Source organism: Pholcus phalangioides, unplaced genomic scaffold (assembly GCF_987345545.1).
Source record: "Pholcus phalangioides strain wild (caught in Gottingen) unplaced genomic scaffold, Ppha-v1.0 ptg000003l_1, whole genome shotgun sequence".
NCBI lineage: Eukaryota > Metazoa > Arthropoda > Arachnida > Araneae > Pholcidae > Pholcus > Pholcus phalangioides.
In genome coordinates this window covers 5,035,958-5,096,905 of record NW_028301596.1, presented here as the reverse complement: position 1 = coordinate 5,096,905, position 60,948 = coordinate 5,035,958, and the positions used below count along the sequence as shown (strand labels likewise).

At 37.9% G+C, this 60,948-nt stretch overlaps 1 protein-coding gene across 1 annotated transcript; it reads left to right on the top strand.

The window, feature by feature from the left end:
- The first annotated feature begins 314 nt into the window (after window positions 1–314).
- Window positions 315–10,428, top strand: LOC149087939 (protein spaetzle-like). The gene is made up of 4 exons (XM_089242773.1): window positions 315–615; window positions 5,884–6,146; window positions 6,638–6,868; window positions 8,346–10,428. Exons 1-4 carry the CDS (start codon window positions 592–594, stop codon window positions 8,611–8,613), a joined length of 786 nt encoding a protein of 261 aa, XP_089098899.1. The 5' UTR covers window positions 315–591; the 3' UTR covers window positions 8,614–10,428.
- Window positions 10,429–60,948: the final 50,520 nt, after the last annotated feature.

Below are 60,948 nucleotides of genomic sequence, written 5' to 3'. Positions count from 1 at the left end.
CAAAAAAAAAAAAAATCCTTTTTCCTCGTCCTTTTGCATCGGAAAGCACCGCGGATATACATTGAATTCTAATGACGAGTTATTTTTAGGCAATCGATTGTGTTATTGTTGATGTTAGTGTCATGTTGTACAACACGCTCATTTCCGGAGCGTGCCAAACTTTACCAGTCCTAACCTGGTTGACGAGAGACACGAGTTCATGTTTGAAAGCCAGGAGACGACATTTTAATAAGAAAATAATAAAAGAACACACACACAGAACAGGTCCGAATCAACAGATTCCGTCACACTTCCGACATGTGATGTCACATATGACGTCATGGTAAAAAACACTGATGACCTTCGGCGATTATAACCTTTATATGTGTGTTGTGTGTGTGTTTCCCTCTCTTTACCTTTTCTTTGTCCATAGTCTTTTTCAAATATATGTCTTCTTTTTTGTTATTTTTTTTTTTTTCTTTCATCAACGTCCCACAATGTTTCGGTTGCCGCCGAGTATTAGTCAAGAGATGCACGCGAAAGAATCGCCGCTGTTATTGTTGCTGTTTCGCGTTGTAAACAGCGAGTTCTTGCTGTTTTGAGAGATTGGTTATGGATCCCGTATGGATCAAAATTGTAAGTTGAATTTTTTTTTTTTTAAACCGGTATGATCTATGACAAGCGATATATTCACGTAACGCATCATCATACATGGCGCTTCTTTTCCACGAAAGTCGTAAAATAATGTGAAAACTGTGTCAAAAGGGCAAGAACGTGGGATAAATGCCTTCAAAATGTAGAAATTAAGACGTAGCTGGTTTTTGCGAATTCGTATAAATTCATTTAATGACCGATATTTTTAAAATGCAGTCGACGTTTGTCTTAACTGTTACGGCAAATGTGATGAATAGGTAATTATGCATAATTGCCAATCGTCCCGGTGAGTTTGGTAAATTTATCGCTTTTACTGGTGATTATGCATGATACCCAAACGACGTCTTTGGCAGATTTAATAAATGCTGAAAAATTATCATTTTTTTTACCGATGGTTATATATTATTCTCAAGCGTACCTGGTTGATTTGATCGATACTTGAAATTTTGATCTTTTAATTTAAATTTGATAAATGAAGTTCTTTTTTATCGGATACAATAGTAAAGTTTGTAATTAGGAGTTTGTTATATCGAGGTCCGATTGTGAAATTTGTCGGATAAATGAGTCAATTATATCGGGGTACTATTGCACAGTCAGTTGAAGAGGTTGAACCGTTATATCGAAGTCCGGTTGTAGAATTTGTCAAATATCAGATCCAGATTGTCAAATATCTGATATTTGTCAAATATCAGATCCAATCGCACAATTCGTTAAATAGAATTTCGTTATATCGAGGTGTGATAGTAGAACTTATGGAGTGGGAGCCAATTATATCGGGGTCCGATCGCACGATTCGTTAATAAAGAGGTCTTATATCGAGGTCTTATTGCTCAATTAGTTAAATAGGAGTTTGTTACATCGAGGTCCGATTGTAGAATTTGTCAAGTAGGAATCAATTATATCGGGGGCCCGATTGAATAATTCGTTAAATAGGAATTTGCTACATAGGAGGGTCTGACTGCATACTCACAAAAACTTGTAAAAGTTCGTTAAATCGTAGAATTTAGAAATTAGTTATTTAGAAATTCATTATATCGGGGGTACGATCGTAAAATTTGTTAAATGTTAGAATTCGTCGAATAGTATTATTTCTGTTGTGCTCGGAAAAATTCTTCAAGTCAGAGTTTATTACAATTGGTTCACTTTGGCTTAAAAGTGCGGTCATCTTTAAATAACGAATCTTATCACGCTAACGGGACCGATTTGTCATGTTTACCAATGCGAAGTGGCAGTTATGCATAATAACCGACAAATGTGATGAATTTAGTATGATTTATCATGTTTACACCAACAAATTTCGGGTATTATGCGTAATCACCGGTAAAATTGATAAATTTAGGAAAACTGATTAAACTAACCAAAATGGTCGGCGAATATGCATAACAATCGGATTTATCACGTTCACAGCAACACAACGAACCCCTTGTTTCACGGAAATAGTCGTTATATCGAACTTTAGAGAAAAAAATTAGCTTCTTAATATAATTCATATTTTGACATAATTCAGAATTGGAGATAATTCAAGATTAATGAAGAGATAATTGAGAATTAATGAAGAGATAATTGAGAATTAATGAAGAGATAATTGAGAATTAATGAAGAGATAATTGAGAATTAATGAAGAGATAATTGAGAATTAATGAAGAGATAATTGAGAATTAATGAAGAGATAATTGAGAATTAATGAAGAGATAATTGAGAATTAATGAAGAGATAATTGAGAATTAATGAAGAGATAATTGAGAATTAATGAAGAGATAATTGAGAATTAATGAAGAGATAATTGAGAATTAATAATCAAAGCAATTTTTCCCCTTTTTCTATCAGAATGAACGAAAATTCAGAATTAATGAAAAAGAAACAATTTGAGATTGAATAAGAATTCAGAAGTAATGTAAGAAATGAATTATTTCAGAACTAATGGGAAAAATTCAGAATTGATGAGCATTAATTACTAATGAAAGAGACAATTCAGAGAAAATCAATGAAAGAGAAAAATCAGAATAAATGAAAGAGATAAATCAGAATAAATGAAAGAGAAAAATCAGAATAAATGAAAGAGAAAAATCAGAATAAATGAAAGAGATAAATCAGAATAAATGAAAGAGAAAAATCAGAATAAATGAAAGAGAAAAATCAGAATAAATGAAAGAGATAAATCAGAATAAATAAAAGAGAAAAATCAGAATAAATGAAAGAGAAAAAGTCAGAATAAATGAAAGAGATAAATCAGAATAAATGAAAGATAAATCAGAATAAATGAAAGAGATAAATCAGAATAAATGAAAGAGATAAATCAGAATAAATGAAAGAGAAAAATCAGAATAAATGAGAGATAAATCAGAATAAATGAAAGATAAATCAGAATAAATGAAAGATAAATCAGAATAAATGAAAGAGATAAATCAGAATAAATGAAAGATAAATCAGAATAAATGAAAGAGATAAATCAGAATAAATGAAAGAAAAATCAGAATAAATGAAAAAGAAAAATCAGAATAAATGAAAGAGAAAAATCAGAATAAATGAAAGAGATAAATCAGAATAAATGAAAGAGATAAATCAGAATAAATGAAAGAGATAAATCAGAATAAATGAAAGAGATAAATCAGAATAAATGAAAGAGATAAATCAGAATTGATGATGGAAGCAATTTTTCTCTTACTCTCTCAGAATGAACGAAAATTCAGAATTAATGAAAGAAAGAATTAATGAAAGAAATAATTCCCGAATGGACAAGAGAATTCAGAATAAGTAATTCCAGACTAAATATAAGTAACAACTTATAATTGATGAAAATTCAGAATTAATGAGAAAAATAATTTCAGAACTATTGATAAATGGATATCAATTCAGAACTCAAAAAGGACAAAACTTCAGAATTAAATCAAAAAATGGATATCAATTCAGAATTAAATCCTTTCCTTTTTATTCATGCAGTCCTTTCCCAACTTTTCACCAATTTTTGAATTCGAATATCTCAGCGAATATTATACAAGGCGTCCATAATTAAAAGACCATATTTTAAGGTAGCCTACAGGCGAAATCAATCACCAGAAAATTGTGAAATTTTGTGGAGGACTTCATGAAGTGATTGGGCATTTGCTTGGAAGGGGGGAAAATTAGTTGCACATGTGTCGCCACCAGAGGGCGTTTCACTTTCGTCCTGGAGGAGGAAGAAAACCCGTTTCTGGAGACGCAGTACAGGGGCTTTCGCTTCAGGTGGAAGAGGACAGAGCTTCAAATTCTCGTGGTAGTGGCAGGCGTGTATGACAGGCGTTGGATAGGCCGCGCTCAACTGTCCATAAGATCATGCGGAATATCCTCCGATATAATCCGTACAGACTTTCACGTGTGCAGCGGTTGCATCCACATTATTATGACGCTCGACTCCGGTTCTCACTGCAGTTTCTAGCTCGCGTTGAGGTCGATTGAGAATGGCCTATGGACAGGCCACAGACGAAGCGCATTTTCACATGGATGGTGCAGTAAATACTCACAACTGCCGAATAAGAGTGCAGAATAGCGTGCAGTGATAGCTTGCAGATTTTCTGCAAGCTATCTTAGAGGTTCCGTTGCATTCATCAAAAGTGACGGTATGGTGTGGATTTGCTGCATCATTTGTTCTCGGTCCCTACTTCTACGAGAACAAATGATTCGTTCTACAGGGTCCAGTGACATGTTCGATCTCCGGTAAGCGATATGCATTGCTGTTACAGAACGAAATTGTTCTGGCTCTGCAAGCACGTCACTGCTTTGCGGACACAATCTTTATGCAAAGTCGGAGCTCCTCCACACATTGCAGTGTGTGTGTTAAGAATGTTCTTAAAATACATTTCACGGAAGAACGTGTCGTCAGAGGACACTTCCCTAATCTATGGCCTCCCCGGACCTTAATCCATGCGATTTTTGGCTTTGGGGGCATTTGAAACGTTCGGTAAGTCGTGACAATCCAAGAACTTTACCTGACCTTAAAGGCAGCAGCATTTCACGCCACGTGCTGAACATTTTCCAGCACACACTTCGGTCAGTTGTGGAACATGCCGTCTTGCGATTTCATATGGTATCTGAAAACGATGGCCATCATGTGTAACATGTTTTGTTGCAGTAACAATTGTAAAAGTGTTTAACGATTGTTAAAATTGTAAACGTTTGCCTGAATGTGTCATTTCTTAATAAATGCCCTCTGGTGGCGACATGTGTAACTAATCCCCCCCCGAAACAAATTCCCATCACTTCATGAAGTAATGCACAAAATTTCATAATTATGTGATGACTGGTTTCGCCTGTAGGCTACTTCAAAATAGGGTCTTTTAATTATGGATGCCCTGTACTTAGAGACTCGGAATTTTTTTTGTTGGCCTCATGAACGACAGGGCAACAACTTTCTAATTGGAAGCTAGAGGGCAGGGGTACCGTATACAAATTTTGATTTTTTTTTATTTTGTTAAACACTGTATTTTTACTCTGAAAACTGTTACAGGGTAATATTTGAACGCCTCTTGAGCATTTTTTAAATTGAAACTATACCTTCACGACGATAGTTGATGAGGTAAAGGCCGCATTAATCCTAACAAGACACCCTGTATAATATGTATGTGTTTGTCTTTATTTTAGTTGCTTGCTAAAGCCTGAAATTTGTCAATTCATAATTAATAGCAGCTGCATTGGATTAGCTTCCAAATTTTGGACATTGGCCGGGTAAATATTTAACGCAATTGGCCAATTCGTGAAGTGGTCGGTGATTCCTGGCTAAAGACCGATAACAAAAGACATTACTCGGGATCATCGTCAAGTTGGCGTGTTTTTTCGTGATAATTATGTCCACGATAGTAATGACAACCCATCAAATCGCAGTCACGATGTGGTAATCATTTTTCCCCTCCAAAATTATTTTGCAGTAAAAAACTAAATATTTAAATAATTAATTATTATAATTTTTCTCTCGAGTTAAATTTTTTCTCTCTCGTCACACGGAGCTAATCCAATACAGATGCTGTATAACACATCGCGCTTTGGCCGGGGATCTCCGACAACTTCGCGAAATGACTGGTCGAAGTCCGAATCATTTCTTCATTTCTGCACACACACACAGTTCGGACTTGAGAATAAACTCTTGGCGAATTCCCGTGGCTGTGGTCCAGTCGTGAATTCGCCGCACTTCGGGCTTTGGCAGTGTAACATATACACAAGTATATACATTTTTTTTTTCTTGTCAAAACCTACATATATATCTTTCTTTGCACACAGTTCGTCTGCTCCATAATTTTCGGACAACCATGCCTGGCGTTTCCGAAACCCGAGGAAGTTGTCCGACGGGGAAGTGACAAGGCCTTAATCTTCCCAACTGCGAATTCAACGAGATATCATTCTCTACCGGTGTTCCCAGAGCCGGTGGCTGGATACGTGGGCCGGACGCGTCTACTGGCGCCGGAAGTCGATAGGTATGGTCATCCGCTTTGCACGTCTAGCCCGGATGATACTTTCTGCGAAAAAGTCGACAATTATCCAGAGTGAGTCACGACTATCCCGTATCCATTATCCCTCTTCAGTAACATTTTATCTAATTTTCTTTCGACTGACGTTTCGATTATTGATAAAATCAGTAAAGTTTACCTCCTACAGATAGATAGAAGGCCTCCGTACGGGTTGCCGTAAACGTCATTCAGACTACCTAGCAAGTTTGCTGCATTTTTAAACACAGCATCCTATTTCGTTTCTCCTTATTTTGGCGTAGAATCTTCCAGATTGGCTCACAAATACCGCATAGTGATTGGATGTGGGGGCATAGAAATCGCCAATTCTGAGTCCGATTATTTCTTTTCCGTAAAACGATGATACTGGAATTTTATTCCCTGAATATTTTGAGGCAAAATGGCGTCACAAGAAGCGTTCGGAGGCCTTCTATCTCTAGGAGATGCTGAATATCTACGATTCATAATCACACAAAGGATTATTTTTTTTTATCTGTTCTATAACTTTTGATTGATTTTTATTATTTTAGTTCAGAGATCCGTGGTGCCATTTTGTATTCAAAGGAGGAGTTCAAAGATCTATTCGGGGTGAATATGGCCATAATTGCTCGGAAGATTCCTCTGGACGTTTCTGAAGAGCCACTTTGCCCACAGCAGTCCAGGATGTTCTATCCGAAAGCGGCGATGAACGAGAATGACCAATGGGCCTACGTCGTGAATGACGTCGATTACGTGCAGGCTGTCATGGCTGAAATGTGCGAGTGAGTATTAGGCGAAAAGTCTCGCCACAGAAAGCAATAAGTCTACACACACACAATGGTACAATTATTCAATCATTACACTTCACTCACAGTTAGAAAATTTGATGGCAGATGACAGCACTTACATTAACAAGCATTACACAGAAACAAACTTCACATTAGGCTCACAACACGTATACGCACCTTTCAACATATACCAATTCGTTAGAAGTCCTCTTATGAACGAGGAGCATGTGTGGTTCAGTATTGGCCGTAGTATAACTTGGTCGTCCTCTGGGATGCATGCAGCCGCTGTGGTGGTCATGTGGTCATAGTGACGGACTCGCATCGCGAGGATCCGGGTTAGAACCCCACAGGCGCCACAGTGGTGGTCGGCTAAAGTTGTTTTTCTGCGGTTCCCAACTTCAAGGCGCGAATGCGATCCCATCTCCCCGTTAAAAAGTCTCGCAACAGACAGCAACAGATCTACAACATTACAAATATTCAATTATTACACTTCACTCACAATTTGATGGCAGCACTGAAATATCAGACACAACACTAGCTACACACTCAGACTGTTAGGTGCACTCACTTTGTTCCAGACTCTGCCATGACGCTGGGCTGGAAGAGATCTCGGCAACGGGAAAAGTCCGGTGGCAGAGACCCTGGCGTTCATTCATTCATGTGGGAGCCATGGGAATTTTTAATGTGGCCCACAATGTCTGAAAGTTTGGTGACCCCTTGGTCTAAAGTTTACTTGGTCTAAAGTACAACATATACCGACGCAGAAAAATCTCTACCTTTTGAAAAAGAAATACGACAAACATATTATACAGGGTGAATCGAGAAACTACCTATTCTTAGATAAGACAACCAATAAATATTTTTTATGTGAGTAGTATATTATATTTTACCATGTATCAGTCAAACCTCGTTAGTGTGTCACCCATTTAACACGTCACCCCGCTTACCGGGTCGCTTTTGGAAGTCCCAATTATCCTCGGTCTGGAATTTGTCACAGCTATGGCTTACTTCGTTTAACGAGTCACTCCGCTTACTAAGTCATATTTTTGCTCTCCCAAGAGTGACTCATTAACGAGGATTGACTGTATATAGTTTTGGTTTATGTAATTGCACTTTTAATTGGGTTGCAGTATTTTAGAAATATACGCGGTCCATATTTATTACGGGAATCTTCTTCTCAGCCACCTCGTTGGGCACTTTGCCTGTTGTGGTCTTGTATTTGTATTTGTCCCAGCGAAATTAGTTCGAATTTTAACGTAAAATTGAATACGGTCCAAGTGAAAATACAGAGGCGTATCGGAAGAGTTCATCTTGAGCTTTACTAGGGAAATATTGATTTTTGCATCAATTCTGTGGGTGCTCGGACCCATGTCACAAAATATTTTTTTGGCAAAACTTGAGAAACAAATACCTTTTTTTTTTCCTACTTACCTGTCAGTTCAAAATTTTTTTAAATTTTTGTATCTTATAGCAAAGAAGACAGACCATGCAACCATTTAGATGGAGCTCTACCGGCTGGTATGAGTTCCCGCTGCAAACAGAAGTTCGCTTACAAGAGACTCCTGGCGTTACACCCGAACAAGAAGAAGACGTATACCGACTCTTTTAGGTTCCCTTCCTGTTGCGTGTGTTACGTTAAACGTCCTTCGGTCATGTCCAGGATGGAGAGTATGTTGTACAGACGGGACGATTTGAAGTCAAGTGATGACGGTGACGAGACCAAGAGACCATCGAAATGAGTTTGCTCTTTTAATAAACAATTATCTTGAGCCAGGTGAAGAGAGCAGATTATATAGGCTGATATATTACAACAATTATAAGAACTGTGTGATACCGTAAAGTGGGCTGACTTGGGTACAGATTTTGAACAATTTTTTCTTTCATTACAGTGGAACTTCGGTTAACGAGTTTAATGCGTTCATTCGTTATTCGAATCAAAATTCCCGATATTAAATAATGGAAACTCGGATAATGCGTTCCACAATTATTCATCCGCGTAAAAATTACTAATAAAAACGGCGTTCAATCCATAATACAACACAATAATAATATAATAAATAACATAATAAAATAAAAAACAATAATGCCATAAATAAACATACAATACCATAATGTTCACGAATTAACGCACTCTAAACGACGAGAGAGAGGAGGACTATCCCCTATATTTATAAGACGATTTACGGACTCTGTTGTTTACAAATTTGTTGTTTTTGTGTGAGTTTGAACCTATCAAATGACAATCTATCACTTGCCTCCTTTTTAGGATTTTGAGGAAATGGGAAATCACATTGTCGTTGGATAGATCATTTATCGCACACTGCGACAGCTTTATTTGCACAGATTCCCACATTCTTCTCATTTCTAATTTCATTCGAAAAAAGTGAAGGACTTCTAATTACTTCTCTGTACCTCAGACGAGATTCCGTCCATAAACGCTTGCTGTTGCGTGCAAAGGAGATCCAGCAGTTCATCTACGGTCAACTCCTGACCATGGTCCACCCCCTAGTTCTTGAATGTCATCCTCATGCACCTCTAGTCCCACGGTCTTCTCCAAGAACACAATCTCTTCGACAAATGGTGGCTCCTGTTCACGAACTAGCCCCCCTCAGATTCACGTTCAATAATGCAATCAGGCTACAGTTTTCTCCAAGCAGGATTAAAAAAAAAACTTCAAGAGAGCTCACACACTTGTGGTTAAGTTGCTACATCTACTAGTTTCGTATCGCGAATAGTCACACTCGCACATGTGTTAATTTTTCGAGTGAAAAACGCTGATCGGAGGCAGGGCCGTCTTAAGAGCACCTGGACCTCCTTGGCCCAGGACCTTGGCCTGGACCTCCAGGGGAAGTGATTTTTTCTGAGGAACGACCTGGCAAATTTTCGAAAAGTTCAACTACTTCTCATTTTTCTGAGGTCCCTGGGCCGTGCCCTGGTGGGCCCATGCTTTAAGACGGCACTGACTGCAGGGGAGAATATTATGCACATTATCACAGTGCGTGTGCGGACGAAAGCGAAAAACCATCGGTCCTGTTGTGATAACGTGAAAATGAATAAACAAACCGTAAAATTTTTGCTCTTTATGCGAATCATCGCTCGTTAACCGAATCGCTCGTTAACTAAAGTTCCACTATATCTCCCTTGTAAATTAACATTTTTTACTAAAAGTTGCAACCACTAGAAAAAAAAGTTTTTCCTCTGTTTTTATGCAAGGATAATGTGTTTTTGCTACTTATTATAATGAAGAAAAATGAATTTAAAGTCGTACCCCAAGCCACCCTTCAGGTGGGGATCATTTGGGTACACTACTCTATTACCTTGACATTTCGCCTTTGGAAGCGCATGATTTCACCTGATCCCACTGGAAATAATTAAGGACAAATAAAAAAAAAGTATAAGTACATAAATTATGTGTGTTTTGATTATAAACATAAATACAGGGAATTATCCTTTTTATGTCTACAATGTAAATCTGCCTAGTCGAAGATGCCTGTTTTGTTGTTAATCTCCAAATGTGGTGTTAACCTCTTAAATTAATTAAAAAGTTAATATGATCTTCTGTGTAATTTATATGGGGTCTGTCTAGACTAATATTTTTTTATCTGTTCGTGGCAACTGAATAACTGAGTGTGTCTGTGCCGAATATAAAGTACTGCCCTCAAGCCACCCGTAATTCTTAAAAATTTCACTAATCATGTAACCATTAATTAATTATGCAGTTGAAACAACAAGTATACCTATCAAAGCAAACCTCTATCAACAATGTAAGATGTAATCACCAAGCACTGTAAACCAGGGCTGGACAAATTGCAAAAAATTTAGGCGCCAAAATGTTTTTACCCGCTGAAAAAAGGTCCAAAATGATGCTTATTTTGACTTTTTTCACGGCATAATGGCCTTGCTCCATATGTTGGTAGATATGCTGTTATAAATTCCAAACATTTGGTGCTGCTCTCAGTCTGCAATTTAGTATAACTACACAACTACACAAAAATCTTTTTAGGTTCCAATACCAATTTTTTAGTCGGCATGGTGACCTGGCGTCTGGGATTTGTCCAGCTCTGCTGTAAACAAAGTTTTGCAATGATTTCACGAATCCTTACAACACAGGTTATGATATAAGGGGCCGTTCAAGTATTACGTAAGCAAATTTTTAGCCATTTTTGAACCCCCCTTGCCAGCAAAAGTCAGCAAAACTCTGACCCCCTCCCCGCCCTTGTCAGGAAAATTTCGTCATCAGCTCCGCCTGAATATTTCATATTTTCATAAAGGGTGGTTGATGACGTAAGCATTATCCAAACGTCCCCCTCACCCCTTGTCATCAAAAGTCAGCAAATCGGAAACCCCTCCCCCCCATAGATGATGACGTAATACTTGAATGACCCCTAAGTAGGAGTAAAAAAAAGATTGACGGGATAATTAGGAGAGGTTTGGACACAATTTTCAATAATAGAGGCTCACTGTTGCTGCTAGAATAATTTCATAACCATCAATCATTTCAACCTCTCTATTTCATTCACAGTGGCTTATGGTCGCTACGGATTTGCACCAAGGCCTCCCACTTTAAGGTAATTTATTTGCTTTCGGGATGATTATTTAAAAATACGTGAACATAGTAGTATATAGAAATATCTATAGTGATGTGTAACAATAGCAATATCTAGAGTTACGCGATTTTCTGTGGAAAAGGCCAATTTGCGAAATTGAAGCATAATCACTGAATTATTGCTGAGATAGTCAGGGCCGTCTTAAGACATAATAAATCGTAATCAGGACCCGTAATCAGGAATTTCTAATGGATAAATAAAAAATTCCTGATTACGTGAATTTCGTATAATTTTCTCCTAATTTGGGGGAAGCACCGTCTTGGTGTTAAAAGATGTTTGGCTTCAGATAGGAAATCTGCGGAATGCCAAAAATCTCGTTAGTCAGTTTCAGCTATGAAGGGGAGCTGTTAAGGGGAGGGACCGTGTCAGAGAAAACTTAACTAAATAATTATATATCCATACATGAGTAGAATATCACACATTGAAGCATATATACAAAATACTGACAGGGAAAACTGGGCACACATAAATAATGGGAACCACAAGAAAGATGCATAGAATATGCCTTATACCTTTCGTATAAATCGAAAAAAACCCCACGGTACACGAAAATATGTATAGATTACGCCTTGGAAATCTCTCTCTCTCTCTGACTCACTCACTCACACACACACACACACACACACACACACTGGAATATATAGGAGCAATATGCCTTGGAGCACCCGGTATGTGCAGATTTCTCGACGTGTTGAATCGTGAATTTCGTTGAGCGTAAATGTGTGTCACGAACTATCACCATCATCAAGCTGATGTTCCGAAGGCAGGCATGTGATCGTGTACAGAAGATACTGAAGGGGAAGGCGCGTGATACGCTACTTTCGTCCAATCACTGGCTTCGGATCGCGTGCTATCAAGAAAAATACTGGAAAATACTGAGTTTTGGCGGCAGTTGGAGAGAAGTACATGGGCGGAGATACGGTGGATGCCCCCAGCGTCAAAGGTGAAGTCGACTGATCCAATGTATATATGAATTGCCATCATCATCATCGTGCCCCCCCCGCCCAGACTTCCAAGTCTATTTCCGCCTATGGAGAAGTACTGAACGTCGCAACACACGAAGAAAAGGTGATATGTCGTCTGTGATCCTCGGGGTCCCGTCGTGCGGTTGCAGCAGTGGTGGCTTTATAGAAGTAAATCTGCACAATACCTTAGTCTACCAATATAACCGACAGCATGCATACCTTGCCCGAGTGGCATGGTGGTAAGATGCTCGTCTACCATCGTGAAGGTTGTTGTCAGGGTCCCGGGTTCGAACCCAATGGAGGATGTCGATAAGATATTTTCCCAAACGAACTCGAGGCGACCACCGATAGACAGCGCCTTCACTTCCAACCCATCGCAGTAAATTGCAATATAGCGATATGGCCAGAGTTGGTGTTTGGTGAAGTAGTAGTATGTATACCTTAACGCCACTAGCACTTGAAGCGAAGTAGTCCTCTTTCTACCATCCCCGATGCCTCGTCCGTCCGGTTGCAAGAATGATGGCGCTACAGTATCTTTCAGCTGTCTCATAACAACATCAAGGAAACAAAATAACCTACATACCGTAAGCACATCATCAATCGCAGCGGAACATCGGTGCCCTTGCGCCCAGTCTTAGCATCATCCCAGCCCCATGCTAAAATAATTTTCCAGATGTATATTACAGGACTTGTGTGTCAACATCACACAATGTCTCACAACAACGTCGCGCGGTGCGTGTGCGTTGCGCACAGCATCAATTCACCGAGACGCGTCAGAAAACGCACCAGCTAGTACAGATGAGCTCTATTTATATATTTTTTTTGGGGCCCTCCTCAGTCAATCTACAAATTAATTCCTTTTTCTTAGTCAGGTGCACCTGCCAGCATAAAATTGATGTGTCTTATATATAATTAAATATTAAATAATTCGATTCACGTGAACTTTGTTTTTTCTTCAAAAAAATTAATATTAATAATTGTATTTATATAATTTTCACAGCAACGTAAAGTAACGAATAGATTAAATTTCCCATTTAAAAGATTTCTCTGACTTCGCCGTCCATTAATGTGCTGGGGTCCTTTTAATTTTTCTTGTTGCAGATTCTAAGGTCCCCTCCTCACGGCCACCTAATTCGAACCTGGGTGCCGATGGACTCTCAATTTATTGCACAGTTTTGTGTGTTTCCTGTTCTCAGACTTCCCTTTGTGTTTGCAAGGGAAATTGGGACTGGCATTAGTTCATGGCACAAAATTCGATTTAGATACACATTACGACCTGCCGCATAGGCAATTACGAGGCGCCGGAGAATATTCCCGTCAGTTTTCAACATTGTTGCCTTGCCACTTACTACCAATTTAACTTCATAGAGGCTCTTACCGGGTATTTCAAGGAAGACCCCTAATTTTGAAAATAAGTAACTCGGAAACAGTGATAAATAGAAGCATGAAACCAATGGTATGTTTCTTAAAAAAACCGTAAGAAATAATAAAGAAACCTCAAAATTTTACTTACAAATTGCGCTGATACATGGCTCCGCATCTGACATTACCATAAGTAGGCCGTACATTGTGGGTAATGCAAGCAGCCCTCGCTGCATTCACATGAAAAGCGATTCAAAATGTGCACCTTTCACGCAGCACACATGTCGCAAACGAAGAATGAAATTGTCAGTGACTTTCTATAATGACCGGAAATCGACACACAAGCTTGACAAATAGCCTCCCCCAGCTCGCCGAGTGTTAAAGGATTGTTGCGGTAAACAATGTCCTTCAGCGTGCCCCACACAGAAAGTACTCGCAGGGGGTGAGGACGGGGGAATACGGAGGCCAGTCCATGCATTTTCCCTTAACTGTCGAATAGTTCAACGCAATAACTCTATCACCGACGTATTCGTTCAGAAAGTCAAAAACGGCTTGTGTACGGTGTGGGCGAGCCCCATCTTGCATGAACCACGCCGTGCATGGTCGATCGTCCAACGCTTGTTGAGTGGCGACAAATTGTTTCAAAAGCGCAATATAATGGTCAGTCGTTACTGTTTCTCGCAAGAAAAAGGGCCCAATGATGCTTTTGCAGGAAATTGCAGCCCAAACGGTAAGTTTTGGGCAATGGAGTGGTCGTGCGTGAGACAAATGTGGGTTTTCGGTACCACAAAATCGCCAATTGTGTCTGTTAACGACTCCATCCAGATGAAAATGCGCCTCGTCTGTAAACCATATTCGGGCAACATCGAAACCAGAACCATCAATCATGTTGAGCACCTTCGTTAGCGAAATCCTGTCGTTGTTGTTCAGTGTAATGTCTTCCGCAGGATTCTGTACGTGCTGGATGGCGTGATGACAGATTTATTCGGATGACGCTCAATAACTGCAGCAAGTATCGTTGCATTTTCAGGTGTAACGACGGAGTGGGTGGGACCCACATTTCCGACTAACGCATCGGCCACGTTGCCTGTCTGTTGGAATTTTTTTGAATAGCTCACGAATTGTTTTCCCATCTGGACCTTTTGCGACTTGAAATCGCGTTTGAAAACTTCTCATGGTCTGTGATTTAATCGGTGGTGTGTTTATTGTGTTGGAGTACCGTACTCCAACACAATAAACACACGTTTCTCCATGGAATGCATCACTTCCGGAATTTCTTTCAATATACGCTAAAATAGCGGGCACGTTTCAACGACGAAATCTTCAACGACTGATTGTTCCGGGCTTCTCTTTGTAGGAATAGGTAATGTTGCCCGCCACGCCATCTATCGGCTCAATTTGCAACTAAACTCTTGAGGTTTCTGTATCAGATTCTTACCGTTTTTTTCTATAAACATACCACTGGTTTTTTCATGCTTCCAACGTTTCTGAGTTATTTATTTGCAGTTAAGGGCCCTTCGTGAAACACCGGGTAAAAGTCTTTGCATTTGATTTATATACAAGATCTCTGAACTTGACTTGTGTGTGACTTTTATTGTGTCAGCGTTAACGAGCATATCTGAAGTAGTTAAATCCTTTATGGCAATGTTCTGAAGGAACCGATAAGAAACAAATGAATCTCCGTAAGACACATACAATGTTGTTTTTATCAATATTGTCTCTTACAATTCTGGAAGGAATAGACTCATTGTATATCATATTGTCTGTATGGTCAACCATGAACAGAGGCGGCGAGACGTGAAGAAAACATTGGAGGGGGCTGAAAATTGCTGGTCGTCCCGTATATACGGGACTCAAGTGCGCACGCAGGAGAAGGAAGATGCATTGCATTGTTTTTTTAGAAACTATTGGGGGGGGGGGGGGAGCTCAGCCCCTTTACAAAATTTATTGGGGGTGCTCAAATGGCCCCCCTAGGTTTCGGCACCTATGACTATGAATAATGCCCTCGTTTTGCCTGCTATGCTGGCCCTTAGATTGTATGATAGATAGATAGAGAGAGAGAGCCACCTTACCAACGCAGAATTTGTTTGTTATTCCAATGGCGCTGCCACCTTTCTTTCTTGCATTCAACCACTCCAGGCTAAGGGCGGTTATACGGGGGGGGGGAAATTGCCCCCCCCCCCAGCGTCAAAGGTGGAGTCGACGAATACAACGTATATATGTATATATGAATTGACACACACACATCATCATCATCATTGTGCCCCCCCCCCCCCGAGATTTCCAAGTCTATCTCCGCCTATGTGTGACTACGATTTACTTGGTTGAATCTTCTTTGACAACAAAGATCTCTTTTTGAAATTCATAAAGAGTATCCGTGCGGGACTTATTTTTTGCGCCTCCTGCCTATTGCCCTCCCCCCCATAGCCCCTACATCCTGCGGCAGGGTCCCTAGGCTGGAATCTTTCGCGGGGCCAAGCCAGAATTTCCATGAGGCCCCTTCTAAGAGTGAAGAAAGAAGAAAAATTATAAGGATTTTGTCCTGGGTCCCGAGCTGGAGCCCTGTCAGCCCTACCGCTGGGCATGTGTGGTGTAGCAGTAGTAGGTAGGGCCTCCAAAAAATGACTCGGGGATCCATGATGTTCTTAAGTCAGCCACCTCATTGGGCAATTTGCCTGTTGCGGCGTTGTATTTGTATGTGAGCTAGCAATAGTGTGGCATAGAGCGCGGGGATGAAGCAAAAATGTGACCAAAAGAGTGACTTAGCAAATGTGCAACGATGTGAATGGTAGAAAAAAAGGGATCAGGTCAGCGAGTGACCACGAGTTACCCAGAGAGTATGCAAGCATGGGAGTGACTGAAAGAGAACTAGCTGGATGAGTTACAGAAAGAATGACCTAGTGCACGGGTGCTCAACCTTCAGAGGAGTGCGTGTCAATTCATAACGCATTTTTTTTGTAAACACCTCAAAATATCGCCAAGTCGAAACGTTTGGCGACCGATCCGGTAAAATGAGTGATGATGCCAAACCAGAAATGTGAACTCACTTGAATCTTCCAGATTATTCTAGAAAGATGACATCTCTCATGAATATGTGTCTCCGCTCTTCCGGAATTAACGCAGTTGTAGAAATTTGGTAAGCTTCGATATCTCTCTGAGATGGGAAGCGGGGTGTGTCCGGTCCTTCAATGTTCAATGTAGTATTTTGAGTCGGAAGACGAGACGTTATTCATAGGTTATGTTCCGTGAAGATCTCTGCTCTTGTAAATAGCTGTTTCTGTGAATAAATCTGTGACGTCCAGCAAATAGTTTCATCCTCTGCCCATTTCAAGGACTCGTGTAAGACATTATCCGGAACAGTAATCTGTAAATGTGTCACAGGTCAGTCATGTGGCGTGGCTCATTTTCGTGAACTGGAAATGTACCTCAGCCACTTGAGTGAAGTAAAAATGTGTCGCGAGCCACATAAGTGATCTAGAACAGCATTCCAAGTCATTTAAGTGAACTGTAAATGTGCCGCGGGTCACTTAAGTTGTCTGGAAAAGTGGCGTGGTGTCACTCAAGTGATTTGAGCATGCGCTGCGAGTCACTTAATTGATCTGCGACAGCACCCTAGGTTACTAAAGTAATTTTTAAATGTGCCGCAGGGCACTCAAGTGGTCTGGAAATGTGCCGTGGCTCATTTACTTGAACTGGAAGTGTACCTCAGCCACTTAAGTGAAGTGAAAATGTGTCTCGAGCCACATAAGTGACCCAGAACCACATCCCAAGTCATTTAAGTAATCTGTATATGTGCCGCGGGTCACTTAAGTTGTCTGTATATGTGCCGCGGGTCACTTAAGTGATCTGAAAATGAGCCGCGAGACACTTAAGTGATCTGAAAATGAGCCGCGAGACACTTAAGTGATCTAGAATAACCTCCGAAGTCATTTAAGCGGTCTGTAAATGTGCTACCGGTCACTTACGGGTTATATGCTTAAAAAAAAATAAGTTTGAGATCGCGGGCCACATTGGATGACTTCGTGGGCCATATTTAGCCCGCGGGCCATAGGTTGAGCATGTGTAACTTAGAGAGTGAGTATGCAAGTCATAAAAGTTTTAAATCGTCATATCAAAATCATAATTGATTTCTCTTGAAAAATTATCACTACTCAAGAGAGTTTCTCATCGAACTTAATGAAAAATTATGGACAAAATAAAAATATATAAATTTAGATGTTCATTAAGGTATCCGACTACGTTGAAAACGTGATTTTGGAAGAAAATATGGATTTTTCATTTTTTTATTTTTTATAAAAGCCCTATTTGTTGTGATCCCAAAACGGGCCTTGTTTTGTTTATATAATGCTTAGAATCGAAGTTACGTTCACTTTAGTGTTGCGTTTTTACATACAAGTAATACGCGAATAAAGACTTTAAACGTGTTTTACGAAGAATGCTATTTTTGACATTTTACTTGACTTTGTGACATGATTTGTAAAAATTGATCCATTGCATCCTTACGAAATTTAAATGTGATATTTTGCTATATATTGTTGAGGTTATGGACCAAAATCTAAGGTCTATCACATATATTTTTTAAATTACAGTGTTTTATAGACAAAATGTAGGATGAAATTTCAAAAAATTCACACGTACTTAAACATATTTTGGTGTAACTTATAAACATATCATGCAATCCTTTAAATTTTGGTAAGCAACCTGCAACATTACTATGCACTGCGAAAATCACAAAGCATTTCATTAATAAAATTTTTTGCAATCGCGTTTCGAATATCACATGAATTTTGTCTAAAATTTGACATAAAAACTACTTTTTCATCGAAAATATAATAGGTAGACCAAAATGCGTCACTGTTTTGACCATTTCGAGACACTTTCTATCAAAAAATGTATTTGAAGTTCAATCCAGAACCATTTTAAATTAAAGTGACAAGAAAGGTAGTCGGATATCTTTAAGGAGAAAAGTTTTTCATTTTGAATTTTAATGGATATTATTAAATCTAGCTCATCGATTTATTTGGTCACCTTCAAAGACCGTAAAATCTTTCATCGGAAAAAGAAAAAAATCAAGAAAATCGGAAAAAATAAAACTCAACTAAGGTTTTATCGATCATTTACATTGGGATCACTCCTATTTACCAAAATATTCAGCTACAACTAAAGCCAGGAACTCAATTTAGTATTTAAAAAGAAAAAAAACGGTGAAAACATTTTCTCTTTTACATATATTCAAAAATTCTAAAAGAAATTTTATCCATGTAATATTTTCCTATTCATTTATCACCTCTATATTGACTTCATGTCGTATCATCTTTTTTTTCTTCGAAGTTTTCAAAATCAAAAGAGAAATCTATTCAATTTCTAAATTGAGTTTTTAACAGATTTCTTCACCCCCCTCTTTTAAAATATTCTAAAGATTTCCTCGAATATCGAAATATAAAATAAAAATATACATACATGTTTTTCCCAAAACAAAAACGACACGTGTTACAAATCATCTCTCTACTAAAAAGAAGGAAATCGAAATTTTTCGAAATACTTGAGATTTTTGAAATTTTATTTTAAAGCAACAATTTTTTTTTTTGCTTTCATGTTCCTCTGTTTTATAGAGGGAAAAATTTATGACATTTTGCAATGTCTTTCTAAGAACATTGAACTACTATTTTTATTTTTGACGAGATGAAAATGGCATTTTACTTGTCATTACCTCCGTTTTTTGATTTTTTTTCGGAATTCAACCGCTAAAAATATAACCAATCAATATTTTCTTGAATGGAATGGAATTGTATTAAATTAAAATAAAAAAAAACCAACGTGTGCTTTTATTCATGTTTGGTTTACGAAAACGGTTAGTTAAAAATGTTACAATTATGTAAATGATGATTATAATAAACCGACGTTTTTCAATGATTGCAGTTTACGAAGAATAAAAATGTATAACATATATATATTTTTTCAAAATAGAAAAATCAAATGCAACACAAACTGTGAAACATTCTAAAAATTAATACAACTTTATATTATACGGATAGTATTCAAATAAAAATTCTAATCACCATACGAATGAGGTTTTGAATACTGACAAAAAAAAACATCTTTATCAAGATTCACATCTTCCATCTTATCTTTTAACCACGAATTCCGTTTCACTCATAAGTTTATTGATATAATAAGAAACGTAGTTCAGAACAGAAGTTGATCATTATTTTTGTTTGAAATTCTTTCCTCCATTAAATTCGAAAAAAACGCCAGTTAAAACGTTTTGATTACGGTGGAGGCACGAGTTGGATGTTTTCATTAACGAACCTATTTCAAAGTCATTATTTATCCAAGACAAGCTCTGAGTTCTTATGAAACTCGTTAGAAAATTACTGTATTCCATAGATTATGGTCCTCATATCATGCCCATGTCATGATCAATTAATAATTTTGTCGTTTGCATTTGATACACAAATACAAATTATTTAATGTAATTCAACGGAATGGTTTCGCTTCTCGGCAATTACTTAGCTGAAAGTTATTAAAGATTTTCTTAACATTCGATATTTTTTATTTATTCATTAATTTATTCACGTTTTTAATTATCTCGTTATTAATTCATAGATGCGTTGCTCAAGGCTCTTGCTGTGGCAGAATTAATATGAATAAATGGAAATCATTTTTTTTCTATGCCGGAATTTTAATATATATCACCTTTTGCCATAAATATTCTTATTTTTAAACCTTGAATGGTGGAATGAGTGTCCTCGCTGAGTGTAAGCTTAGTAGATTGCCTCTCCATCATATCTATGTCAATTCGAAAACATTAGTACAAATACAAAGGCCACAACAGGAAAATTGCCCATCGGGGTGGCTGAAAAAATTATGTCCATAAAATTATGTATGTCAAATATAACCAAAATACCCAATAAAAAAACATACATCACACAAGAAAAAATTTATAATATACAGTCGGAATCCATGTTATAACGAACTCCAAAAAAAGACCGGAAAATTCACTTCGTTATAGAGAAATTTCGTTACAAAGGATTTCCAAGTCTTTGCATTGTTCCTATTCAAACTTATCTGGGGGATTAGAAAAATGTTCGTTAAAAAGAGATTTTCGCTATAACGGTATCTCGTTAAAACGGGATTCAACTGTATAATAAAGCGCTAAGCAAATGAATTTAAATAGGAAATAGAAGGAAATGCATAGTCGACGCGTCACTGATTAGAATTATGGATAATGTTACCATTCGGACATTGTTATCACTTTTGCAAAGAACAAAACGGGCCAATATAATAACATGGAAAAAAATTCGTTTGTAGTTATCAGGCCTTTGGATAATGTTATCGATTTTTTTTCGGTCGAAAGTTTTTTTGCGCATTCCGAAGCTAACGTTTATATACAACAGGGTGTATGACATTTTACTCGTGAACCAATCATCCTAGAGGCATACTTCCAATTGGAAAAAGTATCCAAATAACGTGTAGTACTCAGATATGTCATTCATGTTTCAAGGGGATGTATAGTTATTGAAATAAATAAATAATAAATTTTTAGATAGTCCCCGTGTGTCCAAAAACACCCATAAGAAAGTTGTTGCCCCGTCTCTCCTGATGCCAAAAAAAAATTCAACGTTTCTAAGTATCTTTTCTACTCAAAAAAGTTAAATGCAATTAAATGCAGAAAAAAATTTCCAAATTTTTCCTCCGTTTTTCGAATTAGAGAATATCTCAGTGAATATTGCACTTATAAACGTGGAATGTTATTATTATCGGGGAGACGAGGCAGCAATTTTCTAGTTGGGGTTTTGGACACACGGGGACTGTGTAAAAAAGGCTTTTTTTCATTTTTATAACTATGCATTTCTTTGCAACATGGTTAACGAGCAATTCGCATTACAAGCAAACATTTTGCGCTTTATTCATTTATTGTCACGTTATCACAATTGAGCTGATGGTTATTTTTCGCTTTCGTCCACTCACATACTGTGGAATTGTGGGTAATATTCTCCCCCACAGTGTATAGCCAGCGTGCCTTACTCGAAAAAATGAACACCCGTGTACGGGCTTGACTGGTTACGATACGAAACTAGATGTCGCATTATAATCACGCGTATGAGCGCTTGGAGTTTTTTTTATATAAATTCCGCTTGGCCAGGAGGTGACTGTAGACAAATTGATGGACCCCCATTGCCTGCAACAGTAAGATATCATGGAGGGTATCTTTTCTGAGGAAGAGAAAAGTGCCTCACTTCAAATAAGATGAGAGAGATGTGTAAAAATGGAGGCAAAAGCCAGTGTCATTAGATACGTTCTTTTTCAAAGTCGGACAAAGTTGCAGAAAAAAGTGGGTCCCTAAGTCCTTCAAAACACAATTTTTCTTCTCTCGTCGTTGAGAGTAAGTTAATTTGCAAACATTATCGTATTGCATGTTTGCTTATGGCGTTATTATATCATACAGACATATTATATTATATTATTTATTATATTATAGTCATTATTCATCATTTATTATGCCATCTTTCAAACGGTCATTAATTAATTTCTCTGTAAATCTCGCCAATCTGACGGCAAAACGAATTTAACGACAGTTCCGATGATTTGGCGATATCATGATGCCAAAAGGAAGGACTGGATCTCGCGAGAATATGGGAGAACGTTAATTTTTTTCGCGTATAAAAAAGCCGCCTAGGCGCCACTAAAGAGAATGGACGACAAATTGAGTTAAAAGGAAGAACTCTCCTGGTGGGTATGAGAAGAAATATGGTAGAGGCTCTTTGTTTGGCGTGTAAATAAATAGCTGTTCTAAATAAATCTGTGACGTCCTGCATATTGTTTCATCCTCTGTTCACTTCAAGGACTTGTGTGAGAGGCATTATCCTGAACAATAATAATGCAAGTGATAATAATACACATAAGGTAAGTGACGCGAGAAAATGCGAGGGACGTTAAAGTTTTTTCTATCTGCATTATAATAATAAGCGGAAAAAGAAAAAGTATTGTGAATTCTCGAATAAGTTTTCAAGACATTATTTCTCGGCACATTCGTGATCTCTGAAAAAAAAAAAAATTCTGACATTTCTTTTCATCGCCATTTTTCACCTCGCCTTGTAGTTTTTTCCACCACTGTATATGATATTTGAGGAAAAATAGGCAATTCATAACACTAACAGTAGTATAACATGCTGGTATTTTCAGACATTTATCTGATATTGAAAAGCACGTGCTTTCTGCCATTTATCATGACTATTTGCGGTTTCTACAATGGATGGTCCCTTTGTTCTTCTTTTCATCGTGACATATAATGTGTTTCCAATAGTCGGAGAGAGCTGTGAAACCACGCGTATAGAATCTCACACAGCTATTGTTTATGGCGGCATCTGTTTGAACTATTAATTTCGCTATACGGCAGAAGAAACGGTGTTATTGTTATTGCCACCGATTCCGAACGAAATTTCGCACCCAGAAACGTAAAATATCGACACTTATCTCGAGTGAAAATACGTAATTTCGGAATTGGCCGACTTTGAAAGCAGATCAGTTCGTTTTCGTTTGTCTTTTTTTCTTTAGCGTCACATTTTATTTTTGTACGTTTTTCTGTTGCTGGTACACGAAAAATGAATCGAAATTTTACCAAGTTGCATTATTGCTAAAGCAGGGGGGGGGGGGGGAGATTACTCCATAAAAGTTTGATAAAAGTTCGTTTATAAAGTTGTGTATATATGTTACTACCAAAGCCTGAAGTTGGCCACTTTGGAAACTGGCCAGCCTAGCTGATCCAGCCAATATCTGAAATTCGGGCTTTCGCCTAGCTTTGACCGGCCCATATACAGGATGATTCAAAACTCAACGTACAAACTTTTAGGGGAGTTAGAAAACACAAAAACGAAACAGAATCACATAAGAATGTATGCCCGGAAACCCCAACCTGATCAGCTGGAGGATAGACGAAGTAAACTGTGGATGGTAAGAACTTTGAGCAGTTGTTGAGAAACTTAATGTGTACACGTATTGTCCTCGTGTAAAGTAACGCTGAATAAAGAGTTTTTCCACCTAAATTATTGGCTTGTTATTTCTGCATCTTTGTTTATCCTCCAGCTGATCAGGTTGGGCTTTCCGGTCATACATTCCTACGTGATTCTGTTGTATTTTTGTATTTTCTACCTCCCCGGAAAGTTTGTATGTTGAATTTTGAATCACCCTGTGTACCGATCCCTATATATCCCTGCATCGATCCCTATAATCTGGGGTCATCGTCGCGTTGGCGTATTTTGTTGTGATAATTATATCGATTTATAATTAGCTATAGCTGAACATAATTATTATGGTTATGTATGGCAATCCTAATGATCAAAGGAATCTGATTATCGATATCTTAGTGATCCTTATGTATAGGGATCGACATATAGAAGCCAGCCATAGCTCGGTGACAGCCCGAATTTTTGGACATGGACCGGGTCAACTATCACGGCCAGTTCGGGAAGTGGTCAACACGTCGTTCTTCAGCAGTAACATATACGTACAATAAACTTATTCTCGATGGGGATGGAATATCACGCCAGTGTTGCGCCTAGAAGAAAGGATGCACACTTTTACCATTACAGCTGCGCATTGCCCGCAAAAAGAAGTGTTAAAAGAGTCATCCTTGAGTATCCCAACGAGAAGATCTATCGGTAGATATTCATTTTATCTATTTGTGCTTATGATTAATGACAAAATAACTCAATATATTCTGAAATTTTGTTACTAAATTCCACTCACGTTGTTCATCTTTTTGTCTACGTATACATGTTCTTTTTTCCCACGAACAGAAGACCACATAAGCTTATATTATCGTGCCTCCTTCTGAGAATGAAATATTGAATTATTTTTTTTTTCAAAAGGAAATTATCAGTATAAATAATGCATATCGTGGCAAATAATGAATATAATGCATATACGGCATATCTTGTTCTCCACGGCACCGGTGGATGATATACAGGCCTCATGCTCATGGGAACTCGCGCATAATATCTTTCCGAACGATATTATGATGCACATCATTCATCTGAAGACTTCAAAAACTTTCGGTTTAATCTACATAAATGGCAGAAGTAACGCTGCATTAGCTGAAACAAAGTATCATGACCCTATTTTTTTTTTGCTAACAAAAACACGGAAACGCCAATTTTGGAATAAAATTTAGTTCACAAATTTTTTTTACATAACTCATAGGCCCCTGGGCACAGTGAAGTTCTTTGAGCTCCCCGTACTTAGCTGGAATTAACAGCTATATATTTACATACTTACTCTCGTAAGTCATAGCGCACAATCTTATTGTGTAAGTCCTTGAGAGACACGAGGATTTATGAAAATTTCGCCCCTGACATTTTCCGCTCCAGACATTTCGCCTGCCGTGATCGTGTGAGTGACCAAGTAAGTGAGTACGTGAGTGACCAAGTAAGTGACTGAATGAGTGACCAAGTAAGTGACTGAATGAGTGACCAAGTAAGTGACTGAATGAGTGACAAAGTGAGTACATGAGTGACCAAGTAAGTGACTGAATGAGTGACCAAGTGAGTACGTGAGTGACCAAGTAAGTGACTGAATGAGTGACCAAGTGAGTACGTGAGTGACCAAGTAAGTGACTGAATGAGTGAGTACGTGAGTGACCAAGTAAGTGACTGAATGAGTGAGTACGTGAGTGACCAAGTAAGTGACTGAATGAGTGACCAAGTAAGTGAGTACGTGAGTGACCAAGTAAGTGACTGAATGAGTGACCAAGTAAGTGAGTACGTGAGTGACCAAGTAAGTGACTGAATGAGTGACCAAGTGAGTACGTGAGTGACCAAGTGAGTACGTGAGTGACCAAGTGAGTACGTGAGTGACCAAGTGAGTACGTGAGTGACCAAGTGAGTACGTGAGTGACCAAGTGAGTACGTGAGTGACCAAGTGAGTACGTGAGTGACCAAGTGAGTACGTGAGTGACCAAGTGAGTACGTGAGTGACCAAGTAAGTGACTGAATGAGTGACCAAGTGAGTACGTGAGTGACCAAGTAAGTGACTGAATGAGTGACCAAGTGAGTACGTGACTGACCGAATGAGTGACCAAGTGAGTACGTGAGTGACCAAGTAAGTGACTGAATGAGTGACCAAGTGAGTACGTGAGTGACCAAGTAAGTGACTGAATGAGTGACCAAGTGAGTACGTGACTGACGGTAAGTCTGACCAAGTAGGTGGGTGAGTGAGCACATGAGTGAATGACCGTAAGTCTGACCAAGTAGGTGGGTGAGTGAGCACATGAGTGAATTGCCGTATGAGTGACCAAGCTTGTGACCACACGAGTGGCCAAAAGAATGGTTAGTGACCAAGTGAATGACTGTATGATTGACCAAGTGACTATATGAGTGACCAAGTGTGAGACCGTATGAGTGGACTTCTGGAAGGACGGCTGTCCCTTCTGGTTATTTAATGTTTTTTTTTTATGTGCTCAATGTTCTTTTCTTTGTTGTTTTTTGTTCTTTTTATTCCATGGGCCACATTTTACTGGTGAACCGTTGATTCTAGAGGCTTACTTCCAATTAGAGAAAGTATCCAAATACGTGGAGGCCTTAGATACGTCATTCATGTTGCAAGGGGTTGCATAGTTATTAAAATAAAAACAAATTAACTTTTTATACGGACACCCTGTTTTTAAAAACCCAATTATAAAGTCGTTGCCCAGTCTCCCCTGAGGCCAACAAAAAATACTTCACGTTTCTAAATGCAGTAATCATTGAAATATTTGAATTCAAAAATTGGATAAAAATTAGGAAAGAGCAGCAAAAACTAACACACAACGCTTCTTTTCCCGTATTTACGCTGTTCTTTCCCAATTTTCTCCAATGTTTGAATTCAAATTTCTGAGCGAGAGAGAGAGCCAACAATCCACTTTTCATAGAGTTCTTGTGCGCTGAACGGGGCCGCACATGAACAGCCAGACCTAACTCAGGCCAAAGCTCACATTGCTGATTTTGCCACCACATGGCGACTTACCCGATAAGTCTGTCATGCATGAGAGTAATTAAACACTAGAGCATATATTTTTAATTTATCTCCATAATATCTCACGGCACCCCTTAGCCACACCGGTTGGGAAAGTCTGGTCTACACGTTATTTGGATACTTTCTCGATTAGAAAGTAGGCCTCTAAAATGAAATGGGGCCTTCCCAAATGAAATAGGGGCCTGTGGGGACTTTTTTTTTTACTACTCCGCATATTATATATTACTTTTATATTCCTTTATATACTGTAGTAAAGATTAGAATTAAAGTAAGTTCGATGAAAAAACGGGACATTTTGGGAAATTGTGGGGAAAGGACACGCACGTACGCACACGGGAATGTTTTACATATTGGTCGCATCAATGAGCAAGTGGGAATGCCAATAAACACGTAAAAATATTTTAACGATAGGTATAAATAGAACATCAGACGAACATACCGCGTATGTTATCAGCTCATACCTCAGGAATTTATTGAGAAAAGGTCATTGAAACGGAAGCAAAAATGACGAAGAACTTGCTGTTATATCCGAAGTTATTTCCTTTTATCGACATCAACGTTATAAGCACGTAAGGTTAATTAATATCATTCTTTATGTGGATCAATCCAAATATTTACGTTATAGCCGAATTGTCGTTACATCCGAGGTCGTTATAACCGAGTTTCACTGTATATAATTTTTTTCCGTTTCTGAATCACCGGATACATAAAAAATTGTATTATATTCCGGAAAGAAAAGCAACAAGAATGCATAACACCAAAAGAAAAAAAATCTGAATTTTAAATAATAGAAACACCATTTTTTTGAATAAACCATAAAAATAACCAAAAAAAAAACCCCTTTTATCCGCATAAAAGCGAAATCCTTTTAATTCATTTAAGAATTATCTCAAAAATTAAAAAATTTTTTGAAGAAAAATATGAAAATATATTCACACGCACACACAGGTGTTGAGGGGTTGGTCATGTAATTCATTTTTCTCCACGTGTTCTTGAGTAACCGAGATTCCAAACTAACTTTAATTAGAGAGCTGCTCGAAATACCTTTATGGGCACCTCAACACTAATCATATAAGTTTAATCATGAAGAAAGAGAGAGAGAGAGGAAGAAGAAGATCAAGTGTGAAATTAATTTTTGCGTAGTTGAATTAAAATTTTGAAATTTCATTCGAAAAGAAAAGAAAAACAAAACGTGAGAAACGTGAATTCCAGGAACGGATACGAATACCTCGTTCCAGCTTCGACAACAATAATATTATTTTTTTTGGAAATTCATTTCAAAAATTTTTGATTAGTCACGTGACATTTTTTTTTTCCAGAAACTTTTTGGAATACTTTTAAACATACAAGATTATATCGCATATGAATAATTTAAACTTTTCAGCTTTGCCGTACAAGACGTGAAATTGTTGCTTGTAAACTTGAAATGTTTTCCCTTTATAGTCAGTGATACAAAAATTCCATTTAACCAATATTTTAGTTTCATTATATTTTTTGGCAATGAGATTTTTTTTTATAAATTTGGGGTTATTTGAAAACACAGTTTTGCCCTTATAGACTCGTAAATAGTTAAAAAATTCATGAAAATTGAAGGAATTGGTTTTTATTTGAATGCGGTTTGCGAAAAACTTATTCGTACGTCGGGGGTGTTTTTTTCGTTAAAAATTAGTTCAAATTTTTGTTGATAGAGGATAACCACACGAAAGTGAATCACTGAAAATATGCAAATTTGAGTCCTATATAATGCGTTGCTGTGGTGGTCTAAGTGGTCATATTGACGGACTTGCATCTCTCGCGAGGTCCCGGATTCGAACCCCACAGTTGTGGCCAGCTGCGGCTGGAGTTGGTTTGCTGTGGTTCCCAACTTCGAGGCACGAACGCGAGCCGGTGTTCCGGTTAAAAAACTCTCTTCAGAGAGAGCAACAGGCCTACAACGATACAATTATTCAATCATTGCACTTCACTTCTGAAATATAGATGGCAGCACTGAAAAACACTAGATACGCACTTAGACTATTAGGTACTTACACTTCCGGAACAACTCGCTAGGTAGTAGATTGCCCACGGCGATAGACCTGAGTTGTACTCGGTTTTGAACGAAAGAGTCCAAGAATCTTGAAAAGGAAGAAAATGTACGAATGACGTTCGAGAATGCTGACCTTCAGGCCCTAATTGCCTACATGCCTAATGTGAATTAGAAAAGGAGGGGGGGGGGGACGAACTAACAAAAAACCATGGACATATAATGTAGTTCCCGATTTCAAGGCGCAAATGCGAGCCGATCTTCCGGTTAAATAGTCTCGCCACAGAGAACAACAGGCCTACAACGATACAATTATTCAATCATTACGCTTCACTCATAGTTAGAAAAATTGGTGGCAGATGGCAGCACTACACATAACAAGCATTATACAGAAACAAACTTCATGTGAAGTTCACAACACTTACACACACACAATCCAACATGTACCAATTCATCAGAGGTTTCGCCAGAGGAATGTGGACGAGGTGCATGTGGGGTTTAGTAGTAGTAGACATATAATATTAACACTAAGTTAATCTTATCTATGAAAAAAAATTACGGAGCAAGTGAAACGATGAAAGAAAGGAAAACGTCCAAAGGGAAATAAAAATAAAGCCTGGAGAGGGGCAGAAATACAGAAAAAGGTCCAAGGGAAGCAGAAGTGCAAAAATATGGTAGACATTCAAAAAAGGGGGGCCATGGGAAGAAGAAATTAGTAACTAGAGATTTTATTAACTAAATAATAGACACTTCCCTTTGTGGACAAAATTTTCGGTCACAACGATGTCCGTTATTGAGAGATTCTACCGTAGTCAGAAATTCCTCAGAGGAATTCTTGTGAAAATTGGAGGATGGTTCAGTACAAGACATGTGGACCCAAACAGGATTTGTTGGTTGGAAATCTTGCCCTGTTCATCCTATCAGCAACTCGCCCATTCATTAAGTGCCCCCCCCCCACGCTTGTTGAATACGGTTTTCCTGACCACTACGTGTTGTTCTTCTGTTCGTGTTGTTTTTCTATTCATTGAATAAGAGTCTTGGTTCCCCAAGGATCAGTTCTTGAGCCTCAGCTCTTCTCCATCTACATCAATGACTTTCCTGCCTCCCAAATGGAAATACTAGGACTCTTTGCAGATGATGCAATTATTATCACCAACAACAGAAAATCTGATAAATGCAGAGAAAATCTTCAGGAGACTCTGGAGGAGGTTGAAGACTGGTGTGAGGATAATGCTGTTGAGCTTAATCATGCCAAATGTCAGTTCATCTGGCTAACAAGAAGAACCAAATTCACTAGAGCACCAATCTACCTGGGCCATAAGACCTGTGAAGGAAGTGAAACATTTGGGATGTATTCTAAACCAATCATTATCCTTCGTTCCTCGAATAAATCACGTAAGAACTAAGGCTACCCAAACCATGGGAATGATGTCACGCATTACATTTCCAAGTGCAAGACTAACTCTTAAAAACAAAGTCATATTGTTTAAATCAATCATTAGACCTATCATGACCTATGCCGCCCCAGTATGGGCTTATGTTTCAAAGACCAACGTGCAGCGTCTGCAAAGTCACCAGAATCAAATAATGAGAACCCTTGTGCGTGCCCTAAAGTACATCACAGGGGCTGAGATTAGAAAAGACCCGAAGATTCCAACCATCCTCAGCTACATCCAACAAATCTCAGAGGATCACTTTGAAAGGATGAGGAACTCAGAGTACGAGTATCTGAGAGAGCTGGTCGATAACAACCCACGTCAAAGACTAAAATTTCTCAGGCCTCAAAACGTGCTGCACGTGCCATGGTCGTGCGTTAGGGTCTGAATTACTGAGCTGTATAATCGTTGTCTATCTATTATAATATTTTTGTACTTTTATCTTGATATCGAAATTATCGATCAACTCTATTGCATAGAGTAAAATTTTGATGAAGTATACATGGCTGATTTTTGTGTATTGTACTATTCTGACGGTAGTATTTATAGGACCGGGTATGTTTTTGCGTTTGTTTCCCCTATCTATTAACTTACAAACACTTCACATCTACACAAACACGTGTATAACCCCCTTCATAGCCAGCAAGGGCAGTTTGTAAGTCGCCAAGCGGTCCCCTCGGGCTGGGTAGCGACGAGAAAAATTAAATTCTGTCTGTCTGTGAACTTTGTTTACAATTGCTGGTATCTCGAGTTTCAAGGTTATCGTAACTTCAGTATCTGAAGTCGATCGAGTGTTTCTATCGATAAAATGCCATCGATGCGAGTCGTAAAATTTGTTAATTTGCAGGAAATACGACCTAACGACGATGAACATCAAAGTAGATTGCCAATATTCAATTAAGAAAAAGATTATTTAAAGAAAAACTAATCATATTCTTCAGCTAATTAGTTGGAACGATTTTTTTTGTTCCCCCGTTGAAAATCAAGATATTCAGGCTCCTGAGTAATTCAGATGTGAACGCCCAGCACTGTTTGATTATTCCCGTCATATAACTTACATAGTTGATAATTTTGTAATCTTGAATATTTGTATCAGCTCAGCGGGGAGGGGGGGGGGGGCAAAGGAAGTAGATATTCAGAAAATAGGGAGGGGGCAGAGGTTCAGTAAAGAAAGCAGATTATTCGGGTAAAAAGGCAAGAAAGGCACAAATCCAGAGAAGGTAGGTGAGCGAGCGTAAATTTATAACGGGGGGGGGGATAGGAGGCAGACATTCAGGACGAGAGAGCGGGGTGGGGGAGGGGTTAGAATTCAGAGAAGATTCAGGGGAAACATACATTCTAAAAGTGCCAGGGGGGGGGGGGAGAGGTTCGAAAACCAGCAAAAATATGGCAGAAATTCGGAAAGAGCCAAGTATGGCATAGATTTAGAAATGTTTCGATCTTTCTTTTTCCTTTCAAACCGAGCACAACTCAGGTCTATCGCCATGGGCAATCTACTTTCCTAGTGAGCTGTGCCGGAAGTGTAAGTACGTGTACCTAACAGTCTGAGTGCGTATCTAGTGTTGCGTCCGATTTTTTCAGTGCTGCCACCTATATTTCAGAAGTGAAGTGAGTGAAGTGTAATCATTTAATATTTGTATCGTTTGTAGGTCTGTTGTTCTCTTTGGCGAGACATTTTTTAACGGCGAGATCGATTCGCATTCATGCCTGGGAGATGAGAACCAAAGAAAACCAACTTTAGCCAACCAACGATTCAAAAATGCTGTAGCAATAATCACTTTGCCGGCAACGGGGTTCGAATCGCATTGACTGTCCCGTGGTGGGAGGCTGAAGTTGGTTTCCTGCGGTTTTCCAACTTCAAGGCGCGAATGCACACCGGTCTCCCATTTAAAAAAATGTCTCTCCGCAGAAAGCAGGCAGACCTACAGCATGATACTTCGGTCGGCAACTGCCCCGGGTAGCAATATTTAGGGGGCGGCAATTTTAGGTGGGATTCGATTGGATTTTCAATTTATTGGCGCAAGGAATTTTAGGTGGGGGCAAAGAACACCGTTACAAAATTGTAGAGCCTCAATATTCTTATATATGTATTATTATACTTTGCATATTGGCTCTCCTACCAAGCACGCTATGGTCACGTTAAAGTATCTCAGTACATTCTGTACTGAAGAACGAGATGATCACGTGACCGTATGCCCCCTTCGGAGGGTCCGAAGGGCCATGTATTAAATATCATGTATCTCAAATCAAGTCTCATCAATACGGAATCAGATGCGCTACCGCCACCTTAGTAAAATTATCGAATTATAGGGAATCGGCACACATTGTGGACGATGTATATTCTGACTCCAATTGATGAAACGGTTGATAATATTTAAGTTCATTTAATTTTAGAAAACTATTCACATAGGTTAACAATATTAATTTCACATAATAAAAAAAAGGAGAAACTATACACTTGCGCGAGAGCAACACACTGAGGAAGAAGTAGGTCACGCAAGGGAAACAGTTCGCTTGTCCCCTTTTCTCGCCTCTGCCACCCACGCATCAGGAGGTGCGCGTAAGGGGGCGAGAGATGACGGCACAGAATTTTTAAGTTGTTGGGGCGGCAAAAACCCTAGTTACGGCCCTGTACTTGGATAATACGAAAATTAGAGCATTTACCATATTTACTTCAAAATATGGAAGACTGTTGCTATACGCAAGGGGCCACACATACAACTGAGAACACTCATTCCGGTATATACCAATTCGTTAGAAATTCCGTAGAAGAATGCGTACGAGATAAATGCACGGTTACGACGAAAATGCCTCAGTAGCGCAGTAGGCAGCGCGTGTCTCATAATCGCTCATTGAGCAATCTGAAGGTCGTGAGTTTTCGATCCTCACCTGGGGCAGTTGAATTTCAATCCGAGTGAGGATATATATATATTTTTCCTAACGAACTTGAGGAGAGACCACCAATAGACAACGCTTTCATTTCCAACCCATCTAATTAATGGCAGTAAATTCCAATATAGCGATAGGGCCAGAGTTGGTCAAATAGTAGGTTACGACGAAAAAGAAGCGGCGATCACATCAAATATATGCAGTACCACTACTAAACCGCACATGCACCTCGACCGTATTCCTCTGCGGAATTTCTAACGAATTGGTACGTGCTGGAATGTGTGTGTACCTGTAGTGAACATAGCGTGAAATTTGTTTCTGTGTAAAATTCACACACTTGCTAGCGTTAGGAAAAAGAGAAAATAATTTTCACTCAGACAGAATTTTAAAATTAGTTTCAATTTCTTGCGACAGATGACGCTGCAGTGCGACAAAATCTAAATACGATATTTTTAATACCCATGTTTTAGGGCCGTATTCACCGACATGGTTTAAAACTGTAGTCAAAATTTTTCGATAAGAAATCAGGATCAATAAGGATCAACATAGATTGGTTAGAAAGCTGAATTTAACCAATCCGTGTCGATCGATCTCTTATCAAAAAATTGTGACTATAGTTTAAACCATGTCGGTGAATACGGCCCTTAATCTCTCAGTCGACACAGTGGTGACGGAGTGAAGTTTTTTTGGTTTTTTCAACTTCAAGGCACTAATGCGAGCCAGTTCCTCAGGTAAATATTTATGAGGTTAATGTATGGTTTAGTAGTTGAATAAAATTCACATTCAATTGTTTGATAAACATTTTAACACGCAATTTTTTAAACTGATCACGTTTCGCGTGCTATGTTTGATCCCTATTGGCCATTTATGGAAGTACTTCTTCTGGTGAAAGTCGCTTCTACATGATCTGAAATGCGCAATTTTTCAAATTTGGTGCGTTTTAACCCACCTGCTGGTTAGGGATAATTAGATCATTTTTGTCGCACCACGGTCATTTTCTGCACACGAGGGCTAATTAGACCGAGACCTACAATTAATTTCCGATTCCGAACGGCAGGCTTGTTTTTTTATACTCATCGAGAGGTTGGTGCGCTAACCCGTCGATGGGGGAATCCCTGCGGTAGCAATTTTTTCTGCGGCGGTCATGTCACCGTTTCTATGGTATCCCTGTGTCAGGAAAGTTTTCTGACAAGGACGAACCGGGTATCGAACTCGCGACACCTCTAAACATCCTTTGGTACTTTAGGCGAGTATCTTATCGACCTGGGCTACCGTGCACCCTAGGGATAATTAGAGTCTTTGGAAAATACCGTATGGTATACAGGGTGCTAATTCGACCATTATCTCATCAACCATTCATAATGGGGGTATGGTTCCAGATTACAAAATGCTAAAAATGTGTTCCGAAATCACTCTGCACAAGTTTTGAGAGTGAAAAATACAGCGTGTTGCAAAGTAAAAGATATAAATTTTTACACGGTCCCTCTGTACTCTAACTTCCAATTAGTTAGTCGTTGACCTGTCTCTCCTGAGGCTGAGGACAAGGCGACCATGTAAAAATTCAGACTTTTTTTTTTAAATTTTGTGGCACACTACTTTCACTTTTAAAACTGGTACAGAATGATTTCTGATCACATTTTGAGAATTTTTCAAATTGGAACCATACCTCTACGATGAACGGTTGATGAGATAAAGGCCGAATTAAGACTTCAGGGCACATCCTGTATAATATATTATACGGTATATAGTAATTATGTTAGTAGGAGGAGGAAAAAAGACTGAACTGGAAGGAAAGTGTGTTGCACTAAGATAACACACACTCATCTTAATCTTAGATAATTCCGTTGGGGAGAGGATTAGTCTGACTTTTCCAAGGGCTGAAAGCCAGACAAAAGACAACGCACAGAAACTACTATTAACTGTCTTTATGTGAGAGTTAACAGACACTATTTGTCGCTTAATTGACTTCACGTGTTCGTTAAAAGGGTGTTTAGGCTCCCATTTTTCACGGAAATCGTCAGCTTTTACGCATCCATTTTGAAAACTACATACTATTTATCCATGAAAGAAAGTAAACTTGTCTTTCCTACCTTGACAATTATATATTGTGACCATCTAGCTTAAATATATTTGCATTCAAATTAAAAATATAGCAATGCCGCCACCGAAGACAGTTAATTAAAGCAATGGTCTTCAACGTATATTTCCTGCCTGTCCGCTAAACATTTCATCCAATTCATCTAGCAGCTACATAATTTCAGATTTATTATGCAAAATACCGTCTATATGTTAGTGTAAATGTGATAAATATATCCGGTTGTTACACAAAATAAACGGTTATTATGCATAATCCGTCATGTTTGATGAATTTCCCTAAATAAATCAATTTTACCGGTCGTCGGGAAAGTGTCCGGAATCCGTCCCCTGCCATAAAGTATGTTTATATATTATGTTATAATTTTTTTTACAAAAATTGAAACATAATAAAGTTAATTTAACTGTCACAAACGTATTCAAAACCTGCCAAATAAGGAGTTTTTCCACCCATTATTAGCTTGTCATTTCTGCATCTGCAGCTGATCAGGTTGGGGCTTCCGGTCATACGTTCCTATGTGATTCTGTGTTTTTTCACCTCCCCTAAAAATTTTACCGTTGAGTTTTGAATCACCCTGTACATAAATATATATTAACTAATATTATTATATATAATATAATTAATAAATATTAGCAACTAAATAACTGTATAGATAATAACTGGAAAAGGGTGACGAAATTAGGACACCTTTGAGGAAAATCCAGAATTCGCGTTGTTTAGATTATTTATTTTTTTTGGTTAGAAAAAAGTTATTTAGTACACTTGCAGTATTATTAGGTACGGAGTTGATTTTTTGATTATTTTTAACTCCAAGCAAATATTCAGAATTAACGATTTTGCTTAGGGGGGAACGGTATACGGGCACTTTCCGTATCCAAACACGTTCGTAAATTTAATAAAAACTGAAAAAATGATAAATTTCACCAACGATTATGCATAATACCCAAGCATCGCGTCGTTTGTATAAACATGGCAAATCGTATTATATGATAATATACTACACATGATAGTTCATACACATGTATTGTATCATTATATCGGGGTACGATCGTAAAATTTGTTATCATTATATCATGGTTGAGAATATATTCATCACACATACTAAATTGATTTGGAATTTTTTTCATATTTATAAAATTCATCAGTTGCACTCGGGTATTATGCATAATCACGGATAAAGGCGATAAGCGGGGGGGGGGCAAGTGGTAAAAGGGAGGAAAACACTGATTGAGTATATTTTGGACTGAACCATCCTCCAATTTTCACAAGAATTCCTCTGAGGAATTTCTGACTGCGGTAGAACCTCTCAATAACGGGCATCCTTGGGACCGAAAATTTTGTCCACACCGGGAAGTGTCTGTTAATAAATAGATAGGAAAATACATTTTGAAGACCCCTTTCACGTGATTCAAAAAAAAGTGTTTGTTAATGGGAGGTGTCCGCTATGGAAGGTTCCCACGGTAATTGGTAGATGCAGGAAAGTGTATTCACATCAACTTTTTGAATATTTAGAATCGGAATAGTACGCTATTCTTGCAAAAGAACTGAGACTAGTTCCAACAGGCAGTGTTTTGTTGACAAGCAGTTTCCTTGAACCTTTTTGCAACCGGGAAAGCAGTTGAAGAATTTTGTGGAACGGCGAAAATGGGAGAAATATAGTTTGCGGACCAGGAAAGTACATTAAACAAGAGAAATAATTTGCTGACAGGCAAAATAAGTAAATAAATACATAGGAGGAATAATTTGTGGACACACAACCACAGGCAAACGATACATGAACAAGGGCGGTATTCACCGACATGGTTTAAGCTATAGTCACAATTTTTTGATAAGAGATCGAGACGGATTGGTTAAATTCAGGGTTTTAACCAATCTACGTTGATCTCTTATCTAAAAATTGTAACTACAGGTTTAAACCATGTCGGTGAATACTGCCCCAAGAGAAACAAATTGCCAGTGACACTATGAATGACTGAGTGAGGGAGCAGTCGAGTGAGTCTGTGATCGTACGAGTGATCAATTGAGTGGGTAAGTGATCCGGTGAGAAAGCGATTGAGTAAATGACCATAGGATTTTTGTGACTCGCTCATTTGCTCACTCACTCGACTAGGTGCTCAATTCCTTACTCACTCGTTCATTTGTTTACTCACTCGCTTATTTACCCACTCGCTTATTTACTCACCTACTCATTCACTAAATCTCCGAGTCACTTGATCACTCGCTATGTAACTTTATCGGCGAATTTCATTTTCGGTGGATTCCGTGGTATGAATCGTGTACGAGATGAATTTTCTGCACACGCTGTCTCCAGAGTCACTGGACACTAGCTAAGAGTGTCAGTACACTGGCTCAGAGTCACTGGCTAAACGGTTGAGAGATCGCGTTTACACCATTCCAAAGTATCTGACGTCTTCATGTATAAATCAAATGTATAGATTCGTGTATTTTAATTCATGAATATACCATGATGAATATAGCCTCTTGAAACCATGTATGATATACCATGTAGCCTCTTGAAAAATCTTATTTCTTTCCCATGTTATAGAAAGAAATGGCAATATCGTCTATCTCTGACAAATTCGAAAAATTGCGGGAAAACAAATAAAAAATCCGTTTATATCCCAAGAGATTTTTAAATGCTGATTGTCATTCCCTTGGATTTAATGGCGTTTTTTTTGCATTCCTATTTCAAAGAGCAATTTTCTGATTTAGTTCCGATAAAGTTATCGCTTCGTGAATTCGGTTTTTACCCAGGATTTTTATGCATATCTTGAAATTTTAACCGAAATTTGTCAGCAGAGGCATTTACCGTGCATCCAATTCCAGGTAATCCTACTTTTAATGACTTCGTCACGTACACGTGGCATAGGTAATGTGAAAGTTATCATCATCTCCATCCTACCCTGGAGCTTATCTTCGATTGCAATTTTCCAAGTGGTTAATGAGAACGATCGGAATCGGGAATCGTTCTGGGATTCATTTAAAAGCTAAATGCACTTTTTTGCTCTTGGCCATGGCCGAGAATATCACGGTTTTGCTTTTAAACATTTGCAAATGTAATTGAGATCAGGGAGATTGTGCGATGTGCTATTTAATGAATATCAATTGATATATGAAGGAATGGAATATTGCTGTGTAATTACACGTTATTATTTTGTAACAGAAATTTTACGGTTTTGATTGTACGTCAGGATATTTATTAATATTAATACCATATATTTGAGGGTAATAATCCTGGAAAAATTATTTAGTAAATCATTTGTATACTATTTATTATTATTGTTTTTTCTATTAAATATTTATTTTAACAGGACATTTTTCTTTGAGGCATTCTATTAAATTGGACATACAAAATTTTCTCATTCACTTACAGGCACGACTACATAAAATCAGTAACATTAAAAACACTATTTTCTTTTTCCGTTCCTAAGGCCCTAACAGTAAACTTTCAGGCCTCATGATGGGAACCGGCAAAAACTTTCATTCTGGTTTTGGCCTAATGATGTCTAATGCCGGAATTTTTTACACTCTATAAAAGTTACATATAATTTCATTTATAAAGCTTGAAAAATTCAACCAATAAGCACATCGGTTACATACACTCGAATGTAACCGATGTGCTTATTGGTAGAATTTTTCAAGCTTTATAAATGAAATTATTTAAAACTTATAGAGTGTAAAAGGCCGGGATTACACTATAAAAGTTTGATAAAAGATCATTAATAAAACTTGAAAAATGCAACCAATAGGCGGATCGGTCAAGTTCGCTCGAATGTAACAGACGTGTTTATTGGTTACGTTTGTCAAGTTTTATAAAAGAACTTTTATCAAACTTTATAGTATTATATATAATTTATAGTGTAATACAAGCCTTAGGAAGAGGCGTACATGTACCGATGCGCTTATCGGTCACATTTTTCCAGTATGATAAATGAACTTTCGTTAAACTTTCAGCGTGTTAGAACGACGTAGAGTCGACGTGTGAGAAACGTGTTTAGTTATGACATACTCCGACATTGTATTTATTCCTGTTTTTTTCATATTTAAATACCGTATTGTATTTTTCATGGATACTGCATAATACGAGATAGATGGAAAGGTAGAAACATTAAAAAAAAAATAACGGTAAAAAAGAAACAGTTTTTAAAAAGTGCAGTTTTTTTGTAACTGGACTAAAGCGTTTAACATAGTCTGAAGTTCCCCATAGACTTAATGAGAATAGTTCTAATTTCACTAATAGATGACGCTGCAAAATATCAACAATGCGTTAAATTAGTGTTAGGTCGGGATTATACTATAAAAGTTTAATAAAATCCCTTTTAAAAAACTTGAAAAATCCTGCCAATAAAGCTCATAGGTTACATTTGAGCAAATCCAAACTGGATGGATCAGCAATCTTACCGGTTGAATTTTTCAAATTTTATAAAAGAACTTTTAGAAAACTTTTACGGTGCAATCTCATGGTGTAATCTCGGCCTTAGGCTTTGCGTTTCATAAAACCAGCGTATTTCTATATGAACACATTTTGTAGTTCGGACAACATCAAGAGGTGATTAGCTTCAAATCACATTATCCGCTAACATCGATTGCGAAAGGGTCTCGATCACTTCCGTGATTCTTGTCTTCAGTTCTTTGATGATGTCGTTTAGTGCTTTGGTTACACGTGAGGTGTAAAATTTGTCTCTGGCATATCCCCGCAACGACAATCGCGAGGGGATAGGTGGCTAAATCTGGAGACCGAGGTGGCTGTGACGGAACATAACGAACCGTGTACGACCAGGCTCTGTCGCGTAAGCGACGTAAACTCATTGTCGATCACGCCGGAGTCACGGGAGGGGGAATGATTGAGGTCCCTATAATGAGATCTGCATATAAGCCGGGCTCTATGTATCACAACCATAGATAAAATTTCATGGTTAAATAGATGACGATTCTTTATACAATGATAAATTAATAATATAATGATAAATCTTATAAAATATAAATTTCTTTAAATTTATCACTTTTACCGGTGATTATCCACAGCACCCGATCGTCGTTTGTACATTTGATTACCTTTACCAGGAATTATACACAGTATCCAAGTGTCATTGGTAAATTTGATATGTATTTCCCTAAATTAATCACTTTTACCAGCGATTATTCAGGCATCGCGTCGTAGGTAAACATGATAAACTGTACTATGTATATGATATACTTCACATGATAATTCACAATACATGCATTGTATCGTTATATCAGGGTCCGACAATATTAATCACACATACTAGATTCATTTGGATTTTTTTTTTCAAGTGTATCAAATTCACCAATTACACTTGGGTATTATGCATAATCACAGATAAAGGCAATAAATTTCCAGTATTTATCGAATTTACCAACGGCGCTTGGGCATTATGCATATTCACCAGTAAAAGTGATAAATTTATCAAACTTACGTAGACAATTGATAAGTATGCATAATAACCGGTTAGTTTTATAATTTTTTTCAACTACAAAATCTGTTTGGCTGTAAACGGGAAATTTGCGGAATGGCAGAAATCTGAATCATGTCCAAATTAATATGATTTTGTTACAGTAAACCAACTTTATGTCATACAAATCGCAATTAGTTTGTTAAGGGCAATAGATGGACACAAACATTCCCTAATTATACACTGTTTGCGTCGTATTTTATGTGTTATGTCGAGTTTTTTCTCCTGTTTTAAAAAGTTGGAGCGACTTTTTTACTGGCCGGCTCTCATTCACGCCCTCAAGATGGAAAACCGCAGAAATTCAGCTTCAGCCGATCATCACTGTGCGGCCGATGTCCAGCCTAATGCATACACGACCGCACCACGGTTTTTTTTAGAACACTGCGATTCTGCTCAAAACGCTGTCAGTCTATTCACTATTTTCAGGCGGGGGGGGGGGAGCTTCAAAACTTTTCACCATTCCCTCTTCCAGAGTTGGTCCTGGAAATTTTTCCGCGTTAGGTGAATACATTTTTTCCCAGCCTTTGGATTCGACTATCTGAAAAGAGTTTTCTTCCTCCAAGTCTATCACCCTGATAAAGTTCTTCCCAATGTACGGGTGACGACACCCCCCCCCCCGGATCATGATACTAATGATTTAGGGCAGTGGTTCTCAACCTTTGGAAGCCCGCGGCCCGGTTTCATTTATTTTTGTAAGTAGAAGGCCCGGTCAAACACAAGGTTAATAGTGAATGAATGGGGAAAAAATTTAACGACCAATCACTCGCGGTCTAGGGTTGAGAAAAACTGATTTAGGGTAGTAGCTCTCAATCATTTGCCAACCGTAGCTCAATTGCCATGACAACGTCGTCCGTCTCCCCAGAATAATCAAAAAAAGAACCGATCATGAAAGCACGACTTGCCACGATGTAGGTTGGCGACGTCCCTAGGAGCCTCGGCGCACATTTTGAGAAACCACTGGTCTTATCCTTAGAAAAGACATAGACAATAAATAATCCAAAAAAAACTTTAAGGTGTACTTAGTCGGGGACAAACTCGGCACTAATATAGTATCAACTTTTCTGGCGCGTCAAATTACAATACGAGAATAAGTCGGGTTAAAACAAGCAAAATATAATTATATTTTTGAAGCATCGGGAAGACCGCTGAAGGAAAATGACATAAATCTAGAAGCTTCTTATGGCATCTTGTTTGCAAAATTTGGAGTCTGTCAGACGATTCCGATAACAGACTGAAGTTGGAAATGAAGGAAAGGACGTATATTGGGATAAACTGTGCATTGAATAGCAAGAGTTGAATTTAGTACTTCAAAAGTAGTGTATTTACTTGTGCTTATTTACTCACTTGAGCTTTATACTCATAATGGTTTTGATATGTAAAAATCTACTTGAGTGAAACATCGTCATAACAAATCTGTGAAAAAAAAATACACTGCCGACGCGGCCGCCTTTTCGCCACATGCGTGATGCCGACATGGCCTTCATCAAGGCATCTTTAAATTTTCTGATATGTTCACTATACAACAGAAAATTATATCTGAGTACATACTCAGAACACGTCAAATTTATTTATAAACACCCGGTATTTTGAACAATATTGCCTTAATTTTTCGAACAAAATCGTCCAATTATAATTATGCCAGATGTTAATAACTAATTAAGTGTCCCGAAAGCAGTTTTTGATTAAGCACGTCACAAGAGATGAACGAAAAAGAAAATGCTGAAAGAATTATTGGAAAAGAACAATTTTCAGTTTTTCTTATAAAAAAATGCAATCTAGATGTCGGTAATATTCTTTCTCGAGTAAATAGGTACGTAAAAAACATATTCTCCAACTTCTATGTGTATCTCCGAGTGCAATAAGAAATATATATAATATATATTTTTTTTTTGTGAAATTACACACATGCCTATTTGTACATAGATGGTATTACAAAAAAGGAATGGTTTCAAAGGAAAGAAATTACAAGCGGTAGTAGTATTTTTCACTCGGGGGATTCAGAGAAATGCGGTAGAAATGCCGATGGGATTTCCGAGTGGTTCACGTTCTTTATTACTTGTTACGGATTTTAGATGAAATATTACATCCAACATGTACCTGTCGAGGGAATTCTGTACAGTAATACTGCTTCATATTAATTGAGACCATGTTTGTTACTAGGATCTGTTTCGAGAGAACCAAGAAAAATTGTTTCTATTAATCTCTCATGTACGTATTCAGCAGGGGTACAAAACTCGTGGGCTACATGTCACCTAGAACAAGTATCAACGCGACATAACATGCACTTTTAAAACTTGAATAAAAATAAAAGTTGTTCTAACTTATACTAATAGTTGTTCCGGGTAGGTAACTATTTCATTTGGCCACCGAAATTGCAGCGCCGAACTTAGGGGTGCGTGTCAGGCGATTGTACTGTCCCCGCACCCACAGTGATTGAAGTGAAAAATATCTATTAAAAAAAAGCTTATTATATAACCCTTTCTTTTCAACCAAAATAATTAAGGATATTGAAAGTAGATGTTCACCCTGATATACAGGTTTGTAGAAATTAAACTTCCACAACTCAGAGGATTAGGAATGGCATTCTACTTGTTCAAATTACACAAAATTCGCGCAACAGATACTTCAGATGCGCTCATCATTTATGAAATGAAAAAAAATTTACAGGTATCCACTGACAGATGGTGCGACCGCTCGAAGAATGTATAGACGGTTAATGTGCACCTCTCAGTTAATTGTTATTTCTTCCATTCGCAACACCGGGCTTTGAAAACTTGAACGCAATAATTCTGGATTCGTTCAACTTTCAGATTTGACGAGGTTACAGGTTGTCCTTGGTAGGCCAAAGATGATGTCATTCTCCGCTGATCATACGAAGTTTTCAACAGATGTCTGATGCGAAGATGAATTCAGGAAAAAAAAAAAAATTCAACTGCTCCTGTGGGAAATCGAACCCACGCCCTCTCACTTTACTGGATGAACGCGCTACACCACAACGGTACAAGAGTAACGGGCTCCCTCCTTAGAGCTCGTGTGCGCTGAACGGAACCGTGTATGACAGTCAGACCTAACTCAAGCGAAAGCTCACAATTGCTGACACTGCCACTGCCACCAGATGTAAAGTTGAATTTTCTTTCCTGAATTCGTCTTTGCATCGGCCAGCTGTTGAAACCATCGTATGTCCTTGGTACTCCTGCAAATAGAAAGAATTGTGGAAAATCCAGTTGGATATACTAAACACCTGTATCTATATATCTCTGTTCATATAAAAAATTGAAGACGTGAAGATTTTAGGACAAATGACCATTCGCAAACAACCCAACGCAAATATTCGAGGGCTAATGTCGCTCAGAGAGCTAATGTCGAAATAGCATATCGAAAGCCCAGTTTAAAAAGGCAACTCAAAATTTTATGTTTTGAGATATCCGCATTTGAAAGATTCACTTTGCATGGGAACTGAATAGGATTCAACTCAGAATTAATTACAGTAGGGGGCGTTATAAGCAGAGTTGGGAAGTGTTACTGTTTTGTAACATGTAGAAGCATTTTTCAAGGGGTGAATGTCATACCATAATACATAACCGTCACCATCGTTATCTCAAGAGTTATCATCTTGAGATATCAAGAAAGGTGGTGGAATAACTCGGCCGTCGATATATTATCTGGTGTCTTCGATGTTCGTTAGATGCCGCGACAAACAACGTAAAAACCAAATAATTCCCCCCCCCCCTCTACAGATGGTATTGCAAATGGCGCCGCTGTGCTGTCATGTGGTGACAGTGGCAGACTCGCATAACGAACATCAGGGTTCGAACCTCACCGGTGGCGGAGTGGTAGTTGGCTGAATCTTACACACGCAAATTCACACACAGCACTAGATTCGGAACTGTTCGGTACACATACACACTTCTGGCACAACTTGGCAGTTGTAAATTGTCCACGATGGACGGGAGTTGTGCTCGGCTTGAAAGATTTCCCAAATGGTGCTTGAAATGTGTTGTGCACATTTAAATTTGTTTAAAAAATTTGATGTGTGTGTCTATATCAGGGGTTTCAACCCATGTCCCGTGGGCCAAATGTGGCCCTCGAGCGTTTAGCCGTGGCCCGCCGAATATTTTGAGAAAATAGCTACTTTACACTGAAAAACGATTAAATTGTAAAAAAAAAAAAAAAAAAAATCGTTACAGAGCTTTTTACTGAAAACTGTACTGTGCTTTATTTGAAAAGCGAAACACTGTCCTTTCCAGATTCGATAGTAATGTTGTGCATAAGATACATTGAAAAGGTCATCGTAAAGAATTCGGAGGACCCAGAGCAAAAATACTTTTTTGAGACCTTTCATATGTCTTGAGAGGCAAAATTCGGCATCCAAAAGGGGGAAACATAATTACAGAATTTACAGAAATGTTGAAAAATAAAAAAGTTTTCAATAAATTATTGAACACTTTATTTACTCTGAAAATCATATGTCTATAGGGAACAGTGTTTATTAACGGGGAATACCACTGTATGATTGGTGGCCCGCGAGCTTTGTGGAAAGTTTTAATTTGGCCCGCAAGAACTGAAAGGTTGAAGAACCGTCGTGGTTTATAACATTCCACCCATAGCTTGAAAAGCAATATAACAAGCATTACACTGAAACACACTTCACGTTAGGTTAGCAGGTTCGCAACACATACACGAACATTCCAACATGTGCCAATTCGTTAGAAGTTCTGCAGAGCAATATGGATGAGATGCATGTGTAGTTTAGTAGTAGTAGTCTCTATACAATGATCTTTTCTTTTATGTGTTGTATTTTTCTAATTAAAAATGCAATACATAATGGGGCAATTATATTAAATGATATGCAGCAGTACTAAAGTATTTGGGTATAAATATCTATGGTCTTTGATCTTTCAAAATTAACGAAAAACAAGAGAATTTTCCACGAACCTAATCATGTAATTCCATTCAACGCTTAATTAACAGAGAATCCTATGAAATATTTTTCGTGCATTCTTGAGCTCGCTTTCAGTTGTTTAAATACCGCGTTTTCACTAAAAACTACTCCAAATTATTATTTTTTTTACTTTCTCCAAGCAATTAGTTTGATTAATTACATTCCATACACATGCTCAAAGTTTGCAACTACTAACGGCAAATTAAAAAATAATAATAATAAATAAATACATGAATATACACTGGACGTTACAGTAGATTTTTTTTTTTCTCTCTCTCAACTGATTAAACAACGTCCCAGAGAAATGTGTCAAAAATATTTTAATGGATCTACGGCTGTAATGCAACCTATTCATTAGAATGAAAATTTCTCTTATCTTCAAATATTATTAGATGAAAAATAACTGAATAAAGATACTGAAAGAAAAAAGCTATAATTAACCGAAAAAAAACGTGAAACGTTTCTAAATGAAATAGAGAAATAACTATTTCATTCACTTTTCAAGAGAAGAGCTCTTACCTGTTCTGAATTCAATAAAAAATTGATGACAATAGATTATTTTAGACATCAGAAGCAATGACCATGAGGCACTGAAGACTCCATTAATAATTAGTCGATTTTTTTTAAATTTGAGTTTTGAATATTAAAAAAATTTAAAACGACTAGATGAACATAACGACCTGCGTTAGTATAAAGCCTTAATCCCACGATTATTTGGTACGCGACGCAGGGTAAGATAATTAACGTAAAAGATAATAAAAAGTCTTTGTTGGACACATAAACCGCAAAAACCACAGCCGGCGTCCGGACAAGTACGGGATTTCCTTCACGCCGGCTGTGGTTGCGTACCAAGTAATCGTGGGATTGGGGCTTAAAAAAAAAACAAAATCATGAGCAGGGAATTTTTTTTCCCTGAATATTCTGAAGGGAAATGGACTACATACTGGCGTCACAAGCAGACTGCGGAGGTCTTCTATCTCTAGGAGGTGCTGATCCACTACACAGCTCTCCCGCTAGTTTTTCGAACGATGCCAACCAACCTGTAACGTGTAACCCCCTGTTTCTCAAGGTGGGGCTCTCACCCAACAAGGGGGCGATTTGAGTTTTTCTATAAAGACTTGGAACCTTCCGAACACCCTTCATTTTTTTATATGAGTTTAAATTTTTAATTTATTTCTTGATTTTTTTTTTGTTTTCCCCTTTCAGTGGAAAGGTTTGTAAGGGTTCTTAATGCTTTGTGTTCCACGGAAAATTTGTGCCAGTAAGGTAGAGTCCTAATGACGGACTCGCATCGCGAAGATCCGGGTTCGAACCCCACCGTCACCGCAGTGGTGATCGGCTGAAGTTGGTTTCCTGTGATTCCCAACTTCGAGGCGCAAATGCGAGCCGATCTCCCCATTAAAAAAAGTCTCGCCACAGAGAGCAACACGCCTACAACGATAATTTATTCAATCATTACACTTTACTCACAATTAGGAAAACTAGTGGCAGATGGCAGCACGACACATAACAAGCATTACACAGAAACAAACTTCACGTCAGGTTTCACTACACGTACACACACATTCCCGCATGTACCAATTCGTTAGAGGTTCCGCAGAGGAATATGGACGAGGTGCATGCGTGGTTTAGTAGTAGTAAGATAGAGTCCACGAACCTCCGTGCCAATAAAATGAAAAAGAAAATGAAGGCTACGAACTCCTTTAAAAAATAATATTCTGTATATAGCAATGTAAAAACAATGAATTAATTGTTTTCGCATCCAAGCTCACAGACACCCCAAGAGAGAGCGAGAGAACCACTGCTTTTGACTCTGTAAAAGTACAAATGGGGGAAGGGGGTAAAGACCCCTAGTTTTAAAATTTAAGATGGCAAAGCAAAAACTAATGGTTCTTACATTTGGGAAGAAAAAAAAAACTTTGCTATGAAACACTACGAAGTTTCATTGACCGTGGGGGGGGGGGGGACATGTGGATTTCAGATATGCTTCGGTAGGGCATGGTCTGAAAAAGGTTGGATCGGGTATGGACATCGGACGGCGATTCCTAAGGATTCGCCAAGGGCGGCATATGTCGTTTTTCAGATAGGAAGCACGCTCGGTCAATTGATACGGTGAAATGTCGACCGTTGAGATTCGACTTAAAGAATTTATCACTTTTGTGAAGAACAGGAAAAGGTCCTTGATAGTTATGGCTGCTCCAGGGGCTTGCCGAAGCCAATGAAGACGTCCGTACATACGTTCAGTTGTGGGTGCACAAACACTTTTGGAACGCCATGTTGTGAAGTAGACACTGGTCGTAACTTCCGCATCTTCCCCTTAAAGTCACTAACGAAATCTGACGTAGGAACAGTCGAACTAGACGAATCTCTGAAGAATTGGCCAGGCAATATAGCAATATCAGAGCTGCACCATGCACCATTTCGGCTAGGTATGCGCCTATGTCTTTTTTTCTATTGACGACTGGGTTTTCGAGCATCACTGTCGGGAGGACGTCGTAGCAATTGACTTTGTTGTGGCACATGATAGTAGCTTTGAGTTGACGGTGCATGCGCTCAACTAGACCGTTGACACATGTATGATATGCTGTAGTTCTGGAACGCTGTGATCCATGGAACTTTTCGAGGCTTTGCATGAGATTGCTCTCAAAATTTGTTTCTCTGTCCGTGGGTGATGATTTCCGGCACTCAAAATCTGGATACCCATCCGGAGTAGAAAGTAGAGGCTATAGTTTCAGCTTTCTGGTCTTTCATGGGCCAAACCTCAGGATAACCTTGTGAACCTGTCAATACAAGTCAGAACGTACTTATGTTTTCAGGAAGGTGGAAGTGGTCCAACAACATCCAGATGTACGTGTGAAAATCGAGCATTCGGAGATAGGAAGTTTCCCAACGGAGTACTCATATGCCATTACACTTTAGAACGTTGGCAGTGAAGACAGCTGTTAGTACTCTTTCTAAAATTTTACATCTCATGGTCCATCCTATCCAACCCGTTGAAAATTTCAAACACTTCGATCATATCTGCCCCCTCCGTTTCTCCAACGCAAACATATTCAAGAAATCAAGTCTTTCTTCATAGCTCAAGTCTTGTGTGCCAACAAGAGCACGTGTAGCTCTTCTCTGCACTCCCTCAAATAAGTCCATGTTCCTCTCTGTAGGTATGGTCTCCGAAATCTTACACCATACTCTAGTGCAGGACGAAAGCGGAAAAAAGCGGTGCCGCGGAAAAGAGGAAGAATGACTTTAGGAGAACGTGACATTTTAAGAATGGAACCGAGTATTCTTTTTGATTTTTTGGACTACTGCTGGAAAGAAAACACTGGCCACTCGTCAATGAGAATTCCCAAATCTGTGACCCTAATTAATTAATGATTTACATTTTTTCTGTATATGTGAAATCATTCCTTTTTCCTTTCAAAAACCGAAAAAAAACAACCCGTAAGAATATGAATTCTTCAAAAACATTCGGAAAGGAATGGAAAACCAAATCCGAAAATAGAAGATTTCGCATCATTTTCGATTTCCTGTCGAGAAGAGGTTCTTCGAATGTGTGACGTCCGTTTGAAATCTCCGGATTCATTGCAGAAGATTTACATTCCAGCGCATTCTGCGTTGAAAACCGTAAGTCACGGATTTTCGGCAGCAAAATAGCTTCTAGGGGGAGAATCTCCCAATTTTTTATGTGTACTAGCAATAGATGGAGGTTGAAGAATGGTGAAAGAGAAGACAAGTGAAAACGGTTTTCTTTTGTGCTGGAACAGCTTTGAGATTTAGTTTCCTTCCATCCTCGTACCCGAGATAATCTTGTGTATTTTACACATCTGGGTGTGCGCACTTTCTTTCAACAATAATCTCGGCCATTCCGTCTTCTAAGCATCGGAAGAGAGTAGTTGTAACGGAAGCTCACCATAAACGATTGCTATATGAGTATTTATAAATGGCTACACTGTTTCTCTACTTTCTATAACATATTTCACCGCGGGGGAAAAACACCGTTGCTAGAAACTGCAGATAACCACGCTATACATCCAGAATTTCTATATTAGATGAGAATACTAGAACGTCACACTTGTATATATCCCTTTTTCCCATGCATTCACTGCTTTTTTTCTGAAATATTTCACTGTAAATGGGCGCATATGTGCGGCTTTGAAATAGGAGTGTTCGTATTTTGATTCTGAATGTCTGAAAAGGCTTTCCGCAATGTATTTTCAGAAAAAAAAGAAGAAAATAGTGTTCAATACCTTATGTACAAATGGGAATTTTGGGCAAAAGAAATCAGGGCATGTAATTTTAGCAATCTTAGTATCAAGCTCAAAACTCTTATAAAGAACAATGAGTTTCTTAACAGGTAACGCAAAAGAGCGTTGTATTACATAAGTAAGTAATAGTATAAAGTTCAGCATCACACAAATGAAAATACAGTCGAAATGAATTCGAAGTTCATAGTCACCGGAAAATATTCAAATTATCCAATTAATCTAACCTGGATTTTTAAAATGACTACAAATTTTGCAACTTGATTATCACCATTGACATAAAATTTTAATAATTGATAATTATTATCCTATCATCAGTTACGAAAATGTTTTCCGAATTTCAATAATTTGTAATTATAATAATTGATCTTAGCTGCTGCATCATTCCACTGTTTTGAAATCAGCATCCCTGCAGAATTTCTTGACCATTCTCAAAGCCTCATCCAGTACGTCCCGTAAAAATCAGTTACGGAAATAGCTCATGATCATCCGTTATGGGAATGTCTCCCAAATTTTGCTTATCATTCTTATTTATGCTATCAAGCAAATTTACTTTCACTAACGTATTACACTCTCAATCGGTGAATTTGAAAAAAAAAGAGAGAAAAATTTCTCAAAAATGAGTTTCGTGTGTTTGATAAATAATATTCGGACCCAGATATAATGAATTCCCATTTAATGAATTTTATGCTTTAACGATATTTTTTAAAATCCTGCGAATATTCGTGTCCAATCGCAATCCTGATAAAAGTATTGTTTATCGATTTAACGGGTAAAATATCAATTTTATTCGTCAAATCGGGGTTCTACTGTATTTTTAAAACAGACAAGTTTTTAAAAATTTAGTTAGCAAGGGAGAAAAGATCGAGCCTGTGTAGGTCTCCACTTATTGATTCATTCTATCGGAGGTGATCGTAAAATTTGTTGAATGGGAAATTGTTGTATCGGGAGTACGACGGCAAAATTATGTTAAATATAAAATAGTTCGTTCTATCGTGGCCGGATTTCAGAATTCGTCAAATTGAAGTCAATTACAGTAGTTATTTCGGGAATGTTCGGAAAAATTGGTTAAATCAGAGTTTATTATATCCGGTTCGACCCTTTCTCACAAGTAGGCTACGGTCATGTAAATAATGAAGCTTATCTCATTCACGATATGAAGTGGTGATTATTCATAATAGCTGGCAAATGTGATGAATTTAGTACAATTTATCATGTTTACCAACGATGCTGGGGCGAATATACACAAACACCAGTAAAAGTGATAAATTTAGAAAAATTATCACACTCACCAAAATGGTCGGTGATTATGTATAGTTACAAGATTTATCACATTTACCGTAACATTTTATAGAATGTTAGTACAGTATATCACTATTACCACTAAACCACACAAAAGCACCTCGTCCATATTTCTTTGCGGAAACATCTAATGAATTGGTACATGTTGGGACGTGCGTGTTGATTATTTTGTTTTTTGGAAAGAGAAATTTCAACTGCCTTTTGTGGGGAATCGAACTTACCTCCTTTTACTTTCCGGATGAACGCCCAAGACCACTAGACTACAAAGGCAATGAATCTCTCAATGTTTCCTTGGAGCTCGTGTGCACTGAACGGGACTGTACATGGACGGCCGGACCTGACTCGGGCCAAACTCACAACTGCTGACGCTGCCACCAGATGGTGACTTATGCAAGGATGACGTCACTCTCCGCTTCCATACGAAGGATTACTGCCTTTTGCGGGGAATCGAACCCACGTCCTATCACTTTCCGAATGAACGCACTGGACTCAGTGATGGTAACCTCTTCCAGCGAAATTTCCCTTTGACTAAATTTTGAGCCAAATTGAGTCATATTCTGACTAAAATTGAGTCATATTTTGACTAAAATTGAGTCATATTTTGACTAAAATTGAGTCATATTTTGACTAAAATTGAGTCATATTTTGACTAAAATTGAGTCATATTTTGACTAAAATTGAGTCAAATCTGGTCGTCCATGTACGGCCCCGTTCAGTGCATACGAGTTCCAAGGAAAGGTTGAGATATTCGTTGCCTTTGCAGTCTGGTGCGTTCACCCGGAAAGTGAAAGGACGTGGGTTCGATTCTGAACGTCATCGCAAAAGGCAGTTGAATTTTCTCTTCCGGAAAAAAAAAAAATTAATCTTAGCAACAGTCAGTTGTTAAAAACCTTCATAAAAGTAATTTTTTTGCTCTTTTGTCAAGATTAAGCTACCTCTAATTTTTCGCTATTTTTGAAAAAAAAAAAAAATATTGAATGCAATTTATTTTCCTCGAATTACAAACATTTGAAACGTTTATAAGTTATGTAATTATAATTCTTTCCCAAAATATTTTGAACATACGTATCGGAAATAAACTTTATATATTTTTTTCTTATCATCTAATTAATATTTGATAAAAAAATTTTCAGTGATATATTCAGCGTTTACATTCCGAGAAAAATTATATTAACTCTCTGATCAAATTAATGTCAACTTAAAAATGCTATTTTTATACTTCCGGGAAGAAAATGGCAAGATATGCCGAAATGTCATCATATATACTGTATAAAAAGGAAAAAAGAATATATGGAAACAAAATAATATATAAAAAAAAAAGATACATAAAATAATAAAATATGCCTTTGTAAAATGAAATATCGAATATTTGAAAACTTTCAATTTTGTTTTTCGTTAAAACGTAATGCATGTCGTTTATTTTGGAAAAATATATGGATTTATATAATTTTTTTCTTCTATATTTCGATATTCGTGGCATTGATAGAATATCTTAAGAAAAAAAGAAAAGGTTAAAATCTCACTTTAGAAATGAATAGCTTTCGTTTTCGACTCAGAAACTTCAAGATAACAAAAGAGATGATAAGGCAGAATCAAAGAAAAAAAAAAGTCAATATGGAGGTATAACATGATGAAAAATGAATAGAAATCACACCTGGAAGGAATTTTATTTTTACGATATTTTCTAAATATGAAAAGAGCGAGTTTTCCGATTTTTTGAAATGTGTGGAATGAATTCCTGATTTAAGTTGTGTAACTGCATATTTTTAGAAATAAGGGTAGGAGGCATACGGAAATGATCAATAAAAGTTTATTTTTTCCCTTGAAATAAGTTAAAAGAGAAACGACGTCATTTATCTCATACAGTATTGAAAGATGTTCGATACAGAATTGAACAAATCGAAAAAAATAATAATAATAACACGTGCAACTTTCAAGTATTATTGATTATGTTTCCCAGTTTCTTGAATTTCTTTCATGAAATATGCTACTGCCGTTGAAGGTGACTGAAGAAATCAATGAGTCAGATTTAAAAATGAACTGCTAGATCACGAACATGAAATATGTATCATCTTGATGGCACGATTTATTATCATTACGTGAATTACGGGAAATTTAATTAAAAAAATAACTGAAGTTTCTCGTTTTTTAAATATTCAAAGCAGTAAAATAACTACTCTCATGAGAAATTATTACTTTCTTTTGTACGGTTCATAATTTATTGAGATCTTAAGAAAAAATTACAACTCACGGAGATGATAATGATAAAATATTTCATTACGTAAATAACATTCGAAATTCCCATTTGTGATCGGTAAAACTGGTAAAAGTATTATAACAAACGTTGATATGGTTTCTCGTCTAAATGTATAATTTCTTAATGATTAATTGTCTCGTTTTTGTTAATGTATCACAGCCTGCTAATTTAAAGTATATGCCGTATAATAAACGTTCTATGTTTTGTGCTCTATGTTTTGACTCGTCACCCACTGATATGTTGTATGATTTCACATCCGTATTCTAAGATTGAATTTAAATAAAACTATTTGTGAAATTTTGAAATTTAAATAATAACGGAAAAGTTTATGTCGACGATCTTTTCAAACGCAGAACGTCAGTTAAAGTCCGTAAAAACTTTAAAAATTCATAAAAACCAGAAAAATAACCGAAATAAAAAACGATTTGCACGGTTAGCATCGCTAGGTTACGGGATTTTTTTCGACAGGAAAAAAAAAAGAATAACTCAAAAACAGCCGATAGATGGCGCTAGTACGAGCGACTTCAGTGGAAATATGCAAATGAGACGGTTATAAGAGAACTTGCGCTGCTAATTCATAACCAGTTCACTGTTGTAAACCGTGTATGTGATCAAGGATGCTGAGTTGGTGAAGTTGTTTTACGTGAACCAGGAATCGGCGACCATTGCCTTGCGTAAATTCCGAGTTCAGAAGGATGTGAGGACTAGGAAAAGGGCCTTCAACACAGCGACAGGCCTCATAAAGCTTGTTCAGCGGTTTGAGGAAACTGGAACGTTGGAGGATCGTGTAAGAGCCTGACGACCTTGTTTAAGGAAGGCTCGTTCGCCGAGTGTTGCAGCCGAAATGGAATCGTTAGCGTTCGAATCAATTGCAGGGACCAGCAATGCTCATGAAGCTACCAGAAGCTTGGGCTTACCACCATTTTCGATACGCAATATTCTTCATGGAAACTTTGATCTGTACCCACACAGATTGCGGTCGTGCCATGAATTTTAACAGTGGATACCGTACAGAGGGAATCATTTGCGAGCCGGGCTTTCGCCAAAATCAAACAGAATCCCACCTGGGCCTTTAGCATATTGTGGGCAGATGAAGCTAATTTTTCGCTTCATGGTGACGTTAATATTCCTAACTGTCGCATCTGGGCGACGTCTAATCTACGTGAGTACACGCAGAAACCATTGCATTCCCTAAAAGTAACACTAAGGTGTGGGTTCACAAATTCGTTCATCATAGGATCCCACTTTGAAACGCAGTGACCAGTAAATGGGTCGAAAACGGCTACGGTGAATGCGCAGCTTTAGTTCACGCTTCTGCGTGAGAAGGTCGTGCCATGTTTGCGTGAAAGAGATGCGCTTTCTACCGCCACGTTTATGCAAGGTGGAGCAACTAGTCACACTACTACTCCGGTCAAGGTATTTCTGATACAGAGGTTCCGGGGAAGGCAAAATCGTTAGCAGGCGTTGCTATGGACTCCTCGCTCTCCAGATTTGACACCGGCAGACTTCTGATTATGGGGATACTGCCGTTGATGAAATTGTGACTCGCCTGCAATGTGTTATCCCCTGTGGTGGTGGTCATGTGGAACGCATATTGCTGTAATAAACAATTTGGAGCCATTCCGTTAGTTATTTACGTATGTTTTCTTTGACTTGTGTACGTCAGTGACACCTATCGGCTGTTTTTGAGGGTTTTTTTCCCTGTCAAAAAATTCCCGTGACCTAGCGATGCCAACAATGCAAACCGTTTTTTATTTAGGTTAATTTTCCAGTTTTTATGAATTTTTAAAGTTATTATGGACTTTTTGCCCACCCTGTATTAAAAAATACACAGTACGGTACATGAATTTTTTTTCACTTTTTTTTTGTTTGTCCGAAAACTGGCGAGCGTATTTGGAAAATGGCTAAAACTGTAACAGAAAGGCGATTAAAATGCACCATCTACAGCAGTGATTCCCAATGTGGGTATCGACGCCCCCTTGAAGACGATGGAAAGCTCTAGGGGGGCCGGTAGAAGTTACGGGTATAACATTGGATCCTATGGGTTAGACTGCGTTGGTGGGGGGGGGGGGGGTTGCCTATTACCTTTATTTGGAAAAAAAATGTTTTTTGAAAAGTTCATATTTGTGAATGTTTTTGCATGTAATATAAGTGTGTAAACTAGTTTTTTTACATAGATTATGTAACTGAACTAGATTATGTATCCATGTTATGGATTACAAGATTATGTGTCTACATATCACTAATTGTTAATATAATATTATTTACATATCATATTGCTGTTGTATGAAGTCAAGATTTCAAGATGGTCATATCGTTTTTGCAGATTTTGTTGAATGTTTACTTTCCGTTAGCGCTCTCTAGATTCAAATATTAAGATGGCCGTGCTGGGTACAGGCAAGTCAATTTCGGGAAGAAGTGGATGATCGTGTCCGACACAAGTAAGTGGTAAATCTGAGACGTTTGCACGGGGTTTCTGCGAATTTCGTTCTGAGAATAACCATGTTGTTACTGCAAATGTCAGACATAATGAAAATATACACATTTCAGCTAATATATCACACATAAATATGACATTTCAGTTCTTCCAGACTACAGTGTCACCTGTTGCAAAAATTTTGAACCAATTTTAAAATTTCTGACTGAAAACTTACTGTTTTCACAAGCACAATGCAGCACAAAAGTTATTTCCATCCCTTCCCGTTTCTTTAAAACTCTTTTTTAAATCTATCAATTTCAGGATACCCTGTATATCATTTGCATGTAATTAGCTACCCTGGTATACCCCAACTAAGAGATTTTCTTCAAGAAAAATATTGTAGAAATGAATCTCACAGAAAAAAATGTTAAAAAGAGGCTTTGAGTTAACAATTTCATTGGTATCTCTCAAATCCTGGTTTAAAAACTCTGATAAAACTCACAGCTTTTGTAAGTAATACGAAAAATTCAATTAATATAATCAATTAAATAGGACACCTCATAAAAATAAAATAGTACATATCTTGCACACGTAATTACATCTATAAATTTCTGAGAAGTTAAATCTATTTGTAAACCCAAGAAAGTAAACTTCCCGATTAGAACTAAAATATTATCGGATCAAGAAAAGTATAATAAAAATTCTATGAAGGATTGATAACACACATCCGTGACCTCGAAAATCGGATTTCTTTGGTGGGAAAAATCCTCTGGAATATAGATTCGTTGCAATTGATTTTGATGAATCCGAGACTTTAATCTGGTAAGAGGAATTTTTTTTTTCATTCCCGAACGAATTCATGATTATTGCTTTATTTGAGACGATATAGATAAGGGGTTCTTAAGCGAGATGGGTCGCAGGGGCTTCAGAGAGGGGTCGTTGGTCAAATCCACACAGTCCAAATACACTCACAACCAGGGACTCGGAGTTTTTTGGTCCCCACTCAAACTTAATTCACACGCAGGGGATTCGGAGAAGGGTCGTGCCAATCCACTAACAGCAAGGGATTCTTGAGCTATGGATCAAGACCTGAAAATTCACTTACAGTCGTGTTATAAATGCACTTATTGCGTCACTGGTTTCACTAATTTCGAAAAACGTCCCATGGGTCGCGGCTGAAAACGGTTAAGTACCCCTGGTATAGATAACAGACTTCCTCAACCACTTACCTGACGGGTTTTTAATTTTTCTCTGCGCAGAAAATGTAATGTTTTTTTTATACATTCTATTTTTTATGCATATGACTGAGAATATCAAACAATTACAGATAATCATACTTAATTTTTTAATTTAAAAATCTTAAAATTTAGATCCACTTGTTAACTTGAAATTAGAATTTTTGTTTTCAAAAGCTCTTATTTTTGCACGAAATATGAATAATCTACTATAAATTAAGAATTAATAAAGTATGTAGCTGAAATAGATTATGTAATTAGGATTACAGATTATGTCTGTAGATATTGTTACTGTTGCATGAAGCCATAGCGTTTGTGAAGATTTAGTTAAATTTTTATTTTTTGTTAGCTTCTTCGAAGGGGCGAGGATTACGATGCCCGCGCTGCACTCGGGCAAGTCAATTTCGGGAAGAAACGGACGCCCGTGTCTGACACGGGCACAAGTGGTTCAAAAGACTATTACATCAAAAATATTTTATTTCTTGATAAAAAAACAGCAAAAATTAAAGGTATAAAAATTACAGAGAGGGATCACAGATCCTGGAAAAAATAACTTGGAATCTCTCGGGACTGCAACGAGAAATTAGATGGCATTCAGTCAATCTTGTCTCTTTGAGATACAAAACTTCTAATCAACTTTCTGTTGTCCGAGAGAAGAGAAAAAAGCTAATATAATGAAGTTTTTTTTATTATTTCTGTGTCATTTTGGAAGAATCGCCCTTTTTTAGAAACATTATAAGAAGAAATTTTCGGTTTTTTCCTCTAGATGGCTTCAGAATATAAAGGTTAAAACCTAGACTAATCATTTCATAAGTTTCTTGTAGGAATATATAAATATTTTTTTCTTATTCCAATTACCCGGATAATTACTAAAAAAATTATACGGATATAATTACGGAATTGTGGCAAAGTTAATATGAACCATTCCTTGTGAAGTTATAACTTGGAAACAATTATGTTTATGAAAAAAAAACGTTTCTCTAGTTTCTTTCATTTGAAAACTGAAATTGTATGGGTTATTTTGAGTGAAAAATTCTTAAAAAATTATTTTACGAAAGAATAAAAGACCAATTTTTTAACTATATCAAATTTTAATGGTGGTGGTTCCCATATAAATAACTTAATCAATTTCTTTCGCTGGTAGAAAAATGGTTATAAGGATATAGTGCTCTTGCAAAATTTTGTATGCAGATTTGAAAGGGAGAAGCTAACGAATGATGGTTTGCCAATTCAACTCGGAGAAGAAAAGCATCATATTGCTAAGCATCGCAAAAAAAAAAAAAAATCGTTGAACATTTGTCGTTTGAAAAGTCAAATTTCGAGAAATAGATTTGACATTTCACTGAAGAAAATCTCATAGAAAGTTATTTGTATAATAAATACCATTTTGCTGTAGTGCCTCAACGGAAATGAACGCACATGCCTCACAAATCAAACCTCGAAGCTAACCCAGTGTCACAGGATTGTTCCGGAAAACAGTGTTCTTCAATTTGTCCCATTGAAAGTAGTCCCAGGGGAGAATGGTTATGGAATCGTGCTTAGTCCCGCCCAGTTTTGGAATAGGGCTTAGCTCTCTTTATTTATGGAATCGGGCTTAGCTCCCCCTCAGTTTTGGAATTGGGCTTTACTCTCTTTAGTTATGAAATCGGGTTTAGACAAGCTCCATTATAGAATAGAGCTTAGCTTCCCTCCATTACGTTATCGGGAAACTCAGCTCTATCATGGTATCAGACTTTAATTCCCTAGGTTATTGAATCAGGGTTAGCCCCGCCGAATCGGAAACTTTTCATTTATGGAATCGGGCCTAGCTCAGCTGCATTATGGAATCGGGCCTAGCTCAGCTGCATTATGGAATCGGGCCTAGCTCAGCTGCATTATGGAATCGGGCCTAGCTCAGCTGCATTATGGAATCGCGCTTAGCTCTCCTCGATTGTAGAATCTGACTTAACTCAGCTATATAATGTCAGTCTCTACTATGATATCAAGTTTTTATTTCCTCAGTTATGGAATCAGAATTAGTCCCGCCCAGATTTGAAATCGGGCTTAGCTCTCTTCATTTACGGAAGCTCAGCTGCATTATGCAACCGGGCTTAGCTCAGCTGCATTATGGAATCATTCTTAGCTCTCCTCAGTTATAGAATCGGACTCTTTATTAGCTCTCTTTATTTAAGGAATCGGGCCTAGCTCAGCTGCATTATGGAACCCGCCTGAGTTATGGATTCGGGCAAGGCTGTCCTCAGTTATAGAATCGGGCCTAACTCTCCTTAGTTATGGAATCGGACTTTCCTCACCCCAGTTATGGAATTGGGCTCAGCTTAGCTCCATTATGGAATCGTGCTTAGCCTCTTTCCATTCTGGAATCGCGCTCAACTGAACTCTGTGATTGTATTAGGCTTTAATTTCCTCATTTATGAAATCAGGCTTAATCGCCCAGTTTTAGAATAGGGCTTAGCTCTCTTGATGTATGGAATCAGGATTAGTTCAGTTCCATTATGAAATTGGGCTTTACTCTCCTTAGTAATGGAATCAGGCTTAGCACCCCCTCAGTTTTGGAATAGGGCATAGCACCCCCTCAGTTTTGGAATAGGGCTTAGCTTTCTTTAGTTATAAAATCGGGTTTAGACAAGATTAGACAATTATGGAATAGGGCTTAGCTCCCCTCGATTACGTAATCGGGTAACTCAGCTCTATTATGGAGTCAGGCTTTCATTTCCTGAGTTATTTTGGAATCGGGCTTAGCACTTTTCATTTATAGAATCGGGCCTAGCTCAGCTGCATTATGGAATCGGCCTTAGCTCGCTCCCCTCAGTTGAGGATACGTGATTAAACAGTCAATTTCGTTATCGTACACTCGTGATCGCTGAAATATTAGAAGTGATTTGAAAATTTTTATAATCGATCCATTTTGTGTGATTCCGGAATCAATATAAGTGATTCCAAAGCATAAAGGTGGACACCAACCGCACGAATGCCCCCCCTCCTCACCGGACTAAAACCGGGTAAACTCAAATGGATTGGTGGGGATAGGCATTAGGTGATTTTCGTGGAACCCAAAACACGCCGAGCAATTTGGGCAACGTTCGGCCCCAAAATCGCCCACATATTAGCGATCCAACAGACCGAAACGCCCCGCTCTCATCCAACTGAAATGAATTGGTTTGGATCAGCAAACCCGGATGAATTTTGGTCTAGTCCAAAATTCACCGAGAAATACAGTGTGTGCGATATCTCCTGGAGAAATACAGCAGGAAAACCCGTCAGTTTTGCCGTGGGTGAGAATTCAGTGATACAGTCGGAAAGTATGGCTGACCTCTTCGAGTGGACGTGAGTTTGTTCTCGATATCAGAAAATTATAAGCAAGAGCCAATATCTGTGGCCAGTACCTATTTCTCGCATGGGCGAACGGGGAATGTGCCCAAGGCCAGTCTATTTGAGAAACGAGAACTGTTCAAAGGCAAAACAAAGTGTCGTTTATAAATAATTAAAGTGTATTTGTGGAAGTAAAGGCCTTCACACGCACCTTCCTAAACTTTTTTTTTTCACTATAACTTGCAGTTGCTGTTTATCATGCGAATTTCTATCAGTTTAATAAGACATTCGAAATGAAAATTTGTTTCAGATATCAGGAAATTCGAAGTGAGCCGGGGCACAAAAAGTACTCCAGGATGGAGAAGGGGGGACCAGTTTGAAATAAAATGGTTTTAATATTCATTAAATTCGGAACAGGATCATATAGAAATGAAGCAAATTTCTTAAACTCATTTATGATTGCAATTTTTGTGCGAAATCCTACCCTCC

Bases quoted from the DNA above. Each gene is read 5' to 3' on its own strand.
- LOC149087939 (XM_089242773.1), top strand. From the start codon at position 592: ATGGATCCCGTATGGATCAAAATT. The intron at 616-5,883 runs GTAAGTTGAATT...CTTTGCACACAG, and splicing joins ATCCCGTATGGATCAAAATT to TTCGTCTGCTCCATAATTTT. The intron at 6,869-8,345 runs GTGAGTATTAGG...TGTATCTTATAG, and splicing joins GTCATGGCTGAAATGTGCGA to CAAAGAAGACAGACCATGCA.